The 70000-nt window shown below is 32.8% G+C and overlaps 5 protein-coding genes and 9 non-coding genes across 14 annotated transcripts in view; 7 read left to right on the forward strand and 7 right to left on the reverse strand.

The window, feature by feature from the left end:
• Positions 1–1596: 1596 nt before the first annotated feature.
• TRNAM-CAU (transfer RNA methionine (anticodon CAU)) lies at positions 1597–1670 on the forward strand. Its single transcript has one exon. It is a non-coding gene; the product is annotated as a tRNA-Met (tRNA).
• Positions 1671–1779: 109 nt separating this feature from the next.
• On the reverse strand, positions 1780–1850 carry TRNAG-GCC (transfer RNA glycine (anticodon GCC)). Its single transcript has one exon. It is a non-coding gene; the product is annotated as a tRNA-Gly (tRNA).
• A 4873-nt stretch (positions 1851–6723) lies between these two features.
• LOC140919163 (uncharacterized) lies at positions 6724–9869 on the forward strand. Its single transcript, XM_073364744.1, is given in 2 exon segments — positions 6724–6816; positions 7457–9869. Coding segments are annotated over 2 exon segments (261 nt in total). The 3' UTR covers positions 7625–9869.
• On the forward strand, positions 8194–8267 carry TRNAD-GUC (transfer RNA aspartic acid (anticodon GUC)). Its single transcript has one exon. It is a non-coding gene; the product is annotated as a tRNA-Asp (tRNA).
• A 560-nt stretch (positions 9870–10429) lies between the features above and the next one.
• On the reverse strand, positions 10430–10500 carry TRNAC-GCA (transfer RNA cysteine (anticodon GCA)). Its single transcript has one exon. It is a non-coding gene; the product is annotated as a tRNA-Cys (tRNA).
• An 18492-nt stretch (positions 10501–28992) lies between these two features.
• Positions 28993–29064, reverse strand: TRNAR-UCU (transfer RNA arginine (anticodon UCU)). The gene has a single exon. It is a non-coding gene; the product is annotated as a tRNA-Arg (tRNA).
• A 1701-nt stretch (positions 29065–30765) lies between these two features.
• TRNAS-GCU (transfer RNA serine (anticodon GCU)) lies at positions 30766–30852 on the forward strand. Its single transcript has one exon. It is a non-coding gene; the product is annotated as a tRNA-Ser (tRNA).
• A 5068-nt stretch (positions 30853–35920) lies between these two features.
• On the forward strand, positions 35921–40342 carry LOC140919167 (uncharacterized). The gene is given in 4 exon segments (XM_073364751.1): positions 35921–36577; positions 36940–36970; positions 36973–37609; positions 37839–40342. Coding segments are annotated over 4 exon segments (2304 nt in total). The 3' UTR covers positions 38818–40342.
• LOC140919169 (ATP-dependent Clp protease proteolytic subunit-like) lies at positions 37983–47718 on the reverse strand. The gene is made up of 2 exons (XM_073364753.1): positions 46965–47718; positions 37983–46353 (listed from the first exon to the last, which is right to left on the reverse strand). The coding sequence occupies exons 1-2, from the start codon at positions 47327–47329 to the stop codon at positions 46125–46127; spliced, it is 594 nt and encodes a 197-aa protein (XP_073220854.1). The 5' UTR covers positions 47330–47718; the 3' UTR covers positions 37983–46124.
• On the reverse strand, positions 42154–42227 carry TRNAW-CCA (transfer RNA tryptophan (anticodon CCA)). Its single transcript has one exon. It is a non-coding gene; the product is annotated as a tRNA-Trp (tRNA).
• Positions 42387–42460, reverse strand: TRNAP-UGG (transfer RNA proline (anticodon UGG)). The gene has a single exon. It is a non-coding gene; the product is annotated as a tRNA-Pro (tRNA).
• Positions 47718–55383, forward strand: LOC140919166 (photosystem II CP47 reaction center protein-like). Its single transcript, XM_073364750.1, is given in 5 exon segments — positions 47718–49260; positions 49405–49432; positions 49875–50067; positions 51053–51702; positions 52614–55383. Coding segments are annotated over 5 exon segments (2895 nt in total). The 5' UTR covers positions 47718–47742; the 3' UTR covers positions 53120–55383.
• A 7232-nt stretch (positions 55384–62615) lies between these two features.
• The window catches only part of LOC140919164 (protein Ycf2-like), a 7672-nt gene continuing 287 nt past the window's right edge, over positions 62616–70000 (forward strand). Inside the window, exon 1 of the mRNA XM_073364745.1 lies at positions 62616–70000. This exon is cut by the window's right edge and continues 287 nt beyond it. Within this exon, the coding sequence (XP_073220846.1) occupies positions 63140–68911 (5772 nt within the window). The 5' untranslated portion in view covers positions 62616–63139 and the 3' untranslated portion in view covers positions 68912–70000.
• TRNAM-CAU (transfer RNA methionine (anticodon CAU)) lies at positions 62942–63015 on the reverse strand. The gene has a single exon. It is a non-coding gene; the product is annotated as a tRNA-Met (tRNA).

A 70000-nucleotide genomic window follows, 5' to 3' on the forward strand; every position in this document is an offset into this window, starting at 1 on the left:
TCCCGAACAGAATGAAGATAATGTATTGGCAAGAATGTTAGAGCACAAAGAAGCTATCATATCCCATTTAAGTTGGGCCAGCCTGTTTCTGGGGTTCCATACTTTGGGACTTTATGTCCATAATGATGTCATGCTTGCTTTTGGAACTCCGGAGAAACAAATCTTAATCGAACCCATATTTGCCCAATGGATACAATCTGCGCATGGTAAAACCTCATATGGATTCGATGTACTTTTATCTTCAACGAATAGTCCGGCGCTCAATGCGGGGCGAAGCATATGGTTGCCTGGTTGGTTAAATGCTATTAATGAGAATAGTAATTCTCTATTCTTAACAATTGGGCCTGGAGACTTCTTAGTTCATCATGCTATTGCTCTTGGTTTACATACAACTACATTGATCTTAGTAAAAGGTGCTTTGGATGCACGTGGTTCGAAGTTAATGCCGGATAAAAAGGATTTTGGTTATAGTTTTCCTTGCGATGGTCCGGGACGAGGTGGTACTTGTGATATTTCGGCTTGGGACGCATTTTATTTGGCAGTTTTCTGGATGTTAAATACCATTGGATGGGTTACTTTTTATTGGCATTGGAAGCACATTACATTATGGCAGGGTAATGTTTCACAATTTAATGAATCTTCTACCTATTTAATGGGATGGTTAAGAGATTATCTATGGTTAAATTCTTCACAACTTATCAATGGATATAATCCTTTTGGTATGAATAGTTTATCAGTCTGGGCATGGATGTTCTTATTTGGACATCTTGTTTGGGCTACTGGATTTATGTTCTTAATCTCATGGCGCGGATATTGGCAGGAATTGATTGAAACTTTAGCATGGGCTCATGAACGTACACCTTTGGCTAATTTGATTCGATGGAGAGATAAACCAGTAGCTCTTTCCATTGTGCAAGCAAGATTGGTTGGATTAGTCCACTTTTCGGTAGGTTATATATTTACTTATGCAGCTTTCTTGATTGCCTCTACGTCGGGTAAATTTGGTTAATTTCATTCTTTATTGTATCGCCAAAAATGTTATTTCTTTGTATGAAGAAGGGGAACCACCTTCTTATATTTCTACATCTCGGATCCGACTTCTATCATTGATACTAATAGGAAATGAATCATCATGGCAAAGAAAAGTTTGATTGAGAGGGAAAAGAAGCGGCAAAAATTGGAACAAAAATATCATTTGATTCGGAGATCTCCAAAAAAACAAATAAGCAAAGCTCAGTCGTTAAGTGAGAAATGGGAACTTCATGGAAAGTTACAATCACTACCTCGTAATAGTGCACCTACGCGTCTTCGTCGACGTTGTTTTTCAACCGGAAGACCGAGAGGTAATTGTCGAGACTTTGGATTATCTGGACACATACTTCGTGAAATGGTTCACGAAGGTTTGTTGCCCGGTGCAACAAGATCCAGTTGGTAAGAATTAAAAATTTTCTTCCTTATTTTTATTTATTTTTATGATCAGCGATCATGGGACGGTCCCTTTACCATTCTGTATAAAAGGTTTATTCTATTTGTACAGATATGGTGAAGGGACACATTCAATCTTTGTTTCCATTAATTGTCAATTCTTCTTTTTTTCGCGGAGTAGAGCAACTTGGTAGCTCGCAAGGCTCATAACCTTGAGGTCACGGGTTCAAATCCCGTCTCCGCAACATTTTTCCTAAAAACTGGAATTCACGATTAAATGTTTTATAAAATGAAAATAAATATACTATTCCTATTCAATACATACTAGTACTATTAAATATATAATAACTAAGCGGCGGATAGCGGGAATCGAACCCGCGTCTTCTCCTTGGCAAGGAGAAATTTTACCATTCAACTATATCCGCATTTTTATTTTTATTGTACTTGATACTTTATATATCAATTCTATTTATGCAGAGCAGTGTCTGATGTCTATTAAAGGTAATATAAAAAATCGAAATCTATATATCTATTATATATAATATAATAGATTTATTAAAAATCTATAAAAATAAAAGATATAGAATATCTATATATCTATATATCTTTCTATTCGATAATCGAATTCAAATTCGTATTCCATATATATATATATATATTATTTTTATATTTTATAAAGTATTAATCAAAAGTAATTCTAAATTTATAGAATATCGAAAAATCAATTCGAATATATTAACCTATATAATAGGAATATTGTATTTTTGTATTTTGTTATCTTCTTTTTACTTTTACTATAGATATATATATCTATTAAGTATAAGATATAAGAGGTTTTTAATAGAAGAAGTTTGACCCCTCCCTATAATAATAATAATGTTTTCGTTTTCTTTATTTGTGGGGTCTTATATATTCCATTTTAATGTGCCTCACAACCCGAAATTATTCGGGGGGAGGGGTCATTTCGTTTTTTGATCTAGAATGAATAGTTTCAAGAGATGAGAGAATTAAGAATACCCACTAGAAATACTAATCCAATCCATAATGATGTACCGGAAAATACAACATTTTTGTTACTTGACCAACCATCAGGAGAAGCAAATACAACAGGTACACTAATCAATAAAATGGATGAAGTAGCAATTAATGCAAAAACGGCTAATTGAAAAGCAATAGTCATGTTTCTAATCCTCCAATTTACCAACAAAAGAACTATACCATTTGATCCCCCAACCCCTTGACCCCTTAAAAAATTTCTAATAATGTAATAAAAAATGAATGCATTATGGAGGGTTTTATCATGAATCCATTGATTTTATATGACACCCCCTTTTGAGGCATGGATCGAGGAGTATTTTTTTTACTTCAGAAATTAAGGGCATGCTGGATCATGCATATATATACGGATAGAGAACTAGACCAATAGATTCACACTGAGTATCTTTACCATTTATCTATCAATAGAGAAAAAGGGTATTAATTCGTATGGTAATGTTCTATTGAGTGGAATAAAGATAAAATAGAAATTAGCTTTTGGAGAGATGGCTGAGTGGTTGATAGCTCCGGTCTTGAAAACCGGTATAGTTCGAAACAAAGAACTATCGAGGGTTCGAATCCCCCTCTCTCCTTTTTCTTGGCGACTTGTTTTTTTTGTTTAGATTAGCTCAGTTTTTTGGGGCTCGGCTAAGTGGTGATATAGCGGAGCCCCAAAAAATATTAGATATAAATGAATTGAAAAAAAAATACTTTTTCAATATGATCTCCTCGATTCAACCCAATATGTATACTAAAATCAAAGTGATTCCTACGTCAAGCATAGGATTTCATGTCTCAATTAAGAGGAGTCATGGAAAGAACAGGCTCAAAATCTCGATCAATTCCTTTTTCAAATCCTGCAGCAGCTGCGCGAGCTCTTCCCGCGTGCCATAAATGACCTACGAATAGGAAGAATCCTAGAACAAAATGAGAAGTAGCTAACCAACTTCTAGGAGAGACATAATTGACTGCATTAATCTCTGTAGCTACGCCACCAACGGAATTTAAAGAACCTAAAGGAGCATGAGTCATATATTCCGCGGAACGACGTTCTTGCCAAGGCTGTATGTCTTTTTTCAGTCTACTCAAGTCCAAACCATTAGGACCCCTTAAAGGTTCTAACCAGGGAGCACGCAGATCCCAAAAACGCATAGTTTCTCCCCCAAAAATAACTTCCCCAGTCGGGGAACGCATTAGATATTTACCCAAACCGGTAGGTCCTTGAGCCGATCCTACATTAGCTCCAAGACGTTGGTCTCTAACTAGAAAAGTAAATGCTTGAGCCTGAGAAGCTTCTGGTCCAGTCGGACCATAAAACTCACTAGGATAAGCAGTATTATTAAACCAGACAAAGCAACAAGCTATAAAACCAAAAACGGCTAAAGCACCTAAACTATAAGACAAGTAAGCTTCTCCAGACCATACTAGTGCACGGCGAGCCCACGCAAAGGGCTTGGTTAATATATGCCAGATTCCACCAAGTATACAAATGGAACCCAACCATACATGCCCTCCAATTATGTCTTCCAAATCATCCACACTAACAATCCATCCTTCTCCCCCAAAAGGAGATTTTAGTAAATAACCGAATATAATACTTGGACTAAGGGTTAAGTTTGTAATTTTTCTTACATCTCCCCCTCCTGGAGCCCAGGTATCATATATACCTCCAAAATAAGAAGCCTTAAATACTAGAAGAAAAGCCCCTATACCTAACAATATTAAGTGAATACCTAAAATAGTAGTCATTTTATTTCTGTCTTTCCATACATAACCAAAGAATGGAAAAGATTCTTCAAGAGTTTCAGGTCCCAGAAGTGCATGATAAATACCGCCAAAGCCCAATACTGCGGAGGAAATTAAGTGAAGTACTCCAGACACAAAGTATGGAAAGGTATCTATTACTTCCCCTCCAGGACCTACCCCCCAACCTAGAGTAGCTAGATGGGGAAGTAAAATTAAGCCTTGTTCATACATGGGCTTCTCAGGTACGAAATGAGCGACTTCAAATAGGTTCATTGCTCCGGCCCAGAATACTATTAATCCGGCATGGGCTACATGGGCCCCCAGTAGTTTACCAGATAAATTGATAAGTCGGGCATTCCCGGCCCACCAAGCAAAACCGGTAGTTTCTTGGTCACGACCAGTTAAAGCTAAAGTTCCATTAAAGAGCGTTTCCACGTGGTAGAACCTCCTCAGGGAATATAAGGTTTTCATGAGGCTGATCTTGAGCCGCCATCCACGCACGAATACCTTCGTTTAAAAGAATATTTTTGGTGTAGAAAGTCTCAAATTCAGGATCTTCCGCTGCGCGGATTTCTTGAGAAACAAAGTCATAGGCACGTAGGTTCAGGGCCAGACCGACTACTCCAAGAGCACTCATCCATAAACCAGTTACTGGTACAAATAACATAAAGAAATGTAACCAACGTTTATTGGAAAAAGCAACCCCAAAAATTTGGGACCAAAAGCGGTTAGCGGTGACCATTGAATAAGTTTCTTCCGCTTGCGTTGGGTTAAAAGCACGGAATGTATTTGCGCCATCACCATCTTCAAATAAAGTATTTTCTACGGTAGCACCATGAATAGCGCATAGTAGGGCAGCACCCAATACACCAGCAACGCCCATCATATGAAATGGGTTCAATGTCCAATTATGAAACCCTTGGAAAAAGAGAATGAATCGAAATATAGCTGCTACACCAAAACTAGGTGCAAAGAACCAACCAGACTGACCCAGTGGATAAATAAGGAATACAGAAACAAAAACAGCAATTGGACCGGAGAATGCGATTGCATTATAAGGCCGCAATTGAACAGATCGAGCAAGTTCAAATTGACGTAACATAAAACCTATTAATCCGAAAGCACCGTGGAGAGCAACAAAAGTCCACAGACCACCTAATTGACACCAACGGGTAAAATCTCCTTGTGCTTCAGGACCCCAAAGTAACAACAAAGAGTGTGCTAAACTATTAGCAGGAGTAGAGACTGCAGCAGTTAAGAAGTTACAACCTTCCAAATAGGAACTTGCCAATCCATGAGTATACCATGAAGTTACAAAGGTGGTACCTGTGAACCAACCCCCCACGGCGAAATAGGCGCAAGGAAAAAGCAATAGACCAGACCAACCCACAAAAACGAAACGGTCCCTCCGTAACCAGTCATCCATAATATCAAATAAATCATTTTGATCTTTGGTAAATTTACCAAGAGCGATAGTCATAGTCATCCTCCTATTCAACTACTTCAACCATTTCCGAACACCTCCTAGCATTTTCAGGGATGGAATCTTCGAGTCTTTTTTCATTTTACATATGATATGATTTCTCGTAGACTGCCCCTTCTTTTCTACTGGGTTTCGAATAGAAAAATCCCTTTTTTTGTCGATTGATACCTAATCTATGTAAAATCCCTGAACTTCATTTGGTTATTCCTTTCTATTCTTTTTCAAATTCCCTAAATCATGAATTGGGAATTGACTTCTGACTCGTAAATCCTATAAATAAATTATTTAAAGAACTGTTCCAGAAACAAATGATCGCTTTTATCACTCTCGTTCCCAGCGGATCCCCAGATATACTACTCTCCTTTTATCAAATAATCTTATCTTATTCTTGAATGTTGTTCGTGAAATAAAAAAAAAGGGGTTTTTTATATTGTGTATGTCTAGGAAACAACTAGAGGATCATATTTTTTCTTTCTATTTGACATTTATTTCTTTTATTGTCTTCTTTGTTCTTTTTTTGTTTCGTTCATATTAAAAAAATCCCAAAGTATACTTTTTTGCAGATCCAGGTAAGAAATTCGAATATTTTTTTCTATTTATTTTTTTTATCTATCTGTCAAATTTTTAAATATTGTATCGAATTTTATTTCTATCGAATTTGAATATCAGAATAGTAGATATAGTTATGATTCAATGGGTTAGGTCCACTTACTTTTTTTAGAATCTTTCGTATTTTTTTATTGGACCAAAATAGAAATATCTGACAATTAAAGGAAATATCTCTAAATATATATATATAGATAGCTAAAGAATACTATTTCACTTTCTAACTAGAATTCCTTTTAGATTAGAATTAAAATTCGATTTTTTCATGAAATTAAACTATTCCTTAGTTTTTTTTTTAATTACAAACGGAAACTTCTTACAAATATCACGAATATCTCTATTCTGACTTCAAATAGGAAAATTACTGTTGTCATTTTATGACAAAAAAAGCCCCTTATCGGATTTGAACCGATGACTTACGCCTTACCATGGCGTTACTCTACCACACTGAGTTAAAAGGGCCCCGTTTGAATCAATTCTCGAATAAGGAACCAGCCAATATGAATATGAGTTTAGTACATGTATTTGTTACTGCATATACTTAATTATATAGATATACTTATTTGATTAATATATATATATATATAAATCACATTAGAATATATGTACATAGATCTATTTTTTCTACTCACTCATTAAGGAACAATAAATAGGATTTACCTAGTAAATACTATAGTTAAAAGTTAAAAAAACTATTTATTGATATAGGATTTGATAAATATCAATGGAATGTTTTTTTTTTACCAATTCGAATTGAAGTAATCCTCATCCTAACACGAAATTCATTTCATTGAAACATGTACCCATTAATTTAAATATTTCATCGAATCGTTGATAAATAGATTCCATTTGTCCTGTCCCTCAACCCAATTCTTATTGATCCTTATCCTTTAATTATCTAATTTCCAGATTTTTTTTCGTTTTTTTAATTCCCGGCTTAGGATGATATAGAAATATACCTAATTCAACCTTCTTAACATTGAATGAAAGTGAAAGAAATTTGGTTTTAATGCCTGGCCTGTTCCAGCAAATCAACCATTCCCCGAAAGGATTCTCTCTTTCTTTTGTTTTCTTTCGGATTACTTAATTGGTAGTTGGAATGAACAATTTCCAAATAGAAATGGTGAATCAAAAAATTTTAAGGAATTCTGAAATGGAAAGATACTTCTGATCGAATCATATCATTCCATTATATTGACAATTTCAAAAAACTGTTCATACTATGAGCATAGTAGAATGGCGGTCGGGCAAGCATGCCCCCATCGTCTAGTGGTTTAGGACATCTCTCTTTCAAGGAGGCAACGGGGATTCGACTTCCCCTGGGGGTAGGGTACTACGAAAGGAAATGGATCAGGGATTATCAATAAAGAATTAAATAGATTCTTCTTGGGTCGATGCCCGAGGGGTTAATGGGGACGGACTGTAAATTCGTTGGCAATATGTCTACGCTGGTTCAAATCCAGCTCGGCCCAAAAATTTTCTGATCCACCATGAAATGATATAACCCATTTGACGTTCTCTGAAAATGTCCGATGGGCTCTCGGATACAGAAGAATAAAATATAGAGTGGTATTTATTTTTTCCACAAATTCTGATTTTGTGGAATTCCTATCGGGATCCATAAGTATAAAGTCTAAGGAAAGGATTAAAGTAAACAAAAAAGACTCTTTTTTGTTTTATTGATTCATTTATTTTTAAATCGATTTGGCAATAACGAACGGATTGCCAGTAATGCGTGTCGATTTCGCTAAAGTGCAGACCCATAAAAATATCAATCTATATATAAGTCCGCCTCTTTTCTTTCAGTTACAGTACAACGGTTCGAATCTCAAATATAAAAACAGAGGGTTTGAATGAAATTGTAAGAATATGTATGTATGCTATACGATTTTTTCCCTGGGATTGTAGTTCAATTGGTCAGAGCACCGCCCTGTCAAGGCGGAAGCTGCGGGTTCGAGTCCCGTCAGTCCCGATGGATACAAATCCAATCACAATCAAAAAAATATCAATTGATTTCGTGTGTGAAACGGAATAAAAATAACAAAAAATCTCATTTCTAACGGGAATACCTTTTTTCGTCCTAACCTTTACCTTAAACTAAAAAAGAAAGAAAAAAAGAAAAGGAATTTTGGATGCATCAGAAAGTCTTTTTTTTTTTTTTTATTTGGTATGGATAAAAGATCTTCCTATGTTATACTATTTCCTTCTCGACGATGAATCGATTTGATAGCTCAGATATTGTTATTCGTGATATTGATCCGATTTTATATCATCGAGATAAAATTGATACCATTGAATTTACCGACGAAAGATTTATCATTTCCATGGGATTAAATCCCGAAGTATTTATTAGAAATTAAAGAGAAAGAAAACATAGAGATTATGGAAGTAAATATTCTCGCATTTATAGCTACTGCACTCTTCATTCTAGTTCCTACTGCCTTTTTACTTATAATTTACGTAAAAACGGTAAGTCAAAGTGACTAATTTTACTTAAACATTACTTTTTATTTTTTATCAATGCAATGATAATGATTGAATAAAAAAATGAAAAAAGGATTTCCATTTCGTATCTTAGTTTTAAATCAAATGATCAGACTACAATCAGCAGAACTCTATGAAATCCATATAGTATCGTAGAAAGAAATAAAATATATTTCTTTCTACTATACTATTTATATATGGTAAAAGTAGAAAGTATTATTCTATTGTTTTTTACTTATTCTATAAAAAAAAAGGTTTAATTTGGACCAATCTTTAATCTGGACCAATCTATAAATAGATTTTGATAGATATATCAAAATCTATGGAATTTCGATTCCATAGAGTCCATATTTTTTCTTTGTTTCATCTAATCGCTTTTTTTTTGTATTGGCTCCAATCAATTCGAAATAATAATAAAAAAAAAAGAAATTCTTATTCTTCTGATTTTAATTTTTGGATTTCTCATTCTTTGCAGAATCCCGGTAAATAATAAATTAAAGTAATCGTTTTCGTATTCCAAAAAATGGATTGATTAAATTATGGACAGATAATACGGCGATTCGATAAAAAAACTTTTTCATATTTCGAAAAGATTTGTGGTAACCAGTTCATCGAAATAGAAATATTTAAACGAATTTGGTTGGAGTAGAAATCCATTTTCAATTATTTGTATTCCCTTTACTTTCAAAATAGGAAGATGGGAACAGTTCAAATATTTGTTTGATTTAAAGAGTATTTTCAATATTATCCATAGAATACATCACTTGTATAAAATAGAATTTTAAAATGCAGATAGAATTGCATTTCATTAATGAGTATTAATAAAATAACTAAATTCAATAGTTAAAAAATTCCAGAACCCGGCTATCAAACAATTCAGACAGTTTGATCCCTTAACTCAATTAGTAGTACCCTTAGAGTCCACTTCTTCCCCATACTACAAGGGAAAGGGAAAATGTAAAAACTACCATTAAAGCAGCCCAAGCAAGACTTACTATATCCATGTAAATTTTGTCTCCTATCTCTATCAATATGAATGAATTATTTCATTATTGTTTACTAATTTTTCTTGTATTATTTTCTTTTTTTTTTTTTCACTAAAAATCGGATAATATCTTATAATAATAGTGGAATCGCTGGTACAGAGTCAAAAAAAGATTCCCTCATAACACTATTGATGAAACATCCAATTAGAACATCTAATAAGTTCTTATCTTATTTCTAGTAGAATTAAAAAACATTAAACATAAAAAAAATACCCTTGGAAGTAGTAAGGGAATGAATCTTACTAATGGGTAGGAAGAAAAAGAAGCACCTATGTTTTATTTTCCTCGCCATTTGATTAAAGTAAAAAATATCGAATCAAGATCGATTCCTATGCATACTCATACTCTATATTTGCATCTCTTATTTCCATTTGATCTAATCCTTATTGTCTCCCGATTCGTTCTCTAAATCAATTGGAGAACTTTTTCTGAAATTCTTTCACTAGTAGAGATTACCAAAAATAAATAATTTTATTTTTCTTAGAATGGAAATAGAATAGAAAATATTTTTTAATTGGATTAAATTAAAATGAAATTCATGATAATCAAAAAAGTTTTCTGTATCAACAAAACGGAATAAACTTTTTTGATTCTCTTGTCGATCAGGCGACACCCGGATTTGAACTGGGGAAAAAGGATTTGCAGTCCCCCGCCTTACCACTCGGCCATGCCGCCAAAATGATACAAAAAAAATATAGGAGAATACCCCTCTCCTCTGAAAAAACCAAATAAAGGTGTTCTAAACTTCTTTTTTTTTTTTTTTATGTGTTTGTATCTTAAATTCCATTTTCTTGAATTCCCTTTTTCTATTGAAAAAACAAACGTATACCTTTCAAAACGGGACAAATTATAAGCCCGAACGTAAAATTCCTGAATAATTCTTGAATCTGAATCTCTTCTTTCTTAATAAGAAAAAAATAGAAATTAATACATAACCAATCCATCTTTTTTTTTTGAATCCTTATCTATTTCAATTATAAGAGCAATTGTTAATATATGTCAACCCCCGAACATAAATTTTTATTGTTACACAATTAGTATATAATTGGGTATATTATTCGTATATAATACCTCTATTTATTATAGGGATTTTTCAAAAAATTCTCGTGCTTTCATTTTTTTGCCAATTTTTCATTAAATAGATTTATGAATGAATAGAAAAAACAAATTAACACGACATGTGCTATCCGGAACAAATAGGATTCCAATAAAGTCAGAGACATATATAGATAGCTCTAGCTGAAGTTAGATCTATGCATGTTTAATAAATCCAAGTCTTTTTACGCATTACAATCGTATTCTTAAATTCTAAAAAAAATATAAAAAAATATCTCTCTTCTTTGTGAATTCTCATTCTTTTTTGAACAATGGAAATCGTAAAGTGCTACAAAAATAAATTTTATATTTTTTCTGATTATTTTATTTTTTATATCTTTATCTCATGGAGCCGATGAAATCCCAAATTCCATTTTTGGTATCCAATCGAATTGGAATATGTAATATCATACTATACTAATAGTATAAATAGAATTCCTTTTTTGTTTTGAGATTCTCACCTCGAAGTCTAGGTGAAATTTATCAATTGATTTCTATTTATATTACAAGTTAGATTCTATCTGTTTGTTTTGTTGCAAATTCCAATTGGAGTCTACAATTTCCTCTTTTCATAAAAGATATTTGATTTTATTTATAGACGTTATTAAGTAAAATTTCATGTGATTCAGTAAAGTAAAAAGAAATAAAAATTCCATTATTGCTAAATCGATTCATGTGAGTTGATGAAGAATCACAGCAAATCGTGGAATATTTTCTATAAAAGAAATGGGGAAATTGAAAATGCTTGGCGTTGGGAATGAAGGAATGTCTACACTACCCGGATTGAATCAAATACAATTTGAAGGGTTTTCTAGATTCATTGATCGGGGCTTAACAGAAGAACTTTTAAAGTTTCCAAAAATAGAAGATACCGATCAAGAAATTGAATTTCAGTTATTTGTGGAAACATATCAATTGGTAGAACCCGCGATAAAAGAAAAAGATGCTGTATATGAATCACTTACATATTCCTCTGAATTATATATATCCGCGGGATTAATTTGGAAAAACAGTAGGGATATCCAAGAACAAATTATTTTTATTGGAAACATTCCCCTAATGAATTCCCTGGGAACTTCTATAGTAAATGGAATATACAGAATAGTAATCAATCAAATATTACAAAGCCCTGGTATCTATTATCGGTCAGAATTGGACCATAACGGAATTTCGGTATATACTGCCACAATAATATCAGATTGGGGAGGGAGATTAGAGTTAGAGATTGATAGAAAAGCAAGGATATGGGCTCGTGTAAGTAGAAAACAGAAAATATCTATTCTAGTTCTATCATCAGCTATGGGTTCGAATTTAAGCGAAATTCTTGAGAACGTTTGCTACCCTGAAATTTTCTTGTCTTTTCTCAATGAAAAGGAGGAAAAAAAAATAGGGTCAAAAGAAAATGCCATTTTGGAGTTTTATCGACAATTTGCTTGTGTAGGGGGAGATCCCATATTTCCTGAATCTTTATGTACGGAATTACAAAAAAAATTTTTTCAACAAAGGTGTGAATTAGGAGGGATTGGTCGACGCAATATGAACCGAAGGCTGAATCTTGATATACCTCAAAACAATACATTTTTGTTACCGCGAGATATATTGACAGCTGCCGATCATTTGATTGGAATGAAATTTGGAATGGGTACACTTGATGATATGAATCATTTGAAAAATAAACGTATTCGTTCCGTAGCAGATCTCTTACAAGATCAATTTGGATTGGCTCTCGTTCGTTTAGAAAATATAATTAGAGGAACTATAAGTGGAGCACTTAGATATAAATTGATACCGACTCCTCAGAATTTGGTGACTTCAACTCCATTAACAACCACTTATGAATCTTTTTTTGGATTACACCCATTATCTCAAGTTTTGGATCGAACCAATCCATTGACGCAAATAGTTCATGGAAGAAAGTTGAGTTATTTGGGTCCTGGAGGATTGACGGGGCGAACTGCTAGTTTTCGGATACGAGATATTCATCCTAGTCACTATGGACGCATTTGCCCAATTGACACCTCTGAAGGAATCAATGTAGGACTTATTGGATCTTTGGCAATTCACGCAAGGATTGGTCATTGGGGATCTATAGAAAGTCCATTTTATGAAATTTCTGACAGATCAAAAAGAATACAAATGCTTTATTTATCACCAAGTAGAGATGAATACTATATGGTAGCGACGGGGAATTTTTTAGCACTGAATCGAGGTATTCAGGAGGAACAGATTGTTCCAGCTCGATACCGTCAAGAATTTCTTACTATTGCATGGGAACAAGTTCATCTTCGAAGTATTTTTCCCTTTCAATATTTTTCTATTGGAGCTTCCCTCATTCCTTTTATCGAGCATAATGATGCGAATCGCGCTTTAATGAGTTCGAATATGCAACGTCAAGCAGTTCCTCTTTCTCGGTCCGAAAAGTGCATTGTTGGAACTGGATTAGAACGCCAAGTCGCGTTAGATTCAGGAGTTCCCGCTATAGCCGAACACGAGGGAAAGATCATTTATAACGATACTGACAAGATCATTTTATATGGAAATGGGAATGCTCTAAGCATTCCATTAATTATATATCAACGTTCCAACAAAAATACTTGCATGCATCAAAAATCCCAGGTTCAGAAAGGTAAATGCGTAAAAAAGGGACAAATTTTAGCCGACGGTGCTGCTACAGTTGGCGGTGAACTCGCTTTGGGAAAAAACGTATTAGTAGCTTATATGCCGTGGGAAGGTTACAATTCTGAAGATGCTGTACTCATTAGTGAGCGTCTGGTCTATGAAGATATTTATACTTCTTTTCACATAAGGAAATATGAAATTCAGACTCATGTCACAAGCCACGGTCCTGAAAGAATCACTAATAAAATTCCACATCTAGAAGCCCATTTACTCCGAAATTTAGACAAAAATGGAATAGTGATCCTGGGATCTTGGGTAGAAACGGGAGATATTTTAGTGGGTAAATTAACGCCTCAAATGGCGAAAGAATCCTCATATGCCCCGGAAGATAGATTATTACGAGCTATACTTGGGATTCAGGTATCCCCCTCAAAGGAAACTTGTCTAAAACTACCTGTAGGTGGTAGGGGCCGAGTTATTGATGTCAGATGGATCCACAAAAAAGCAGGTTCTAGCTATAATCCAGAAACGATTCATATATATATTTCACAGAAACGTGAAATCAAAGTAGGTGATAAAGTGGCCGGGAGACACGGAAATAAAGGTATCGTTTCAAAGATTTTGTCGAGACAAGATATGCCTTATTTGCAAGATGGAAGACCCGTTGATATGGTCTTTAATCCATTAGGGGTACCCTCACGAATGAATGTAGGACAGATATTTGAATGTTCACTCGGGTTAGCTGGGAGTATGCTAAATAGACATTATCGAATAGCACCTTTTGACGAGAGATATGAACAAGAGGCTTCGCGAAAACTAGTGTTTTCTGAATTATATGAGGCCAGTAAACAAACATCGAATCCATGGATATTTGAACCCGAGTATCCGGGAAAAAGCGGAATATTTGATGGAAGAACAGGGAATCGTTTTGAACAAGCTGTTATAATAGGAAAGCCTTATATCTTGAAATTAATTCATCAAGTTGATGATAAAATACATGGACGTTCCAGTGGACATTATGCACTTGTTACACAACAACCCCTTAAAGGAAGGGCCAAACAAGGAGGACAACGGGTAGGCGAAATGGAGGTTTGGGCTCTCGAGGGATTCGGTGTTGCTCATATTTTACAAGAGATGCTGACTTATAAATCTGATCATATTAAAGCTCGTCAAGAAGTACTCGGGACTACGATCATTGGAGGAACAATACCTAAACCCGTGGATGCTCCAGAATCTTTTCGATTGCTCGTTCGAGAACTACGATCTTTGGCTCTGGAACTGAATCATTTCCTTGTATCTGAGAAAGACTTCCAGATTCAAAGGAAGGAAGTTTAATTGGACTGAATCAGAAATTTTATTCTATGATTGATCAATATAAACATCAACACCTTCGAATTGGATTAGTTTCTCCTGAACAAATAAGTGCTTGGGCAAAAAAAATCCTACCTAATGGAGAGATAGTTGGGGAGGTAACAAAACCCTATACTCTTCATTACAAAACCAATAAGCCTGAAAAAGATGGATTATTTTGTGAAAGAATTTTTGGACCTATCAAAAGTGGGATTTGTGCTTGTGGAAATTATCGAGTAATCGGAGATCAAAAAGACCAACCAAAATTTTGTGAACAATGCGGAGTAGAATTTGTTGATTCTCGGATACGTAGATATCAAATGGGGTATATAAAACTAGCATGTCCAGTAACTCATGTGTGGTATTTGAAACGTCTTCCTAGTTATATCGCGAGCCTTTTAGATAAACCTCTTAAAGAATTAGAAGGTCTAGTATACTGCGATGTGTGATTTGATAAAAATTATTATTGTACAGATTCCGAATGATAAACTGTCATTCCAGTCAATAAAATTGGAATGCCCTGTATCTGGCATGTCTCTTGGGATAAGTAACATGAAGCTCAGAATTTTTGGGTTTATTGAATATTCCCAAATCAAAGGGGAATTGGTCTATGGTCAATTTAGTAACAAATAAAAATTTATTTATAACTGTACGTACCTTGTGAAAAAAATACTTTTTTGTGGAATTCATTATTCCATCTTTTTTTTTTAAGAATGGAAATTATGTTCAAATAATTAAATATATCATGATTGCGGAAGTCTATCTATCGCATATAGACTTAAAGACATCGTGGCATAACCGTCGAGGTGACGTCTTGACCTAAAAGATCAAATGGTATGATATATAGACAAAGAAATCCCTTATGAATTCAAGGATATTGCTTTTTTTATTAAAAATTTAATTTTAGAGGATTCGTTGTTCGAAGGGAGGTAGACTACTCAAGAATTTGACATTTCATTTCTATTTCTGTCGTAATTTCGAATTGGATAAAAAATTCCGAAAAAAAGAAGAATGTATCAATGAAATGTTGTTTGGTCTTTATTGAGAACTTGAGTAAAGAGTAAACATTTTTTATTTTCGATTTAGAGTAGAGGTTTTCGCAAATTTGAAAGAGAAAAAAAACCTTTCTTTATCTTGTGTAACTACTTTAGCCGGATGAGAGGAAACCCTCACGTCCGATTTTCAAAGGGGGAGATCCATCTTATTAGTTGGATCCTATCCAAATTTTTCGTTTGCTAGGCCCATAATTAAAAAACCAACTTTCTTACGATTACGAGGTTCATTCGAATATGAAATCCAATCCTGGAAATATAGTATCCCACTCTTTTTTGCTACTCAGGGTTTCGATACATTTCGAAATAGAGAAATTTCTAGTGGAGCAGGTGCTATCCGAGAACAATTAGTTGATCTGGATTTAAGAATTATTATGGATTCGTCGTTGATAGAATGGAAAGAATTAGGAGAAGAGGGATCTACGGACAATGAAAATGAATGGGAAGATCGAAAAGTTGGAAGAAGAAAGAATTTTTTGGTTCGACGCATGGAATTAGCTAAGCATTTTATCCGAACAAATATAGAACCAGAATGGATGGTTTTATGTCTCTTACCAGTTCTTCCTCCCGAATTGAGACCCATTATTCAAATAGATGGGGGTAAACTAATGAGTTCCGATATTAATGAACTCTATAGACGAGTTATCTATAGGAACAATACTCTTATTGATCTATTAACAACAAGTAGATCTACCCCAGGGGAATTAGTAATGTGTCAAGAAAAATTGGTACAAGAAGCCGTGGATACACTTCTTGATAATGGAATCCGCGGACAACCAATGAGGGACGGTCATAATAAAGTTTACAAATCGTTTTCAGATATTATTGAGGGCAAAGAGGGAAGATTTCGAGAGACTCTTCTTGGAAAACGAGTTGATTATTCGGGGCGTTCTGTTATTGTCGTAGGTCCATCACTTTCATTACATCGATGTGGATTGCCCCGCGAAATAGCAATAGAGCTATTTCAGACATTTCTAATTCGTGGGTTAATTCGAAAAAATTGTGCTTCAAATATCGGAGTTGCTAAGAGTAAAATCCGGGAAAAAGAACCCATTGTATGGGAAATACTTCAAGAAGTTATGCAGGGGCATCCCGTATTGCTGAATAGAGCGCCTACTTTGCATAGATTGGGCATACAGGCATTCCAACCCATTTTAGTAGAAGGACGTGCTATTTGTTTACATCCATTAGTTTGTAAGGGATTCAATGCAGACTTTGATGGAGATCAAATGGCTGTTCATGTGCCTTTATCTTTGGAGGCTCAAGCAGAAGCTCGTTTACTTATGTTTTCTCATACGAACCTCTTGTCTCCGGCTATTGGGGATCCCATTTCCGTACCAACTCAAGATATGCTTATTGGACTTTATGTATTAACAAGCGGAAATCGTCGAGGTATTTGTGCAAATAGGTATAATCCGTTTAATTGCAGAAATTCTCAAAATGAAAAAATTAGCGATAATAACTATAAATATATTAAAAAAAACGAACCCTTTTTTTGCAATTCCTATGATGCAATTGGAGCTTATCGACAGAAAAGAATAAATTTCGATAGTCCTTTCTGGCTCCGGTGGCGAATAGATCAATGCATTCTGTCTTCAAGAGAAGTTCCTATCGAAGTTCACTACGAATCTTTGGGTACCTATTATGAGATTTATGGGCATTATTTAGTAATAAGAAGTATAAAAAAAGAAATTCGTTGTATATACATTCGAACCACTGTTGGTCATATTTCTTTTTATCGAGAAATCGAAGAAGCTATACAAGGGTTTTCTCGGGCCTATTCATATGGTATCTAATCATATAGGCGGTTGGTGTTGGTATCTAAGCTAGGTAAATTTACTGACCTAAATTAAGGTCAACTAGCATCTTTTGAATTTTCTACGTGAATAAATATAAAGAAAAGGAAGTTTTCCAATCATTCACTCAAATCCATTGTCGAACCGAATCCCACTGAGTGGAATATGGAGGTACTTATGGCAGAACGGGCCAATCTAGTCTTTCACAATAATGTGATAGGTGGAACTGCGATTAAACGACTTATTAGCAGATTAATAGATCATTTTGGAATGGCATATACATCACACATCCTAGATCAAGTAAAGACTCTGGGGTTCCGTCAAGCTACTGCTACATCTATTTCATTAGGAATTGACGATCTTTTAACAATACCTTCTAAAGGATGGCTAGTCCAAGATGCTGAACAACAAAGTTTGATTTTGGAAAAACATAATCATTATGGGAATGTCCATGCGGTAGAAAAATTACGCCAATCCATTGAAATATGGTATACTACAAGCGAATATTTGCGACAAGAAATGAATCCTAATTTTCGGATGACTGACCCCTTTAATCCAGTCCATATAATGTCTTTTTCAGGAGCTAGAGGAAATGCATCTCAAGTGCACCAATTAGTAGGAATGAGAGGATTAATGTCAGATCCACAAGGACAAATGATTGATTTACCCATTCAAAGCAATTTACGTGAAGGATTGTCTTTAACAGAATATATAATTTCTTGCTACGGAGCCCGTAAAGGGGTTGTAGATACTGCTGTACGAACATCAGATGCTGGATATCTTACACGTAGACTTGTTGAAGTGGTTCAACACATTGTTGTACGTCGAACAGATTGTGGTACCATTCGCGGGATTTCTGTAAATACCCGAAATGGAATGATGATACCAGAAAGAATTTTGATACAAACATTAATTGGTCGTGTAGTAGCAGACGATATATATATTGGTTCACGATGCATTGTCGTTAGAAATCAAGATATTGGGATTGGCCTTATCAATCGATTCATAACTTTTCAAACACCAACAATATTTATTCGAACCCCCTTTACCTGTAGAAATACGTCTTGGATCTGCCGATTGTGTTATGGCCGGAGTCCTATTCACGGGGACTTGGTAGAATTGGGAGAAGCTGTAGGTATTATTGCTGGTCAATCTATTGGAGAACCGGGAACTCAACTAACATTAAGAACTTTTCATACTGGTGGAGTATTCACAGGGGGTACTGCAGAATATGTTCGAGCCCCCTCGAATGGAAAAATTAAATTTAATGAGGATTTAGTTCACCCTACACGTACACGTCATGGATATCCTGCTTTTATATGTAATATAAACTTGTATGTAACTATTGAAAGTGACGATATTATACATAACATGATTATTCCATCAAAAAGTTTTCTATTAGTTCAAAATGATCAATATATAAAATCAGAACAAGTGATTGCTGAGATCCGCGCGGGAACATATACTTTTAATTTGAAGAAAAGGTTCGAAAACATATTTATTCTGACTCAGAAGGGGAAATGCATTGGAGTACCGATGTGTACCATGCATCCGAATTTTTGTATAGTAATGTACATATTTTACCAAAAACAAGTCATTTATGGATATTATCAGGAAAGTCGTGCAGGTCTGATACAATCCATTTTTTACTTCGCAAGGATCAAGATCAAATTAACAGTCATTCTCTTTCTACTGAAAAAAAAAAGATTTCTAACCTTTTCGCAAGGAATGATCCAAGTAAAACATAAATTATTTAGTTTCGAAACTTTTGGTACAAAAGAAAGAGGGATTACCGATTATTCAATATTTAATCAAATCATATGTACGGATTATTCTCATTTGATGTATTCTGCTATTTTTAACAATATTTTTTATTTATTGGCGAAAAGGCGAAGAAATAGATTTGTTATTCCATTCCAATGGATTCAAGAACAAAAGAACAAACTAATGTCTCCTTCCGGTGTTTCCATTGAAATACCTATCAATGGTATTTTTCATAGAAATAGTATTTTGGCTTATTTCGATGATCCTCAATACAGAAGACAGAATTCTGGAATTACTAAATATAGAACTATAGGAATTCATTCTCTTTTTCAAAAAGAAGATTTAATTGAGTATCGAGGAATCAAAGAATTAAAGCCAAAATACCAAAATAAAGTAGATCGATTTTTTTTTATTCCCGAAGAAGTGCATATTTTACCGGAATCTTCTTCCATAATGATACGGAATAATAGTCTCGTTGGAATAGGAACACCAATCACTTTAAATATAAGAAGTCGAGTAGGTGGATTGGTCCGATTAGAAAAGAAAAAAAAAAAAATAGAATTAAAAATATTTTCTGGAAATATCCATTTTCCCGGAGAGATGGATAAGATATCTCGACACAGTTCCATCTTGATACCACCGGGAACGGTAAAAAAAAAAAAAAGGAAGGAAGCGAAAAAAATTAACAATTGGATCTATGTCCAATGGATCGCAACTACCAAGAAAAAGTATTTTGTTTTGGTTCGACCTGTAATTCTATATGAAATACCGGACAGTATTCATTTTGTAAAACTGTTTCCCCAAGATCTGTTCCAGGAAAGGGATAATCTGGAACTTAGAGTTCTCAATTATATTCTTTATGGAAATGGCAAATCTATTCGGGGAATTTCCGACACAAGGATTCAATTAGTTCGGACTTGTTTAGTCTTGAATTGGGATCAAGGCAAAAAAAGTTCTTCTATTGAGGAGGCCCCCGCTTCCTTTGTTGAAGTAAGTACAAACGGTTTGATTGAGTATTTTATAAGAATTGACTTAGTGAAATCTCATATGTCATATATCAGAAAAAGAAACGACCCATCCGGTTTAGGATTGATCCCGGATAAGGAATCGGATCGGGTCAATATCAATCCATTTTTTTCTATTCATTCCAAGACAAAAATTCAACAATCACTTATTCAAAATCACGGAACTATTCGTATGTTGTTGAATAGAAATAAGGAATGTCGATCTTGGATAATTTTGTCATCATCTAATTGTTTTCAAATGAGACCATTCAACAATGTAAAATATCACAATGGGATAAAAAAAGATCCTATAATTCCAATTAATAATAAGAATTCGTTAGGCCCTTTAGGAATAGCCCTTCAAGTTGCAAATTATTATTCATTTTATCGTTTAATAACTCATAATCAGGTCTCAATAACTAATAATTTGCAACTTGACAAATTAATCGAAATTTGTCACGTAATGAAATATTATTTAATGGACGAAAATGATAAAATTTTTAAACCCGATCTATCCAAAAATATCGTTTTAAATCCATTCCATTTGAATTGGTATTTTCTCCATCATAATTATTTTGAAAAAACATTAACAATAATAAGTCTTGGACAATTTATTTGTGAAAATATATGTATAACTCAAAAGAAAAATGAACCACACCTAAAACTAAAATCGGGTCAAGTTCTAACTGTTCAAATGGATTCTGTAATAATAAGATCGGCTAACCCTTATTTGGCGACTCCGGGAGCAACCATTCATGGCCATTATGGAGAAATCCTTGATGAAGGAGATATTTTAGTTACATTTATATATGAAAAATCGAGATCCGGTGATATAACACAAGGTCTTCCAAAAGTGGAACAGATATTAGAAATACGTTCGATTGATTCAATATCGATGAATCTAGAAAAACGAATTGATGCTTGGAACGAGTGTATACCAAGAATTCTCGGTATTCCTTGGGGATTCTTGATTGGTGCTGAGCTAACTATAGCGCAAAGTCGCATTTCTTTGGTTAATAAAATACAAAAGGTTTATCGATCCCAGGGAGTACACATCCATAATAGACATATCGAAATTATTGTGCGTCAAATAACATCCAAAGTATTGGTTTCGGAAGATGGAATGTCTAATGTATTTTTACCCGGGGAACTCATTGGATTATTGCGAGCAGAACGAACGGGGCGTGCATTGGAAGAAGCAATTTGTTACCGAGCTTTATTATTGGGAATAACAAAAACATCTCTAAATACTCAAAGTTTCATATCCGAAGCGAGTTTTCAAGAAACTGCTAGAGTTTTAGCAAAAGCCGCTCTTCGGGGTCGTATTGATTGGTTGAAAGGTCTTAAAGAGAATGTTGTTTTAGGGGGAATTATACCGGTGGGTACCGGATTCAAAAGAATAATGCACCGTTCACGGTCAAGGCAACATAACAAGATTACCTTGAAAAAAAAAAAAAAATTATTCGAAGTAGAAATTCGAAATCTTTTGTTACATCACAGAAAATTATTTGATTTTTATCATTTCAAACAATTTATGTGATCCATTAGAAATCTAGGATTTTTTGCTTCCTAAAAGCGGATTCGCTTCATGCCTTTTGATTTCGGAATAAAGTATAATAATAATAATAATAATAAATAGAAAAAAAATGAATGGCCCCTTTATATAGTAATGGCCAATCTTCGATAAAAGAGAAGGTTCCATCGGAACAATTATTTATTGCTATTTCAGCATACCAGGTCTCTTTTTTTTTCTATTTTTTTTTTATAAAATAAAAATAAAGTGTGGGGATAAATGACAAAAAGATATTGGAACATAACTTTTGAAGAGATGATGGAAGCTGGAGTTCATTTTGGCCATGATACTAGGAAATGGAATCCTAGAATGGCACCTTATATATCAGCAAAGCGTAAGGGTATTCATATTATAAATCTTACTCGAACTGCTCGTTTTTTATCCGAAGCTTGCGATTTGGTTTTTGATGCAGCAAGCAGAGGAAAACAATTCTTAATTGTTGGTACCAAAAAAAAAGCAGCTGATTCAGTAACACGGGCTGCAATAAGAGCTCGATGTCATTATGTTAATAAAAAATGGCTCGGAGGTATGTTAACGAATTGGTATACTACAGAAACTAGACTTCGTAAGTTCAGGGACTTGAGAACGGAGCAAAAGACGGGAAAACCGAACTCTCTTCCAAAAAGAGATGCCGCTATGTTGAAGAGACAATTATCTCATTTGGAAACATATCTGGGCGGCATTAAATATATGACAAGGTTACCAGATATTGTAATAATTGTTGATCAGCAAGAAGACTATACGGCTCTTCGAGAATGTATCACTTTGGGAATTCCAACGATTTGTTTAATCGATACAAATAGTGACCCAGATCTGGCAGATATTCCGATTCCAGCTAATGATGATGCTATAGCTTCAATCCGATTAATTCTTAACAAATTAGTTTTTGCAATTTGTGAGGGTCGTTCTAGCTATATACGAAATCTTTGATTAATAATAAGATAAATTAAGTTTTAGATTTGGTTGGGGGTCGTAGATTTATGGAATCGGTTATTATACCATTAGAAAATTGTCTAAAAATAAAAAGATAAAAAGAATAAACAAAAATATTTTGTAATTCGTAGGTATTCAAAATCGAAAATGAAAGTAAAAGTAAAATAAGGAAATGGTTGAATCAAAATAATTCCCTTTCAAGTTATATATTTTTATTTAAGAGGGCAGGACAATATGAATGTTCTATTATGTTCCATCAACACATTAAACAGATTCTATGATATATCTGCTCTGGAAGTAGGTCAACATTTCTATTGGCAAATAGGGGATTTTCAAGTGCATGCTCAAGTACTTATTACCTCTTGGGTTGTAATTGCTATCTTATTAATTTCAACTATTCTAGTTGTTAGAAATCCGCAAACTATTCCGACGTCCGGTCAGAATTTCTTTGAATATGTCCTTGAATTCATTCGAGACGTGAGCAAAACTCAGATTGGAGAAGAATATGGTCCGTGGGTTCCATTTATTGGAACTCTGTTTCTATTTATTTTTGTTTCGAATTGGTCAGGGGCTCTTTTGCCTTGGAAAATTATAAAGTTACCTCATGGAGAATTAGCTGCACCCACAAATGATATAAATACTACTGTTGCATTAGCTTTACTTACGTCAGTAGCATATTTCTATGCGGGTATTTCAAAAAAGGGATTGGCTTATTTTGGTAAATACATCCAACCAACTCCAATCCTTTTACCAATTAACATCTTAGAAGATTTCACAAAACCTTTATCACTTAGTTTTCGACTTTTCGGAAATATATTAGCTGATGAATTAGTAGTTGTTGTTCTTGTTTCGTTAGTACCCTTAGTAATTCCTATACCGGTTATGTTCCTTGGATTATTTACAAGCGGTATTCAAGCTCTTATTTTTGCTACTTTAGCTGCAGCTTATATAGGTGAATCCATGGAAGGGCATCATTAACTAGTTATTCAAATACTCTTTTTTTAGTTTAGCCCGGCACGCCACAAAGTATGTGTAGTTCAGGATAATCCATTTTCGGAACATAACGAAAAAAATAGAAATCAATTTAGAAAAGTTTAAATAATACTAATAAAGATTATCTAACCCCCCAAAAAAGATGCAATAAGTATAATTAAGTATAATAAGTAAGATATAAATAAAAACAATTCCCCAGGAATTTAAAAAAAAAATAGGAAAGAGATCCATTTAAAAGATCTTTTTCCTATTTTTCCTTAAAATAGTCTTTGTTTGATCCATTTTTATTTTACTACAATTAAGATTCTTTTTTTTTTATTTTTTTATTTTTGTTCCTTACAATGAAAACGATAAACATATTTAATCTTAGTATATTAATTAATTAATATTTGGTTGGGAACTATAATTTAGGATGAGATCTAGGTTTACGACATGTGATTAAAAAAAAGATGTTATATTGAACTAGAACAGATTTCTCTTTCATTCATTCACATTCAATGATTGACCAAAGTCAAGTTTATTTTCATAAATAGAAATCAAAAAAATATAAAATCACATTTAGATCACTAAAATTCTGATATATACATTTCCATGTAATTATTCGGTCCATATGGTATAATAATGAATAAAAGAAAGAAAGTCCTTTGAAAACAAAAAAATAGAGATTAAAAAAAAAGACGTAGGGTGAGGGGGTCGAACTATATGTATAGATAATCTAATCAGTATAAGACAACTCTTTCTTTTTCGGTGGGGTTTTCAAAGAATGATTCTGGAATTCGATTGAATCTAAGACACAACGAATTGGTTTACGGTATGGAAGAAACACATGTATATGTCATTTTAGATATTCATTAGTTATTTATGACTATCTATCTAAATTTGTCCTGCTATTATTCTAAATTTAGGTGGGGATTCAAAAAACAAAGCCCTTCCATTCCATCTCTTGTAATTGTAAATTGAATGCGGAATGACTACAAAAAGAAAAACGAAATATCTAAGTAATTTGGATAATTCAATAAAAATAATTCAGCTTGAAATTTTGAATTAAACTTCGACTAGATAAATATGAAGAATGAAATAATTAAGTCATAATTTCTTGGTTGATTATATTATTAACTATTTCTTTTCTTTATTTTATTTGGAATAGGAGAAACTTATCATGAATCCAATCATTTCTGCTGCTTCTGTTATTGCTGCTGGGTTGGCCGTTGGACTTGCTTCTATTGGACCTGGAATTGGTCAAGGCACAGCTGCCGGACAAGCTGTAGAAGGGATTGCACGACAACCGGAAGCAGAGGACAAAATAAGGGGTACTTTATTACTTAGTCTGGCTTTTATGGAAGCTTTAACTATTTATGGGCTGGTTGTAGCATTAGCGCTTTTATTTGCCAATCCTTTTGTTTAATCTTAAAAAAAAAAGACTTTTTTCGGTAGACTTTTTTTGCTGCTCTTGTTTTTTTTTTAAGAAATTGTATTCAGATTGTACTCGTACAATTATTTCTTCATTCGGACAAGAACACATGAAGGACGAGTTTATGGGGGAGGAATAACACGTGGAGTCCTAGTCCTCTTCTTCCGTCCCTTTTTTAGTCCAATGAACCCCCCTTTTTTTATTTAGAAAGTGTTGAAAACGACTAGATATTTTGCAATTCACATAAGAACTAGTATCGACTTCGAATAAGTATAAGTCTATATTCTCTAATATATAGAATATTCTCCTTATTATATTAATATTCTTACTAATAATTTATATAAATTATTAGTAAGAAATGGGTATATTATTATTATTAAAAAATCAATTAAATATTATTAAAAAATAAATTAAATATTATTAAAAATATTTAATATATAGAATTATAGAATTCACTATTCTATAAAAAAAATAATAAAAAAATTGAAAAACTAGAAATCGTAGAAATAAAAAAAGTCTATCCATAAGAGGAGATGCCATCATATGAAAAATATAACCGATTCTTTTCTTTGCTTGAGTTACTGGCCATCCGCGGGCAGTTTCGGGTTTGATACCGATATTTTAGCAACAAATCTAATAAATCTAAGTGTAGTGCTAGGTGTATTGGTTTTTTTTGGAAAGGGAGTGTGTGCGAGTTGTTTATTTCAAAGAATAGATTGGATCCAACCAACTGCACTTTTTTCGTTCTAACTAGGAAAATGTGCATGATCCGGCGAATGACTTCTCACTAAATTAAGAAAAAAATAGTTAAGAACCATAGCATTTCGCGATTCATTGGTAAATCTACTTTGATTCTCTATAAACCAATAATTTTGGAACATTACCATGGTTAAAGCTAACCAGTTTGAAGTTTAGACGCAGTGTAGTATTCTTTCGACCACTATGTGAATACGGAAATTGGAATTTTTTCGATATAGAACACTCATGTCGAGAAAATGACTTTACGATGATAAATTATAAAAACCGGTGTTTAACACCTCCTTTTATAGAATGCGCAATCGATGACCTACGTATAAATTTATCAGAATTCTTTGGACTTGCAGAAAAAAAACAACTTTGCTGACAATTCTTTTTTTAGTCAGAAGAGTCCTCCAAATATTTTGGTCTTGGATTGGTAATTCTTTTCACGATTTTTAGAAATAGAGAAAAAAGGATAGGCTCATTCGATAATAAAGATAGGGAAATTTCCTATAAGGAATTGAGTGTGAGAGCCAAATGAATTGAAAGATTCATGTTTGGTTCGGGAAGAGATCATAGACATTTTGAAATGAATGGAAAGAGAATCTACTTTCATTAACTGATTTATTAGATAATCGAAAACAGAGAATTTTGAGAACTATTCGAAATTCAGAAGAACTGCGGGAAGGAGCCGTTGAACAGCTGGAAAAAGCCCGGGCCCGCTTAAGGAAAATAGAAATGGAAGCAGATCGGTTTCGATTGAATGGTTATTCCGAGATAGAACGAGAAAAATTGAATTTAATTAATTCCATTTATACAACTTTGGAACAATTCGAAAATTACAAAAATGAAACTATTAATTTTGAACAACAAAAGGCGATTAATCAAGTGCAACAGAGGGTTTTACAACAAGCATTACAAGGAGCTCTGGGAACTCTCAATAGTTGCTTAAACAACGAGTTACATTTACGTACGATCGGGGCTAATATTGGTATGTTTGGTGCGATGAAAGAAAAAAATAACTGATTAGTCATTCTACTATAATATAGAGTATAGGCATTATTTTTTTTTTTCTTCGAAAAAGAATCCAATTAAGAAATATTCATGGTAACCATTCGTGCAGATGAAATTAGTAAAATTATCCGTGAACGTATTGAGCAATATAATACCGAAGTAAAAATTGTAAATACGGGTACCGTACTTCAAGTAGGCGACGGCATTGCTCGTATTTATGGTCTTGATGAAGTAATGGCAGGTGAATTAGTCGAATTTGAAGAGGGTACTGTAGGCATTGCTTTGAATTTGGAATCCAAAAATGTTGGTGTTGTACTAATGGGTGATGGTTTGCTGATACAAGAGGGAAGCTCGGTAAAAGCAACAGGAAGAATTGCTCAGATACCAGTAAGTGAGGGTTATTTGGGTCGTGTTGTAAATGCCCTAGCTAAACCTATTGATGGTCGAGGAGAAATTTCATCTTCGGAATCTCGGTTAATCGAATCGCCCGCCCCAGGTATTATTTCGAGACGTTCCGTGTATGAGCCTCTTCAAACGGGACTTATTGCTATTGATTCTATGATTCCTATAGGGCGTGGCCAGCGAGAATTAATTATTGGGGACAGACAAACAGGTAAAACAGCAGTAGCCACAGATACGATTCTCAATCAACAGGGACAAAATGTAATATGTGTTTATGTAGCTATTGGTCAAAAAGCATCTTCTGTGGCTCAAGTGGTAACTACTTTACAAGAAAGAGGAGCAATGGAATACACTATTATAGTGGCTGAAACCGCAAATTCTCCAGCTACATTACAATACCTTGCCCCTTATACAGGGGCTGCTCTGGCTGAATATTTTATGTACCGTAAACGTCACACTTTAATCATTTATGACGATCCCTCCAAACAAGCACAGGCTTATCGCCAAATGTCTCTTCTATTACGAAGACCACCAGGTCGCGAAGCTTACCCCGGAGATGTTTTTTATTTACATTCGCGTCTTTTGGAAAGAGCCGCTAAATTAAGTTCTCAGTTAGGTGAAGGAAGTATGACTGCTTTACCGATAGTTGAGACCCAATCAGGAGATGTTTCAGCTTATATTCCTACTAATGTAATTTCCATTACAGATGGCCAAATATTTTTATCTGCCGATTTATTCAATGCTGGAATAAGACCTGCGATTAATGTAGGTATTTCCGTTTCCAGAGTTGGATCGGCGGCTCAAATAAAAGCAATGAAACAAGTCGCTGGTAAATTAAAATTGGAATTGGCACAATTCGCAGAATTAGAAGCTTTTGCACAATTTGCTTCTGATCTCGATAAAGCTACCCAAAATCAATTGGCAAGAGGTCAGCGATTGCGTGAGTTGCTGAAACAATCCCAATCAGCCCCTCTCACTGTGGAAGAACAGATAATAACTATTTATACTGGAACGAACGGTTATCTTGATTCATTAGAAATTGAACAGGTAAGGAAATTTCTTGTTGAGTTACGGGCATATTTAAAAACGAATAAACCCAAATTCAATGAAATAATATGTTCTACCAAGACATTCACTGGGGAAGCAGAAACCCTTTTGAAGGAAGCTATTCAGGAACAGACGGAACTTTTTTTACTTCAGGAACAAGTAGCAAAAAATTGATTCAAAATTTCATAAATGTATCATTTTCATAATTTGTCTCTTTCAATATATTTTCTTTGAATTCTAATTCAAAATCTTATGAATATAATAAGAAAGATAAGAAATTCACGATATATTTTTCGAAATATACAAATTCAATTAATATATATATAATTCATATATATAAAATTCATATATATATATATATGAATTGCAATAAATTTGCGCCCAATAGGATTTGAACCTATACCAAAGGCTTAGAAGACCTCTGTCCTATCCATTAGACAATGGGCGCTTTTCTTTTTTTCTTTCACTTTTCACGAAAATTTCGTGAAAAGTGAAAGAAAAAAAGAATTCTATAAAATACTCTATCTAGAACTAATCATAATCCATATATTATATGATATATATAAATAGTAAATCATTCGAATTCTATTTAATTTACTAAAAATTAGTATTCATTGTATAATAGAAAATGAGATATTCGAATAGAAAAAAATATAGAAATAGGATATAAGCGGGTAGCGGGAATCGAACCCGCATCGTTAGCTTGGAAGGCTAAGGGTTATAGTCGACGTTCATGAATGGACGTCTCTAATTCAAAACCGAACGTGAAACTTTTGTTTCATTCAGCTCCTTTACAGAATAATTTAAGAAATAGATGGAATACATGAAATAAAATAATCCATAACATCTATGTCAGCCTTTCGGTATTAATACATTTGATACACCTTGCGTTTTAGATGATCCCGATAGAAAAGGAGTATTCGAACAATCTCTTTTTTTTCTATTTACTTCGTTCTCTATTTCTATTTGAGAGAATCTTTAGGAAAAGAATAAAATTTCCGTCGAGCTCTAAAAATATGTCGATGTTTCTAGTAAACTAAAAAAATCGTTTAATAGCTAGTTTGCTTCAATCTCTCCTATATTAAATAAATAAATAAAAATGGAAGATTTAGTTACGATTAGAAATTCATTTTCTATATCTTTCTCCCTGGATCCTTTAACTCATATTAAAGAATTGGGATTCTTGATCCAATTCCAAAAACTTATGTTTCATAATTTTAAAATCAATTCTAAATTGTATACAAATTACGATAATGTATATTATTCCTCGACTGGTTCGTTGAGAGGTATAAAGGATTAAATCCCTTTAAGTAAGAAATAAAGTTTTTGATCGTGATATGAATCACGCAAGGGATCCCTTAACTATTAAGGGATCTATAGAACGAATCGCACTTTTACCACTAAACTATACCCGCTACAATACCATTATTGTATATAAAAGGATCTTTTGTCGAACAAGTGAATCTGGCATAATTCTCAAATAAGTGCATAATTTTATTATAATTAGAGTGTTGACATGTTTCGTAAAGGGCCCCCTAATGAAATTAAGAAAAGGGGGCGAATCTCATTTTTGGATTTTGTTTTTTTTTGCTGAAGGTATTTTGACAGATAGATCTCGACAAAATTACTTCATTCATAATACAAAAATACATTGTGCAAGAACCCATAGTTCCATTCCTTTTTTTAGATAGGTTACTCCAAAACAAAATGAAGGCGTAATCAAAAGTAACTTTTTGATTCCTATGATATACGATCAAAAAGTTACTTTTATTTTTTTTTGATGGTGGTCAAATTAATTACAAGTTTCTTTCAAATAAAATAAAGTCAAAAAAATCGTTGTTATCCAGGATTCGTGGGAAAAAAGAGCCATGCCAGTACCTAGCTGAGCTCGGATTGTATAAAAAAACAAACTAAAAAAGAAAATCAATAATTATATATTTATATATAATATTAATATATAAATTTCTTTATAATATAAATAATTTTGAATCGAAACCAAATAGAAAAAAAAAGACAGATAAGATATATCAAATCACTATCAATCAATATCAAATCAGAGATAAAGAAAGGTTTTTTCGAGCCCTACTTTATTTGTTCTTTTTGTTTATGCGGTGTATCATAAGCATAATAATTCTATTTTTTGAATTGGGGAGAGATGGCTGAGTGGACTAAAGCGTCGGATTGCTAATCCGTTGTACGAATTTTTGTACCGAGGGTTCGAATCCCTCTCTTTCCGTTTATTTTTAATTGAATATTTTTTTTCTTTTGAACTTATCGAGTTTTTTTCCTTATTTGTTTAATTTTTTTACCAGTTAAAGATGTAAAATAGATAGAAAAACGAAAAAGATTTCAAAATCGAGCACAAGTAAGGAAAACACATAAACCAAAAAAGATTTTGTTATTCTTCACGTCCAGGATTACGTCCTGGATCGTTAGATAGGAATCCGAAGATGAAAAGAGAAACAAAGAATATCACTATCGTGTAAACAAATAGTTTTAGAGTAAGCATTACAAAATCTCCAAGATAATTAAAAAAAAACGACAGAGAAAAGATTCTCTTCTATTTCATATTATGTTTCCTTTGATAGTAAGTTTCTAACAAATGAAGTGATTTCGAAAAAAAAAACTTAGGGAATTTATTTGTAGTAAGAGTTGAGTCTTTTATTATCATTACCCCAAACTTTCTTTCATATCCACAATCAAGATCTAGGTATTCGTGGTAGATTCAAATTGAATAATAATATTTTGATTTCTTAATGGAAATGATGAGATGGTCTGGATTTTTCTTGTCTATCCAAAAATTAAAATATGTGAATCAAGGATTCACACTGTAAGACTTATCTGATCTTTTTAAATGTAAAAATATTAGAATTTTTGTTTTCGAATAAATTCAGAATTTTTTTAGGACATTACTCAAATTAAAGATCTTATCGAAAACTTACAGCAGCTTGCCAAACAAAAGCTAATAGAAAAAATAGTAAGGGTATTACTGGCATAAAATCTACAATTGGATTCAAAAAAGCGTAGGCTTCAGGTAATTTTGCCAATAAAAAACTACTTGAATAAAGGGCAGAATCAATACAAATACAGACCGAGCTAAAGATATTAAGCATAACAAAAATGTTGTTCTTTAAGAAAATGAATTATATTTTTGCTTTTTTTGAATTCTAATTTTTATTGTATTTTTATTATATATTATTATATATTATATATATGATATAATTTATCATATATCTAATTAATGATCATTTTTATTTATTATACTTTTATATTCACAATTAAATATATAAGAAATTTAGATTTATATAGAAATATATATCTATATAGAATATGTTCTATTATATAATTATATTAGATAATTATTATCTAATTATAGAATAATTTTTTAATTTAAAAACGTATGATAATGGAATTATTAAAAATTAAAATATTGCATTTATAGAATTTATCGATATGAATAAAAAAATGAGTAATAAAACGGAAAAAAATGAATCAAATAAGATCAGACCCTCAACTCCCTTTTTGATTTGAACTTATCCAGTTCAAAATCGTTTCATTCCTAAATAAAAAATCGAAGAACTCGTATATTCATAGAATATCTTAATTGAATTTTATGTAATGATCAATAAATTAAGTTTAATTCTATATCTCTGCATATCAAAATCCTAGCAACAATTTATTCTATCGAATAAATTATGAACTGGAATTGACGAACAACCAATAATACTATTTATTAGTTTAGTGTCGAATGGAAAATGGGGCGTGGCCAAGCGGTAAGGCAACGGGTTTTGGTCCCGTTATTCGGAGGTTCGAATCCTTCCGTCCCAGATCATTTCTATTCATGATATATAACTATTTGAATACAAATTGTATATATTATCCTTTTTTTATTCTAATCTTATTGTAATCATTATGGATAATTGTATATTAAATAAATATAATGATTATTCTTTTATATTTCTTCCTATTTTTTGAAGACATTCATTTTTTAGATTTACAAACTATTTAAATAAAATATCACATTTATTGATACAATATCAACTTACTTTCTACTTCTTTACTTTAGAAAAAAATTGTCTAGTCAGAAAACCTAGAATTCTAAAGTATAGATTATTATATTCTCGATTGATTGAATCAGTGACTATGCACTATTTCAAAATTGTCTCAACAATTCATTCTATTAGAATGAAGAAATAAAGAAATTTTCAAGACGACAAGCAAAAAAGGTGGTAGAGACCCCGGCATAAATGAAATACTAAAAGGCTTTCCTTTAATTTGAATTGTTTGAAAGGTCTTAAAATGGAGGTATGAGATTGCGAATACAAATAGTTATTTTTTTTTTCATAAAGAATAAGAAAAAAACGTAAACCATTGATTTAGGGATTTCATCGATCTATTTTACATCATAATTATAGGCATCATTTTGAATTTAATTGAGCCGTACGAAAAAAAAACTTCTTATACAATTCTAGGGGGGTGTATTGTTCAGGTATATCAATTGCAACGATCCGTTTATCGAATCGTTGCAATTGATGTTCAATCCCGAAGCAAGAAAAGGCAAATATTTTGGGAAAGTGGGTTTTTCTGATCCAATAAAAAATAAAACCGATTTCCATATTCCTGTTATTGTTAATTTCCTTGAACAAGACGTTCAACCTACAGGAACTGGTCAGGATATTTGAAAAAAAGGGGGAGGATGTTTTTATGGAACGTAGCTTTAATCAACAAACGAAATTGAATTAATGGAAATTTAGAGGCTATGCTTCTATAATATAATAGATTTATAGAATTCTTTTCTCTTTTATCCCCCGCTCTCTTGTTGTATTCATACCTAATTTTCGATTTCCATGTTAATAACATCGAATGCTGTTATCTATAAGCACAAAAATAGATTCTAATTTTTTTATTTCAAATAGTTTTTATTTGATATAAAAATATTAATTCAAATATTTTTGTTTTGAATACCCATTCCCTCGTTATTTTTATCAGTTTTTTTTTATCAGTTAAAAATCCTAGTATAATTTTAATATTAAATATAATTTTTTTATTCTTATTCAATAATTGAATAATATCAAAAAAATTATATTTTTCATCGAATGACTATTCATCTATTGTATTTTCATGTAAATAAAGGGAAAAAGCTCTATGGAAAAATGGTGGTTCAATTCAATGCTATTTAATAAGAAGTTAGAATACAGGTGTGGTTTAAGTAAATCCATAGATAGTTTTGGTCCTATTGAAAAGAAGAGTGAAGAGCCATCCATTGTAACTGATAATGATAGTTACAGTCATGTTGATTATTTAGTAGATGTCAGCAACAGACAGAATTTCCTATCTGATAAAACCTTTTTAGTTAGAGATCGTAATAGTTATAGTTATTCCATATTTTTTGCTATTGAAAATAAAATTTTGGAGATTGACTATGATAGTCAATTTAATTGGAAAAATATCATTAATAGTTGCATTGAGAATTATCTTCGTTCTCAAATATGTATTGATAGTGACATTTTAGATAATAGTTTCAAATATAATGATAATGACAGTGACGTTTATAGTTACATTTGTGGTAAGGTCACAAATAGTAGTCAAAGCACCAGTACTGATGTAATAACTATTACAAATGATAGTGAAAAAGAAAGTTTTAATGATGATGACGATTTTACTCAAAAATATAAACATTTGTGGGTTCAATGCGAAAGTTGTTATGGATTAAATTATAAGAAATTTTTTAAATCAAAAATGAATATTTGTGAACACTGTGGAGATCATTTGAAAATGAGCAGTTCAGATAGAATCGAACTTTTGATTGATCCAGGTACTTGGAACCCTCGAGATGAAGACATGGTATCTCTCGATCCCATTGAATTTGATCCCATTGAATTAGATCCCATTGAATTAGATCCCATTGAATTAGATTCGGAAGACGAACCTTATAAAACTCGTCTTGATTCTTATCAAAAAAGGACAGGATTATCGGAGGCTGTTCAAACAGGCACAGGTCAAATAAACGGTATTCCTGTAGCAATTGGTATTATGGATTTTCAGTTTATGGGGGGTAGTATGGGATCCGTAGTGGGTGAGAAAATCACTCGGTTGATCGAATATGCTACCAATCAACTTTTACCCCTTATTATAGTATGTGCATCTGGAGGTGCGCGTATGCAAGAAGGAAGTTTGAGCTTAATGCAAATGGCTAAAATTTCTTCTGCTTTATATAATTATCAAATCAATCAAAAGTTATTCTATGTAGCGATACTTACATCTCCTACTACTGGTGGGGTCACAGCTAGTTTTGGCATGTTGGGGGATATCATTATTGCCGAACCAAATGCTTACATTGCATTTGCGGGGAAAAGGGTAATTGAACAAACGTTGAATACGGAAGTTCCCGAAGGTTCACAATCGGCTGAATTTTTATTCGAAAAAGGCTTATTTGATTCAATCGTACCTCGGAATCTTTTAAAGGAGGTTTTAGGTGAGTTATTTCAGTTTCATGGTTTCTTTCCTTTGACTCAAAATGGAAATTAATGCAGACTCTAATTTTATTTTTGTATCCGAATAATTTATACTATTTGAAGTTCAAAATTGAAAAACAAAAATAAAATTAGAACACACAAGAGTAAAGTCATAAGATAATAATAGAAAGCTACTAAGAATAATAAAAATACTAAGAAAAATAAAAAGATATATTTTCAGAGACATGTTTCTTGTAGAAATCTAGGGCTAAATGGATACAGTTATTTCGCTCTACATTCCTTATATTTAATAAAATATTTATTATTTTTAGATTTTGGATTCTTAATAAATCTTATTAAGTTTTTTCTTTGATTATAGATTTACTATATTCTATACTTATTATGTATACTCCATTTATACAGTAAAAAATAGATATATCTATATTTATTATTTAAATATAGATATATCTATTCATTTAGCTATACGTAGTATAATTTTAAAAATAGAGTTAGTATAAGTCTATATGAATTCTAGTGATTAAATACTATCTTTATTACAATATACTAATTACAATATAATAATAATCCAAATATTAATCTAAGAATCAACAAAAAATAACAGGTACAAATTAAAAATTGAGGTACCCCATTTTATGATAAACTTACCTTCCTTTTTTGTTCCTTTAGTCGGCCTAGTATTTCCGGCAGTTGCAATGGCTTCTTTATTTCTTTATGTTCAAAAAAATAAGATTTTTTAGATACGGGCAGTAGTAACAAGTCTCATATATATATTTTTTAAAGTTCAATTTATTTGCACAGGTACAAATTAAAAATAGAGGTACCCATTTTATGATAAACGTTTATGTGTTTTTAGTGGGCCTTGTATTAATTGTAATGTCTGCTTTATTCGTTTATGTTCCAAAATTCATTTTGGGGTCAGAAAAATATGTTTGTCGCTCACAAGACGCATGGCTTGACATTGTAACAGGGTCCCGAAAACCGATCAATTTCTTCTGGGCTTCTTTCACTCTTTTAGGTTCATTAGGAGTGTTATATATTTCAGTTTCTAGTTATTATGGTAGGCAGTTTTTCTCTTTCATTTCGTCCGAATTTGTAGTTCCTTTTTTGCCACAAGGGGTCACACTGACTTTCTATGGAATCGCCGGTTTCTTTCTAAGTTTTCATTGGTGGCTTCTCATTTTTTGGAATGTGGGTAGTGGTTATAATTTTTTTGATAAAAAAAATAGAATGGTGTGTTTTTTTCGTTACGGATTTCCTGGAACATATCGTCGTATTTTTCTCCGAGTTCGTATGGAAGATATTCAGTCCCTCATACTACAAGCTAACCCTAACCCAGAACCTAGTAGCGGTGTCCTTTATATGCAAACCAGAGAACAAGGGACCATTCCCTTGACTCCTGGTGATGATTATTATGATAGGACTCCACGCAACGTTATACAAAAAGCTTGGGACTTGTCCAGATTCTTGAGTGTACCAATGGAAATAGTTCCGTATTCTTGAGTCTATCAATGAAAATAGTTGTATCAAAAAATTTCAAAAAATAAATGCTTTCTTAAAGAAAGCATTTATTTTTTGAAATTTTTACTTTTGAAACAATTTTTTTCTTCTTCATTCAAATTGGCGGTGGATTATTTTCTTTTATTATTTGATTTCTGTATTTTTTTTTTTCAAATGAAAGTAAAAAACGAACTTCCGAATTACAAATAAAAAAAAAGCGAGAAAAAATTATCAATTTATATGAGTAAATTAGAAATTGATATATAGCTAAGATCTATTACTTATAATAGAGCTTAGGCTTGATAGAAAGATTATTATTATATATAGTTGATAAATGAGATGAAACTGAGTTCATTAAAGATGAAAAATGGCAAAAAAGAAAGCATTCATTCCCCTTCTATGTCTTACATCTATAGTCTTTTTGCCCTGGTGCATCTCTTTTACATTTAAGAATAGTTTTGAATCTTGGATTATTAATTGGTGGAATACGAAACAATCCGAAATTTTCGTGAATATCATTCAAGAAAAAAGTATTTTAAAGAAATTCATAGAGTTCGAGGAACTCTTCCTCTTGGATGAAATGCTAAAGGAATACCCGGAAACACCTTTACAAAACCTTCGTATCGAAATCTACAAAGAAATCATCCAATTGATCAAGACGCACAACCAAGATCGTATCCATACAATTTTTCATTTTTTTACAAATTTCATCTGTTTGCTTATTCTAAGTGGTTATTCTATTAGGGGTAATCAAGAAATCATAATTCTTAACTCTTGGGTTCAAGAATTTTTATATAACTTAAGTGACACAATAAAAGCTTTTTCTATTCTTTTATTAACAGATTTATGTATAGGATTCCACTCGACTCATGGTTGGGAACTAATGATTGGGTCAGTCTATAAAGATTTTGGATTTACTCAGAATGATCAAATTATATCCGGTCTTCTTTCTACCTTTCCAGTCATTTTAGATACTTTTTTAAAATACTGGATTTTCCGTTATTTAAATCGCGTATCTCCGTCGCTTGTAGTGATTTATCATTCCATGAATGACTGAAAAAATGATTCACTGATCCAATTATAAAGTTTCTTTTGTTATAGAAAAGCTAAACATTCCAAAATTGACTTTTTCTTTTTCGTTCTACTCGTATTCTTCCTATATTCTAGGAAAATAATTTAAGTAAATAGCAGAATAATGGATAGGGAACCATGCCAGTAACCTACCTAATCTTATTGTAGAAATTTTCAGGATCAATGATTGGACCATGCAAACTAGAAAGGCTTTTTCTTGGATAAAGGAAGAGATTACTCGATCCATTTCCGTATTGCTCATGATATATATAATAACTGGAGCACCCATTTCATATGCATATCCCATTTTTGCCCAGCAAGGTTATGAAAATCCGCGAGAAGCTACCGGCCGGATTGTATGTGCTAATTGTCATTTAGCTAATAAGCCCGTAGATATTGAGGTTCCACAAACTGTACTTCCCGATACGGTATTTGAAGCTGTTGTTCGAATTCCTTATGATATGCAAGTGAAACAAGTTCTTGCTAATGGTAAAAAGGGGGCTTTGAATGTGGGGGCTGTTCTTATTTTACCAGAGGGCTTTGAATTGGCCCCTCCTGATCGTATTTCGCCCGAGATTAAAGAAAAGATAGGTAATTTGTCTTTTCAAACCTATCGTCCCACAAAAAAAAATATTATTGTGGTAGGCCCCGTTCCTGGAAAGAAATATAGTGAAATTACCTTTCCTATTCTTTCTCCAGATCCCTCTACTAAGAGAGATGTTCACTTCTTAAAATATCCTATATACGTAGGCGGTAACAGAGGAAGGGGTCAGATTTATCCCGACGGGAGTAAGAGTAATAATAATGTTTATAATGCTACAGCAACTGGAATAGTAAACAAAATCATACGAAAAGAAAAAGGTGGATACGAAATAACGATAGTGGATGCAGCGGATGGACGTGAAGTGATTGATATTATCCCTCCAGGACCAGAACTTCTTGTTTCAGAGGGTGAATCCATCAAACTTGATCAACCATTAACTAGTAATCCTAATGTGGGTGGGTTTGGTCAGGGGGATGCAGAAATAGTCCTTCAAGATCCGTTACGTGTCCAAGGTCTCCTGTTCTTCTTCGCATCGATTATTTTGGCACAAATCTTTTTGGTTCTTAAAAAGAAACAATTTGAGAAGGTTCAATTGTCCGAAATGAATTTCTAGTTACTAAGATTTATCAACATATTAAGCTCGTAAAAAGAACTCCATTTTTGTTGATAAATTATGTAAAGACCTTTGGTTCTCTACACTCTTTTTCTACCATATTTAGAGAATTCCTTGTACCGTAGAACTAGTCAGTCATAGTATATATATTGGGAAGAAGACTGTTTGACTTTGGTTCTTTGCTTTTTTTTTTCAACTCTATAATCAATTCGAACCATATGATTATGTCGCTGTTTTCACATTTCAATGTACTACACAATGTACTACAATAGAAATATATTAATCCCTTTCTATTGTAATAAAATTTGAATGAAATTCGACTCGATACTAAATCTTAAAAAATAGGCAAATAATATTAAGTAAAGTCGGAATAGAAATGGAGAAAAGGGGAAAAGGGGATTCTAGGATGGAGAATTTGTCTTTTCCTAGAGTCCGATTCCTTCTTGTTTATATCGAAATAGATACGTAGTGAAGTAATGGACAAACAAAAAAGAGCGTGAATTTGATTCACTAAATAGAACTTCTTTAATTTACTTAAAAAATAAGAATGAAATCATGATTCGATATTTTTAGAGACTTAAATAGATTTCGAGTACTATTTCATTAGTATAGTATCAAAAAAGTTAGGTTCTACAGAATATTTGAGTGGTAGAAAATATATATTATATAAGAAATATAATACATTATATAATAATTCTTACAAAATATAATTCTTTCATATAGAATACTATATTATTGCGCCACCCCCAAGAAGTATTCCTTCTTTCCTTTACTTTTCTTTCAACTTGAAAGAAAAAGTATCGACAGATATTATCCAGAAAAAATGTTTTGAATCAATTAATGAAGTTCATTTTTCAAAAACATCCTAAAAAAAATGAAATGGAGTTTTTTGAAACATACCAAAAAGTTATCTATTGAGTCATTTACAAAAAGATTTTGATTATGAAGAACTCAACGGGACCCCCTCGAATTCGTCAAAGAAAGAGTGGATCCCTGTTGAGTTCTTATGCTTTCATTTCGAAAACTAAATTCATCCGATTACTACAGGGATGATCCCAATCCAGAATATGAACCATAAAAGAAAATACCAATTAAACCGATCACGGCAATACCAGCTACAGTACCTATTATCCAAAGAGGAATCCTTCCAGTAGTATCGGCCATTTATCCCACTTTCCTCCACATTTGATCAAGTAGTCAGTCATGCTAAAGACCTAAACAGTCATAGATAATTATGAAATGATATCCTTCCGAATGGGATAAGAGAACTCCTAATATATATATATACTATTCCCTTTTGTTCTATTAATTGAAGAAATAATTTGAAAATAAAACAGCAAGTACAAAAATGAGTAATAACCCCCAGTAGAGACTGGTACGATTCAATTCAACATTTTGTTCATTTGGGTTTGATTGTGTCGTAGCTCTATAATTCGGATTAGGTTTATCGTTGGATGAACTGCATTGCTGATATCGATCCCAAAAAAGAAACGGTGGGTACCGCTAGTCCGTGAACAGCCAACCATCGTACTGTAAAAATGGGATAGGTCCTATCTATGGTCATTGGAGCCTCCTAAAAAGATCTACTAAATTCATCGAGTTGTTCCAAAGAATCAAAACGGCCAGTTATTAATGGAATTCCTTGTCGGCTTTCTGTAAAATACTCGTTTGGCCGGGGGCTTCCAAATACATCGTAAGCTAAACCCGTGCTGACAAATAACCAACCCGCAATGAATAGGGAGGGTATAGTAATGCTATGAATAATCCAGTATCGAATACTGGTAATAATATCAGCAAAAGAACGTTCTCCTGTGCTTCCAGACATGCCGAGCTCCACATATTCTTTATTCTTATACAGTCAAAGGGGGATCGATTCCAAAAAAGATCAGATCAGTAAGTATAAATTTACTGAAATCCAATCTTTGTTAGATCGTCAATTTTGTACCAAGGGTCTCTTTCGAGTATACCGAATCAGTATAGCTATCCTTCTTCTAACACAGCAACGAAATTTCACAATCAGTGGCGAGATCAAGTACTAGAAAATCAAATTTATTTGTTTTTTCTTTGTTGGTTGTTTCGATATACTGAATAGAAAATTCCTCAAAGTTTAAGACTATAAGATGATGGTTCTCTACATTCATTATTAGCTTCGCACTAGAAAACTAAAGATCCATAAAAATGTTAATGGGATGAAGTGGTTTCTAATAATTAATAAAACAAATTAGAATATTTCTAGAATTCAATTAGATAAGAAATCGAGAAATAAACTTTTTGTGGTTGTCAAGGCTAAGACTCTATCTTCCTTGTTTTAATTACAAGGATAGAGTTAAAATAAAAATATTTAAATAAAATATGATATGATGAAAATATAAAAAAACCGCGGACCCCTAGTTTCGAGTGATCTAATACCCTTTTATTTTCGTTCAAGGTATTAGAAGAATGAGATATATTACAAAATAGAATAAGTTCAAAATCAAAGTCAAGAAGTCAGGGTCACTCTCCTCTTTTGTTCTAAACTAATCGAATGAAAAAATTATCATTCGATTAGTTTACTCAGCTCATGAGTTGATCAAAAAATCTGTTGATTTGGAATCACAGGATGGGTAGATGTCACAGATGATTAATTGATTTCTTACCTATGTAATTATATTTTTATTTTTGTTCGTACGTAATATATGGATTCATGAATCCATTATTTTCAATTGTACCTTTTAAGTGGTATTTTTTGCTTCGTTTCCTATTTTTATCTCAAAAAAAGAAACTTAGGAAAGTGCTTTATAAACATATGTATAATAAAGACCATATTTCATCTAGTTTCCTTATGCCCACTATAACCAGTTATTTCGGTTTTCTACTAGCAGTTTTAACTATAACCGCAGGTCTTTTTATCAGTCTGAATAAGATACGACTTATTTGATTTCAAATTTACAGATGAATTGGCAATTTTGGAATAGTTTCGATATTCTATAGTGACTTATCATGTCAATTGCCAATTCTTGGTCATTGAGATTCATGGTCAATACAGATTCATATTTAAGGATAGATATTACCCCCACTTTTTTTCCTTTCAAACAAACTCAAATGATTGAAGTTTTTCTATTTGGAATTGTGTTAGGTCTAATTCCTATTACTTTGGCTGGATTATTTGTAACGGCATATTTACAATACCGACGCGGTGATCAGTTGGATCTTTGATTAAGTAACATTTATTTTTTTTATTGACTTCCTATTCCTTTTTTATTTGTTTGTTTGAATCCAAATTCAAAGGAGATCAAATTCATACTTTATATTAGACTGTTATGCCATTATTTCAGTGTCATTCTCAATCTAACAAATCACGCTCTGTAGGATTTGAACCTACGACATCGGGTTTTGGAGACCCGCGTTCTACCGAACTGAACTAAGAGCGCTTTATTTTCCTAAATAATTTTATGTGATTCCAATACATCTTGCATGCATACATACTCAATATGGAAAACTATTCATATTGAGTATGTACGTCCAATTGGAATCGGTCTCAATGGATCTATTGTTACTGCTATTACGATAACTAATAGAATAGTTAGCGATAGGGATGACAGGATTTGAACCTGTGACATTTTGTACCCAAAACAAACGCGCTACCAAGCTGCGCTACATCCCTCTTTCAATTGGTTTACAGTGTCATTGTAAAGAATTTTTGTCTTCTTTTCCACATTTTTCCATTATATATATCATAGATCCTTGCATTTTTTTGTTTTTTTTTTTATTTCTTATATCGTATAAATAAAATATCGAATATGAAAAAAGAAAAATATTCAATTTCTATAGACCGATACTATTCTATTTAATTAAATAAAAAGATAGAATATATAAATAATAATAATATAAAGAGTATAAGAATAAAGAATATAAATAAAAATATATATTAATTAATATGAAATAGAATTCAAATATCAAAAATGAAAAATCAAATTTTGAATTTCAAAAAATTCAAAATATAGTAATATAGTTATTATAATAAAATTATAATATAATTTAAATAAAGAAAATAGAAAAAGCATATTCTATAAAAATAAAAAAAAATATCTAATTAATCGTTGTATAATTCAAATTGAATTCGAATTTCCCCCGACAAAAGCAAGTGGTTATTAATATTAATTAATATTTAAAATTTATTCATATTCCTATATGTAATTAGGTATTAAAAATTACAACAAAAAAACGAAGGAGGATTTGAAATGCGAGATCTAAAAACATATCTCTCTGTGGCACCAGTGGCAAGTACTCTATGGTTCGTGGCTCTAGCGGGTCTCTTGATAGAAATCAATCGTTTATTCCCGGATGCATTGACATTCCCCTTTTTTTCATTCTAATTATGGGCACGGGAGGGGGTAACGAAGGTTAGAGATCGAAAAAAAAGAGGAAAGAATAAAGGTCGATTTGGCCTCGGTGAAACTCGAAATTTTGCCCAGTTTTCAATGGAATTGAATTAATACTTCAATTCCATTGCTATTAATAATAGAGTGAGCCCAGAAATGGAATTGTAATGCTAGGGCAGGGGCAATAATATCATACAAGATACATGAAGTACTGTATTGTGATTCGAAATATAGTTCGAAATCATTGTATTACTCACTTATTACTGTACTATATAAAATTAATCGGAACAAAATCTTTCATAATTTGATTTTGAATTATCAACTTATACTTTTTTCTGTTCCTTTTTGATTCTTCGCTTTCAATCGTAAAATCGAAGAGTTAAGTGAATCAAAAAAAACCAAAGGAGGTTCATGGCCAAGGGTAAAGATATCCGAATAACTGTTATTTTGGAATGTACCAGTTGTGATAAAAAGAGTGTTAATAAGGAATCGAGGGGTATTTCTAGATATATTACTCAAAAGAATCGACACAATACGCCTAGTCGATTGGAATTGAGAAAATTCTGTCCCTTTTGTTGCAAACATACGATTCATGCAGAGATAAAGAAATAAACAAAATGGATGGATTGTGGGTTACGCTTAGACGGTAGATGATAAATAATATTTCAGATAGAAGATATATTCTATAATTTAAATATATATAAATTCTATAGATAACATATAAATAATATTATATATATAATATTATATAACATGAAATTATATACATATACCATTATATAGCATATATTTCATTATATAACAAATATATATTACAAAAAAAAAATAAGAATATAAATAAAACAAATCCTTTTTTATAAGAAATGGGGTTTTCGGTATAGGAATAAACAAACCATGGATAAATCTAAGCGACTCTTTCTTAAATCCAAACAATCTTTTCGTAGGAGTTTGTCTCCGATCCAATCGGGGGATCGAATTGATTATAAAAACATGAGTTTACTTTATCGATTTATTAGTCAACAAGGAAAAATATTATCTAGACGCGTAAATAGATTGAGCTTAAAACAACAACGATTAATTACGATTGCTATAAAACAAGCTCGTATTTTATCTTTGTTACCTTTCGCTAATTCATTACCTTTTGTTAATAATGGAAAAAAAAAATATGAAAAAAGGGAGTCGATCACTAGAACTACCGCAGTTCGTAAAAAAAAAAAATAGAGTTACTTTATTATTCTATTGAATTCTATTTTGAATCTAAATTCAAATGAAATGCGGATTAATATTTTTTTTTTTCGAAAAAATATGACAATCCAATTGGAGTTGTTACGTTGTAAAAAAAAAGCTAATAGATGAAGAAGAATTATTTTTTTTATTCAGCGTGGTGGTTTATTTATTTTGATAACTTTGTCATATGAATTCTATTTTATCATACAAATCTCTTCTATTCTACGACCTTCCCGGAGTTCAGTCTCCGGGGAATTTTTATTTTTTTATGATATCATTGGCAATCATAAAAAAACAATTCCCTTTTAATATAGCTATTTGTGCAACTATTTTACGATTAAGAAGCAATTGCTTCTTGTACAGATTATACATTAAATTACTATAAATATAGTATACGTTTTTATTTTTCTGGCCAATTATTGCATTTATTCGACTGATCCACAAAGCGCGAAAATCTCTTTTTTTCCTATCTCTATCTCGATCAGACGAAACCAAAGCTTTTATTTTCTGTTGCGCAATAGTTCGAGTTAGTTTTGAATGAGCTCCGCGAAAGCTTGATGTAAATAAACGAATTTTGGTCCTCCGTTTTTGAGCGATAGATCCTCGTTTAATTCTGGTCATTGAATAAATGAGACTTTGATGAATAACTATTTCATTTTTTTCTTTCAGTTATTCTTTTATCCTTCCTAGTCTATTAATAACAAAATGGATTCTTCCAATGTATAAAAGAAAAATTCCAATGGCTTTTGCTACTATAACCTTCCCAACCACGATTTTTTTATTTTTTTCTAAGTATTTAACCTATAAATAATAAATGATATTGATACTAGGTATTCAAAAAAACATAGTCAATTAAATAGAAATAGACAAAAAAATGGTGGGTTCCATCGTTTCTATGATTACTTTTTAAACGGTGAGGTCCTCTCTATACACCGGAGCCATTTCCTTCATTGAATCTTCATTTCATCAATGTTATTGTGAATTTGTACAGTTCACACTTATGGGCTCTACCCATAAAATATCTAGTAATAGGTCTTTCACAACGAAATCTAGCTATACAGTAACGGTATTTAAGTATGAAGATTAGCTGGGTAGTTGACCCTCTTAGTCCGTTCAAAATTTCGGTAGGGCAAAATTTTTCTTTATTTGAAATAGGATTTTTCCCGCTTAATGGATAACTATTTGTTACCAATGGGAAATTTTTTTCATCTTAAATTGCAAATTAAGGTGATTCGGTTTGCACTAATCGAAACCATAAATTTTTTACACAATAGAATTATATATAATTAATAGAATATATTTTTATATTTTAGTCTATGATCTAAACGAGTCGCACATACACCCTAGTACATGTTCCTCGGCGCTGAGGGCATCCCCGAAGAGCGGGAGATTTGGTGACATTTCGGATTGGCTGTCTTGCGTTTCTAATAAGTTGTTTTATAGTTGGCATGGTGAGTCATATACATAATTAGCCGGTTTAGATCAATCCTAACCCGATGATTATGAATTATTTAGATTCGATTAAATCGGGTTAGTAAGACGATTAAATCAGGTTAGTAAGACGATTAAATCCGGTTAGGATCTGGAAGACGATTAAATCAGGTTAGGAAGCAAGCAGGTTAGGAAGACGATTAAATTCAGGTTAGGAAGACGATTAAAAAGAGAAAATTTAATCTCAAATCTTGTAGTTATCAGGAATCCTTTCTGCTCTTTTTTTATTCACAAAGAATCCGCTACCATATCAACAAGTCCGTAGGCTTGAGCTTCTTCTGCTGACATAAAAAGATCCCTTTCCATGTCTTTGGATATCTGCCATGAAGGTTTGCCTGTTCTTTGTGCATAAATATTTGTGATATTTCGGCGCATTTGCAGTAATTCATTCGCTTCCAGCATACATTCTACTGTTTGTCCCTCATAAAAAGAAGTAGCAGGTTGATGGATCATTACCCTGAGAGTATAACATAATAAGTGTTTCTCCAAATCTTGGATTATCAGGTAGGTAAGGGATATAAATAAGAAAAAACAAATAAAATTTAAATTTAAAGCCGTACAGGCAGACATCTTTTTTCTTATTTATATAGCATACGGCTCCATTATAAATATGAAATTGATTTTGACCTTCCATTGAAGAAATATAAAATATACCGGGTATTTCAGACCCAGATCAAAAAATAATCCAATAATCACCTTTCTTTATTTGTTTGAGACTATTTTTAAAAGACTATGATGATTCCGTTGCTTTCTTATTTCGTCTAGTTTTTTATTCAGCAATCCAAAAGTTTCTTTTTTTTTTTATTCTTTCATAAAATATAATATTGTTAAAAGTTTGCTGGCGTGAAAACTGAAAACAAAAAAATTGTGACACTAAAAGAGGGTCCTGATAGATCAGATAAAATCGTAAAAACCCCTTTTTCATACTACTCTTTCGATAGATAATCTAATGGTTTTGAATAAAAAAATTATTTTTGCATATCGAACTCGAAGTGCCATGCTTTTTTTACTTAATATTGGCGTAGGCATAGTCTTCTTTTTTTTTCTACAAATAAGAATCATTGGCGCCAAGCGTGAGGGAATGCTAGACGTTTGGTAATTTCTCCTCCTACCAAAATAAGCGATCCCATTGAAGCGGCTAATCCTACGCATACTGTCTGTACTTCTGCTTCTACAAATTGCATAGTATCAAATATTGCCATTCCAGATATTACCTCTCCGCCCGGAGAATTTATAAACAAATACAAATCTTTGTTCTTGTCCTCTAAACTTAGATATACCATTAGACCAACAAGTTGGTTTGATATTTCACTGTTTACTTCTTGACCTAAAAAAAGTAGTCTTTCTTGAAAAAGTCGATTGTATAAGTCAATCCAAGATGCCTCATCATCTCCAGGAACGAGAAAAGGTACCTTTGGTACACCAAGTGGCATAAAATAGAAAAAGATGAATGAGGCGGACTATCTAACTTGACTTTGGTGTGAGAACGTAAGCAGACAGAAATAAAAAAAATAACACTAAATGAATACGGTAAAGTTTTGACCAATAGGTCGTTCTTGGATATTTCTACATTCACTGATAGAAACACGCATATCCAATAGAAACACTCATATAAAAAAAAGTAACCACTCACCACCATTGCGTATTGTTACTTATCGGATATAGAATAGATCTGCTTCTTTTTGTTCCTACGAATAGAATGTTCCATTGTTACTAAAAAACTAGAACAAATATGAATTCTTTAATCTGAGATAATTTACTAAAAGAGAACGGGCCTGAGTATAGTTTTTTACAGTGCAATAAAGTTACATAGTGTCTATTTTTTGTTGATAAAAGAGGTATTTTCATGGGTTTGCCTTGGTATCGTGTTCATACCGTTGTATTAAATGATCCCGGTCGTTTACTTTCTGTCCATATAATGCATACAGCTCTGGTTGCTGGTTGGGCCGGTTCGATGGCTCTATATGAATTAGCAGTTTTTGATCCTTCTGACCCAGTTCTTGACCCAATGTGGAGACAGGGTATGTTCGTTATACCCTTCATGACTCGTTTAGGAATAACGAATTCATGGGGTGGTTGGAATATCACGGGAGGTACTATAACAAATCCGGGTATTTGGAGTTACGAAGGTGTGGCCGGGGCACATATTGTGTTTTCTGGCTTGTGCTTTTTGGCGGCTATTTGGCATTGGGTCTATTGGGATCTAGAAATCTTTTGTGATGAACGTACTGGAAAACCTTCTTTGGATTTGCCAAAAATATTCGGAATTCATTTATTTCTTGCAGGGGTGGGGTGTTTTGGTTTTGGCGCATTTCATGTAACAGGATTATTTGGTCCTGGAATATGGGTATCCGATCCTTATGGACTAACTGGAAGGGTACAATCCGTAAATCCCGCATGGGGTGTGGATGGTTTTGATCCTTTTGTTCCAGGGGGGATAGCCTCTCATCATATTGCAGCAGGGACATTGGGCATATTAGCGGGCCTTTTCCATCTTAGTGTACGTCCACCTCAACGTTTATACAAAGGGTTGCGTATGGGAAATATTGAAACCGTCCTTTCCAGTAGTATCGCGGCTGTATTTTTTGCAGCTTTTGTTGTTGCTGGAACTATGTGGTATGGTTCAGCAACTACCCCGATTGAATTATTTGGTCCTACTCGTTATCAATGGGATCAGGGATACTTCCAACAAGAAATATATCGAAGAGTTGGTGCTGGGCTAGCCGAAAATCAAAGTTTATCAGAAGCTTGGTCTAAAATTCCCGAAAAATTAGCTTTTTATGATTACATCGGAAATAATCCGGCAAAAGGCGGTTTGTTTAGAGCGGGCTCAATGGACAATGGCGATGGAATAGCCGTTGGTTGGTTAGGACATCCTATTTTTAGGGACAAAGAGGGGCGTGAACTTTTTGTACGTCGTATGCCTACTTTTTTTGAAACATTTCCGGTTGTTTTAGTAGATGGAGACGGAATTGTTAGAGCGGATGTTCCTTTTCGAAGGGCAGAATCGAAGTATAGTGTCGAACAAGTCGGTGTAACTGTTGAATTCTATGGTGGCGAACTCAATGGAGTCAGTTATAGTGATCCTGCTACTGTGAAAAAATATGCTCGACGTGCTCAATTGGGTGAAATTTTTGAATTAGATCGTGCTACTTTAAAATCAGATGGTGTTTTTCGTAGCAGTCCAAGGGGTTGGTTTACTTTTGGACATGTTTCGTTTGCTCTGCTCTTCTTTTTCGGGCACATTTGGCATGGTGCTAGAACCTTGTTCAGAGATGTTTTTGCTGGTATTGATCCAGATTTAGATGCTCAAGTAGAATTTGGAGCATTCCAAAAACTTGGAGATCCAAGTACAAAAAAACCGGTAGTCTCATAGAAAGAACATTCGTTTGTTCCTTTTCGATTCCACTTTTTTGTTATTATTTGAATTGGATATAGGGAACTATATAAATCTTGATTTCAATCATTCCATTTTGTTTTACTTTTGTTCTTTTTTTTCTTTATCTAGGAGATAATCCCCCAAAACAGGTATGGAAGCTATAATTGTAAACCACGATCAAATCTATGGAAGCATTGGTTTATACATTCCTCTTAGTCTCGACTTTAGGAATCATTTTTTTCGCGATCTTTTTTAGAGAACCACCTATAGTTCCAACTAAAAGGATAAAATGATTTTTCATTATCTCAATTGAAGCAAAGAGCCCCCAATATTACGATATTCGGGGCTCATTATTTCAACTAGTCTCCATGTTCTTCGAATGGATCTCTTAGTTGTTGAGAGGGTTGCCCAAAAGCAGTATATAAGGCATACCCAGTAAAACTTACAATTAAACCAGATATAGAGATGGCAATTAGGGTTGCTGTTTCCATTATTATATAATATCGAGATTACAATGGATCTGGATCTATATGGTAAGATCCTTTATTTACAGCGGAATGGTATACAAAGTCAACAGATCTCAATGAAAAAAAAAATAGGATTGATGGCGACACAAACCGTTGAGGGTAGTTCTAGATCTGGTCCAAGACGAACTGTTGTAGGAGATTTATTGAAACCATTGAATTCAGAATATGGTAAAGTCGCTCCGGGGTGGGGAACTACCCCTTTGATGGCTATTGCAATGGCTCTATTTGCGGTATTTCTCTCCATTCTTTTAGAGATTTATAATTCGTCCATTTTACTGGACGGAATTTCTATGAATTAGAGAATTAGATTCACAAGAACTGACTAACTATCTGTTCAATAGAAAGTCAAGTTTAGCATTTAGGTCTTTGATTTTTAGCCCATTCCATTTTGATTTGGTAGTTCGATCGTGAAACTTCTTTGTTTCTGTATTTCCGGAATATGAGTGTGTGACTTGTTATAATTGATCCTATTGATAGTACAGAACTAAAAAGGGATCCGTCATCTTCATCTTATCTTGATAGGGATGGCTTTACCCCGTCAGATATTTATTTAAATATCTGGAGCACGGAATATAGAAAATAAATAGATTCTAAAGTATTAGAACTATGATTCATACTTAATATTTATATTTAGACCTCGCAACCGGACTAAAAAAATTGAAAAATTTAAAGAGTTAGAAGAATTAATTTAGAAAAATAAATGGAACGATTTTTATTCTTTTAAACTGCCGCCGCTTATCTTTATTTTGATCAAAGGAGAAATGTTTCTTTGTATTTTTTTTGGATTATATCTATTCATTGAATAAGTGATGATCCAGGAGTTCTTACTCGGGGAATTTTTGGACTTGGATTAAAGGTTTTTTTTAAATCATCGTGGTTCTGGTATGAATCTGAGGTTTTTCAATTGATTCTATAGGGTCTTAACAAGAAAATTCCTATCAATAATAATAATAAAAATAGTATTACATTACATACACAAATAAAAAAATGAAGTAAATAATAGAATATTCAAGAGGCCTATAAGGATCACGAGAAAAGACAAGTGAGCCGACTTGAGATTTTGGCATTATAAACACAAAGAATAGCTTTCGGATTTCTATTTTTTCTGATCTTCAAAGAAGATTAGAATCATAGTATTAAGTTAAGAAAGTTTTAAACTTTCTATTCTAAATATCAGTTTTCCTAATAAGCAGTATTTGAGTATTTTTGTTTGAGCCGTAGGAGATGAAATTCTCATATACGGTTCTCAGGGGGGTCCTTTGATTTACCTATCTCAATAAAGTCTATGATTGGTTCGAAGAACGTCTTGAGATTCAGGCGATTGCCGATGATATAACTAGTAAATACGTTCCTCCTCATGTCAATATTTTTTATTGTTTAGGAGGGATTACACTTACTTGTTTTTTAGTCCAAGTAGCTACGGGTTTTGCTATGACTTTTTATTATCGTCCGACCGTTACGGAGGCTTTTGCTTCTGTTCAATATATAATGACTGAGGCTAACTTTGGTTGGTTAATCCGATCAGTTCATAGATGGTCCGCAAGTATGATGGTTTTAATGATGATCTTGCACGTATTTCGCGTGTATCTAACAGGTGGTTTTAAAAAACCTCGTGAATTGACTTGGGTTACAGGTGTAGTTTTGGGCGTGTTGACTGCATCCTTCGGTGTAACAGGTTATTCCTTACCTTGGGACCAAATTGGTTATTGGGCAGTAAAAATTGTAACAGGTGTACCCGACGCTATTCCTGTAATAGGATCGTCTGTGGTAGAGTTATTGCGCGGAAGCGCTAGTGTGGGACAATCTACCCTGACCCGTTTTTATAGTTTACATACTTTTGTATTACCGCTTCTTACAGCCGTATTTATGTTAATGCATTTTCCAATGATACGTAAGCAAGGCATTTCTGGTCCTTTATAAAGAATATGAATCATAGAGATTTGTAATCAATCATTTATCATTTTGGGGAGGAGCAATAGTATTTCATTGCTACAAATATGCATTATTAAAAAAAAAATAAGACATGTATTTGGATATTTCCCTTCAACTTAACAAAATAAATTGGATTCTTTATTTGACATACACGAATAGTTGAAAGGAACTCTCCGAAAAAAGAATGGATTATGGGAGTGTGTGACTTGAACTATTGATTGGGCCGTGCAGATATATTACTTTATCTTATCTGCCACATTTTAATTCACAATTTAATGTGTCTTTGTTCCAACCACCGCGCAAATCCCCTACAGAGGGTAGGCCGGTACGCTTGAAGAGAATCTTTTCTATGATCAGACTCGATCATATCCTGCATGAAAAGGCTCCGTAATATCCATTAAAATACGTAATGTGATATAATAAAAATTCTGTCTTATTTATATCACTTAACGTAATAGTATGGAAATGCATTTATTTCCTATGCATTGACTCAATTTATTATACTATCGGAGTGAAACAAGTAGATCTAAAGAAAAACGGGGGTTGTATTCTATTAGTAACAAGTAAATCCTTTCTATCTAAAACATCCCAAAATTTATTTTTGGAGATTTAACAGTCGAAAGGTTTGAGATCCCCCAGAAAGCACTTTTCATTTTGAAAACATACTTGGGTGAAAGGCATTTATTTTAAAATCAGAACTGAATTTTTTGCAATGGATAGTTCTAATTTAGGAAAAAAAGAGAATCCATTCGATTTTATTACATGGAATCTCCATATATGAGGGACTAACATTTAAAATTTTTCTATGGATGCATTAAGTTCGTTTGATTGGTGCTCGAGCCGGATGATGAAAAATTCTCATGTCCGGTTCTTTCGGAGGATGGATCTATAAGAATTCACCTATCCCAATAACAAAAAAACCTGACTTGAACGATCCTGTATTAAGAGCTAAATTGGCTAAAGGGATGGGTCATAATTATTATGGAGAACCCGCATGGCCTAATGATCTTTTATATATTTTTCCAGTAGTAATTCTAGGTACTATTGCCTGTAACGTAGGTTTAGCGGTTCTCGAACCATCAATGATTGGGGAACCCGCAGATCCGTTTGCAACTCCTTTGGAAATATTGCCCGAATGGTATTTTTTTCCCGTATTTCAAATACTTCGTACAGTGCCAAATAAATTATTGGGCGTCCTTTTAATGGTTTCAGTACCCGCGGGATTATTAACAGTCCCCTTTTTGGAGAATGTTAATAAGTTCCAAAACCCATTTCGCCGTCCAGTAGCAACAACCGTCTTTTTGATTGGTACCGCAGTGGCTCTTTGGTTGGGTATTGGAGCAACATTACCTATTGAGAAATCCCTAACTTTAGGTCTTTTTTAATTTTTAAATTTTAAATTTAATGGATTCTATTGTTAAATAAATAACATGTGTATTGTGTATCTAGAGATTAGTCACTTTGAAATGACTAATCTCTAGATACATATATTTCATTTTAGACCTATTCTGAATATATAGATTTGTGCTAAAGATTCAAATTCCATATTTTAAGCTTTCTTTTTATAAAAATGAAAGATGAAAAAAAATAAAATTGATTTCAAATTTATGCAAAATGCTTTTCTATTTGTAAAAGGTTTAATATATTTTTTACATCTTCTACGCGAAAATGTTCAATTTTCATAAGTTCTTCTTGACTCTTATTCAAAAGTTCCAATAATGTATGTATATTGGACTTTTTGAGACAATTATAGATTCTGGGAGGCAATTCTAATTGGTCAATAAAAATGGATTTCAATGCAATTTCTTTTTTATTTTTCCTTAGTTTATCCTTAACGAATCTATCATGAAAAGTAAAAAGAGGTAAAGTAACTTTTTGTTGATTGTTTTCTAAATTCAATTTATCTTCTTCTGCATGTAAAAAAGGAATAAATAAATCAATTAAATTCCGGGAGGCTTCAAAGAGTGCTTCCTTAGGAGTTAAACTTCCATTTGTCCATATTTCCAGAAAGAGTATCTCTTGTTTTTCATTCCCATTCCCATAAGAATGAATACTATGATTTGCATTTCGAACAGGCATGAATACAGCATCTATAGTATAACTTTCATCTTGAATGTTGTTTAGTGTTTTTATACGATATCCCCGATTCCTCTCAAGTTTTAATTCCATACACAAATTAATAGGTTCTGTTAGGTTAGCTATATGTTGTGTATTATCAACAATTTCTACCGAAGGTGGTAAAATGATGTCTTGAGCAGTTACAGATCCAGGACCTTTGAAACAAATAGACGCGTCCCGAGTTCCATACAGATTACTTCTCAATACAATTTCTTTCAAATTCATTAAAATTTCATGTATTGATTCTTGAATACCTACTATGGTAGAATATTCATGTGGTATTTTCTCAGATTTTGCACGTGTGATACATGTTCCCTCTATTTCGCCGAGCAAAATTCTTCGCATTGCAATGCCTATTGTATCTGCTTGGCCTTTCATAAGTGGAGACAGAATAAAGCGTCCATAATAAAGACGCTTACTGTCTACCCTTGATTCAACACACTTCCACTGTAGTGTCCGAGTAGATACTTTTACTTTTTCTCGAATCATCGTAATATATTTTTATCAAACTCTTAAATTAATTGTTTATTTCTCTTGAAATATCTTTCTTTAATGTTTATTTTCAGTTTTACACACGTCTTTTTTTAGGAGCCCTGCATCCATTATGTGGCATAGGGGTTACATCCCGTATAAACCTTAATAGTATACCACTTCTACGAATAGCTCTTAATGCCGCATCTCTTCCGAGACCGGGACCTTTTATTATGACTTCTGCTCGTTGCATGCCTTGATCGACTACTGTTCGAATCGCATTTGCTGCTGCAGTTTGAGCGGCAAACGGGGTCCCCCTTCGTGTACCCTTAAATCCACACGAACCGGCAGAGGACCAAGAAATCACCCGACCCCGTACATCGGTAACAGTCACAATGGTATTGTTGAAACTAGCTTGAACATAAATAACTCCCTTTGGTATTTTACGAGTCTGCTTACGCGAACCAATACGTGCATTTTTACGTGAACCGATTTTTGATATAGATTTTGCCATTTTTTATTATTTAATAAAATTAAAGTCTGAAATATATGGATATATCCATTTCCTGTCAAAAACGGATTCTTTACTATTTTCTAACTAGATTTTCTATATTAATTGTATTCTATAATTCGATTAATATAGATATAGAATTATAGAAATATCAAGCAATAAGCAATAATATTTCTTATAATACTTATAACTATAGAATAGATTCGAATTATAGAATTTAAATTATTCTATTTTTAGAATTTAATATTTAAGAAAATAGAATATTAATTAGATTTTTTTATTTGAATATCCATTTTTTTGTGCATTAGGTACTTTATTTTTAATAGAAAGCCCTTTTTTGTTAAAACATTATCCTTGTCTTTGTTTATGTTTTGGATTGGAACAAATTACGATAATTCGACCTCTCCTGCGGATCAATCTACATTTTTCACAAATTTTACGAACAGAGGCTGCTACTTTCATATTTATGACTCCTTAACTGAATGTTGAATCTATCTATTTATTGGAAGAAAATAGGATTTCCTTATTAACTTAAATTAACTTAAAATTGTGCCCCCTAAAAAACATATTGAAGGTCTAATAAAATTAACTGACTTATACTTCCTTTTTTTACTTTCCCAGTCGTAGACATAAGTACGCCGAATTTTTTTTGAAACATAGTCTATATATTTTCATTCTATTTGTTTAAAGGTGTAACATACCTTCAGAGGTGATTCAGTAATTAAATCTTCATGAATTTTTTTTATTTGTATTCTAGTTAAATCCTCAAAATGACCATTACCATATATAACATAAAACTTCTCCGCCAATTCGTTCTAATCGAGCCTCTCGATCTGTCATTATACCCCTCGAAGTAGAAAGAATTACAATTCCCATTCCTCCTAAAACTCTAGGAATTTTTTGATAGTTAGAATAGATTCGTAGACCAGGTGTACTGATCCTTTTCAAATGTAAAAAATTTTTATATGATCCTTTCCTATTTCTCCGTAGAGTTAAAACTAAAAAGTATTTGTTGCTTTCCCGATGTTTTCTGACGTTTTCAACAAAACCCTCTCGTAAAAGTATTTTCACAATGTTTTCGGTGATATTACTAAGTGGTATTTGAACTGTTTTTTTTCTAGTCATGTCAGCATTGCGTATCAAGGTTAGTATATCAGCTATAGTATCTTTACCCCCGATATTTTATTGCTCCTTACTTTCGATATAATCAACATGCTCCTATTTTTCGATTTTTTTTTTTTATTCAATAATATATCTAATATTGAATATAAGAATATAAGAATACTCGATATATATAGTATTATTCTAATTAGTATAATGTAAATCTATATCGAATATTCTATTCTAAAACTAAAAAAAGATAGAAATAAAATGAACTAATGACCTATTCTAAACTATATAGATAATCTGATATGGAATTCGAATTCCGAATTCTATTTTTTTTTTTTTACAAATAGAATTCGGAATTCGAATTTTTATTTTGAATATATATATATAGATTCCTTTTTCTTTTTTTTCTATCTATTATTATTTTTATTTAGTTTTTTAAATATTTCTTAAATAAATATAATGACTTACTACTACTAATACTTAGTATTAATATATATATTATATACTTCTAATTACTTATAACATAGAATAATCATCACACAAGGTATATATGTTATATTTGATACCTTTATGAATTTATTGCATTCCTATTCAATTCATAAATAATATATCTATATAACAATCTCGTATTATAATACCTCGGGTGCTAATGAAACTATTTTAGTGAAATTTAACTGTCTCAATTCTCGGGCTATTGCACAAAAAATTCGAGTTCCTTTTGGATTTCCTTCTTTATCAATGACAACCGCCGCATTATCATCATACTTTATTATTATCCCGTTACTACGTTTAAGTTCTTTACAAGTACGTACAATTACAGCTCTGATAACTTCAGATCTTTCGAAAGGTGTATTTGGTACTGCTTTTTTTATTACAGCAACAATAATGTCACCAATATAAGCATACCGTCGATTACTAGCTCCTATGATTCGAATACACATCAATTCTCGGGCTCCGCTATTATCGGCTACATTTAAATAGGTTTGAGGTTGAATCATATCATTTTTTTTTATCTTTTAGTCAAAAAGTTGAAGTAAAAAAAATATTCTGTGTTCAAAAAAAAATAAATCGACAATTACCACTTTTTTCATATCTTTCGTTCTAATTATGACTCTCTTCTAAAAGAATGAATTGAGTTCGTATAGGCATTTTGGATGCTGCTAATGAAATAGCCTTTCTAGCGATATTTTCTGCGACCCCTCCCATTTCGTAAAGTATTTTGCCGGGTTTAATGACAGCTACCCAATATTCGGGAGATCCTTTTCCCGAACCCATACGGGTTTCCGTTGGTCTTACTGTAACAGGTTTGTCTGGAAATATACGTATCCATATTTGTCCACCCCGGCGAACATTTCGTGACATTGCGCGCCGCCCCGCTTCTATTTGTCTAGATGTGATCCAAGCGGGCTCAAGTGCCTGAAGAGCATATTTTCCGAAGCAAATTTTATTACCTCGACAGGCTTTTCCTTTCATTCTTCCTCGGTGTTGTTTACGGAATCTGGTTTTTTTGGGGTTATAGTTGATGGTTGTTTGTCAATTCCATCTCTATTACAGAACCGTACATGAGATTTTCACCTCATACGGCTCCTCGCGAATAAATCGATTCAAAAATATTTAATCGATAAAATAATTTTAATAATATACAATACCATACATATGTTTAATAAAAATAAAAAATATAATACAATCGCGGTATTTTTTGATATTTCATAGAATCTATTGATCTATTAGAAATTTGTCTATCTTGCTTTGATATATAACGAAATATGTATTCTTTTAGACCTTTTTTGCTATCCGTATATAACTAGATAATGTTGTTTTGGTATAAGGTTCGAAAGAATATGTATTTGTGTTTTCTTTTTATTATCATATTAGATTAGCAAAAATTTATAAATTCAAAAAAATCCACGTTTTCGCAGGCGAATATTTACTCTTTCATTATCAATTTAAGATGTAATGTAGGGTCAGTCCACAACTCTTGAAAAAACAATGAATTCTTAGTTCCCTTCGCCATCCCATCTAATGAATCATTTCGATTTTTTTATTTTAATATAATCTTAGGTATTCACAGGTTCCGTCGTTCCCATCGCTTTTCGATTTATGGTTAGGTCTGAATTCTATAATGGAGCCTTTCTAATAATATTTTATTAAGATTTTCTTATTTATTTTATTCTTTTTTGTTGAATCAACCTTCTCAGTTTTATTGATTCGCGGCTCTTAATTTGTTTATTATAGGAATCTATTCATCCATATATGGATGAATTTTTAATATTGATGCTTTATTACATTACCTTTTATGAGATGACCCATAGACCTTTACATATTAGAATTCTATATCATTGATATTTTTTTTTCTATCTTTCTTTCACCCCTTCATTTATCTGTATATTCTTATTGCTTTACAACTGATAATAAGATTCTTTTTTATTTCAGTTGCTATAATTATTTGACCATATAGATCTTTCTTTATATTTTCTATTTTGACCGGTTCTTTATATCCAGATAATGGCAAGCGATGAGTAGGTTATTAGTTCTTTAGTAATAAATTCTACGAATTTTTGTAGAAATTTAACCACTCTAAAAAAAAACCAACGAGTCGCACACTAAGCATAGCAATTCCTTCACTATAAAATTATTAATCAAATTTTTTTATTCAATCTTATAAAATTTTTCATTTATTCTTTGGGAATAAGAATGTAGTAAGATAGTCATTTTTTCTTTTACCTAAACACGGAACATTAAACATAAGGAAAAGTTTTCTATTCTTTGTTTAGAAATATCCAAACTTTGATTCCTAATACTCCATAAATAGTTCGAACTGGATAAGAACAATAATCAATTTTAGCTCGAATGGTTTGTAGAGGAACCCTACCTTCTCTGATCCATTCCACACGTGCAATTTCTTTTCCGTCGATACGTCCCGCAATTTGTACTTGAATTCCTTTTGTACCTGCCTGTTCAGCTAATTCAATAGCTTTTTTGATTGCTTTACGAAACGAAATTCTATTCTTTAATTGTCCGGCTATAAATTCTGCAAGAATATTCGGGTCTCTATAAGCATTTGGAATTCTTGTAATTGCAATGTTGATTTTTCGGTTCACACAATTCAATTTTTTTTTCACATTGATCTGTAATTCTTCGATTCTTCGAGGCTTACCCTCTAGTAATAACTTTGGAAGTCCCATATAGATTATGACTTGAATCAGATCGATTCTTTTTTTTATCTTTATTCGTCCAATTCCCTCGACACCAGAGGATATTCTTATCGTTTTTTGTATATAATTCTTGATACAATCTCGTATAATTTTATCTTCTTTTAGATTCTCGGAATAGTTTCTTGGTTGTGCAAACCAAATAGAATCATGACTTTGAGTTGTACCAAGTCTGAAACCAAGCGGATGTATTTTTTGTCCCATAATTCCTCACTAGTCTATATAAAATGATACGTCTTATTTGTCTACTTTTTTTATATAAATATATCTTTATGACTCATTGACTTAGTTAGTTCAAATATATATTGTGACTAGCATTTTCTGCTGCAGAATAAACCAATTCACAAAAAAAATGGAATAAAATACTCAACTCCATAAAGCATAAGTTGTATTATCATAACCCTTTTAATTAAAATAAAAAAAAAAGATTATGAATTACAATTCGCACTTTTTGTTGTGAATAGACACAAATATTTTTTGACCAAAGGGCTATACTTCTGTGTATTGGTCCTTCTTTCTCACAAGGTTCTATTTTCACTAAAAAAGAAAATGAGTTTATTAATTATTAATGATTTTAATTTCAGAATAAAAAAATTATTTAAAAATAATTTGTTTATGATTATTACTTAATTTACGTTAAAATTCATGTTAACGACGAGATTTAGTATCATTTTTCGCATATCCTCGGAAGGTTAAAGTAGGTGAAAATTCTCCTAATTTATGGCCTACCATACGATCTGTTATATAAATAGGTAAATGCTCCCTTCCATTATGGATAGCAATGGTATGCCCAATCATTGTAGGTATAATCGTAGATGCTCTGGACCAAGTTATTATTATTTCTTTTTCTCCTTTTGTGTTAAGCTTATTTATTTTTCTTAATAAATGATTCGCTACAAAAGGATTTTTTTTTAGTGAACGTCCCATAATTAATTATTCCTCTTATAATTTCAAAAAAAATGAATTTTTTCTCTTCTATTTTAAAAAAGAAAATCTCTAAAAAAAAAACAAAATCAAATCAGATAATGTCATAGTATAATGTCATAATAAATCCTTTTTTCTTTTGGAAAGACGAAGAAACATATTCTATTTTATCTACTCTACACTATTTAGTACGGCGACGAAGAATCAAATTATCACTATATTTATTGCTTTTTCTACTTCGTCTTCCAAGTGCAGGATAACCCCAAGGAGTTGAAGGTTTTTTTCTACCAATTGGGGCCCTCCCTTCACCACCCCCATGTGGATGGTCGACAGGGTTCATAACTACTCCTCTTACTACCGGACGCTTACCTAACCAACGTTTCGATCCGGCTTTACCCAACTTTTTCTGGTTTACCTCAACATTCCCTACTTGTCCGACTGTTGCTGAGCAATTTTTGGATATCAAACGGACCTCTCCAGAAGGTAATTTTAATGTTGCCGATTTCCCTTCTTTTGCAATCAGTTTCGCTACAGCACCTGCTGCTCTAGCTAATTGTCCACCCCTTCCGGGTGTTATTTCTATGTTATGTATGGCCGTGCCTAAGGGCATATCGGTTGAAGTAGATTCTTCTTTTTGATCAATCAAAACCCCTTCCCAAACTGTACAAGCTTCTTCCAAAGCATACGGCTTTCTGGATGTAGATGATGATATCTATACAGATGGATCTTATATATATAGATCGTAAAATTATTATATTATATATGATATAACGAAGTACCACATGAGTGGATATATAATATAGGAATCTAAATCTGCCGAATCACTCGTATTATGATCTTCTACATCCTAGGTCTTCCTGTTCCTTCATCTGGCTTATGTTCTTCATTTAGCATTCAGACCGAATGACTCTATGAAATTACGTTGCTACTTACACATAGTACGGGTAACGTAGGAGACATTTCTATTTTTCCCCGGGGGAATCCTTAGAATTACCACTGCTTAGCTTTCAATTTGCCTCTGACCATCAAATGAAATGTGAATAACCCATGTCTTCCCCTCTTAGAAACAAGGACCGCTCCGTGTTCTGTCGGTGTTTGAAACAATTTTGTCTTCTCCATATTACTATATCTCTAGGGTCAGTAATTTTATATGAGAAACTACTGAACTCAATCACTTGCTGCCGTTACTCGTCAGTTTTCTGTTGAAGTCTATCCTGTAGAGATACTCAAATAGGATCAGTGATCGATTTGTAGGTTTCGCCGTAAACCTAATTGGTTACTTCCAATTACGTAAATCAATAGTTCAAACCGCACTCAAAGGTAGGGCATTTCCCTTTTTTATAGGAACTTCTGTACCATAAACAACGGTATCTCCAATTTCAGCCCCCTTGGGGTGTAAAATATACCTTTTCTCACCATCCCCATAGTGTATGAGACAAATGTGTGCATTTCGATTAGGGTCGTATTCTATAGTTACAATTCTACCATATATGTCTTTTTCATTCCGTCGAAAATCAATTTTACGGTATAGACGCTTATGCCCTCCCCCTCTATGCTTTGCAGTAATGATTCCTCTGGCATTACGGCCTGTACTACAATGATGCTGTCCATAAATCAAACGATTTCGTGAAGAAGTTTTGTATAAATGTATCGCCATGCTATTAAGTGTATTTTTATTTAAGTTCTTTTCTTTCTAAGAGGTGGAATAGAATAACCCGGTTGAAGCGTAATGATCATACGTCTGTAATGCATTATATGTCCCGGTCGAACTCTTCTACCCTTTATTGGGAGTCGATGACTATTTATCGCTATTACCTTGACACCAAAGAAGAGTTCGACCCAATGTTTTATTTCTGTCCTAATTGATCCGGATTCGACATTAAAAGTATATTGGTTTTTCCCCAATAACCGAATACTTTTGTCTGTAAATACTGCATATTTTATTCCATTCATAAATATATTTTTTTCCCTATGAGTTCTAGTCTCAATAAGAATACTAGTTTTTTTTACTGTTCATATATTCTAATTTGAATATACCACACCAATTCATTATGTATGGATGATGAGATTCCATTGATACAGAGCCAACCGTTCTTTTTTCTCTGACAAATGGTCAGAACTTCCTTTCGATTCAAATCCTACTAAGCTAAAAGGTCCACTACATATCAAAAATTTTGTAAGTAAATAAATTCTTTATTAGAATATCAAATTAACGGAATTTTTGAAAGAAATTATTTTCTTGTTAAACAAATTATTTATTATAAATATTAGATTAAAAAATGAATGGAATTATTTTATTGAAGTAAATCCATAATTTCTTATATGAAACAAATCAAACAAATTAATTGAAACAAATTCTTTTCGTGTTAAACAAATTCTTTTCGTGTTAAATATTAGATTAAAAAATGAATGGAATTATTTTATTGAAGTAAATCCATAATTTCTTATATGAAACAAATCAAACAAATTAATTGAAACAAATTCTTTTCGTGTCAAACAAATTAATTGAAACAAATTCTTTTCGTGTCAAACAAATTAATTGAAACAAATTCTTTTCGTGTTAAACAAATTATTTGAAACAAATACTTGAAATAAAAAATTTCATATTTTATTATAATAAAATATGAAATTAAAAAAGAAGATGTTTCTTTTATTCTTTTGGGTCGATCGAAAACTAAAGAAATAGTCAACCTAGTCAAGATAATTATCTATTTACAAAATACTGTCTCCATTCTTCCGATTTCATCCGATTGAGGATGTAATAGGGTTACAAAGGGTGAACTTTTGGCAGTTCCAAATAGGATTTTATTCTTGAACAAAAACAAAAAAAATTACTTATTGGAGGCGGGTTTCCATTGGCGTGCATCCAGTAGGAATTGAACCTACGACTTCGCCAATTATGAGTTGGGTGCTTTAACCATTCAGCCATGGATGCTTGGCAGGAATCCTCGTACCTCATGAATAACCAAATTCCAATTGAAGTGAAATACATTGGATAAATCAATATAAATCAATATTAAAAAAAATATATATATATATATATAATATAGGAGGGGGAAATGCAATTACATCAATTTCAATGCTGGGTTTTAGAATTGAGAGAGGTAGTTAGAGAAATCAAGAATTCTCCCTATTTTTTAGATTCGTTGGCTCAATTCAATTCAGCTGTATCTTTCATTCACATTTTTTTCCATCAAGAGAGTTTGATAAAACTATTAGATTTTCGAATTTGGAATATAGTACTTTCACGCAATTCGCAGAGTTCAACAAGTAATCGATATCGATATTTCACCATCAAAAATATAGTACTCTTTCTAGTCGCGATCCTTATATATCGTATTCACAACCGAAAGATGATAGAAAGAAAAAATATCTATTTGACAGAATTTCTTCCTATACCTATGAATTCCATTGGACGCAGTAATGATACATTGGAAGACTCAAAGGATTCTTTCAATATCAATAGGTTGATTGTTCCGCTCCTGTATTTTGCAAAACGAAAAAAGATCTCTGAGAAATCTAGTTTTATTCAAGTAACGGATTCTAGCCAATCTTCCGATGAATTCGGGGATCATATCAATTCCATTAGGAATCCCACAAGAGACAATCCTTCTTTTTTCTCTGATAGATGGTCCGAACTTCATCTGGATTTGAATCCTACTGAGAGATCTACTACAAATCAGAAATTATTTAAAAAAGAAGAAGATGTTTCTTTTGTTCTTTCGAGGCAATCGGAAAATAAAGAAATAGCCAATCTAGTTAAGATAATTATGTATTTACAAAATACTGTCTCCATTCTTCCGATTTCATCCGATTCAAGATGTGATATGGTTGCGAAGGATGAACTTTATAGTTCCGATAATATTTCATTCTTGAACAAAAATCTATTTTTAGGTTTATTTCATCTATTCCATTACCGGAATAGGGGGGGGTACTTGTTACACCACGATTTAAAATCAGAAGAGAGATTTCAAGAAATGGCAAATCTATTCAATCTATCAATAACCCAGCCGGATCTGTTGTATCATAAGGGATTGTCTTTTTCTATTGATTCTTCTGGATTGTATCAAAAACAATTCTTAAATGAGGTATTCAACTCCAAGGATGAATCAAAAAAAAAATCCTTATTGGTTTTACCTCCTCTTTTTTATGAAGAGAATGAATCTTTTTATTCAAGGATCATCAAAAAATGGGGCCAGACATCTTACGGGAATTGTTTGGAAGACCGAAAACCCAAAATAGTGGTATTTACTAAAAACCACATAATACAGTCAGTCAATCAATATGGATTGATCCGAAATCAGAAGAAAAGGTTTGATCCTCTTTTTTATATTTATCGAAGCGAGAGATCCATGAATAGGGATCAAAATTCATATAAATACAAATGGTCCAACGGAAGCAAGAATTTCCAGGAACATTTGGCCCATTTCAGTTCTGAGCAAAATAGCCATTTTCAAGTAGTGTTCGATCGATTCCATATTAATCCATATTCAATTGATTGGTCTAAGGTTTTCGACCAAAAAGATTTGTTTACTTCTTTATTTTGGTCCAAGTTTCTTCCCTTTTTGTCTAACTCACTTCGTTTTTTCTTTGTGAGTTTTGGGAGTATCCCGGTTCATAGGTCCGAGATCCACATCTCTGAATTGAAACGTCCAAATGATCCACTCGGGAATCCATTGTTAGAATCAATAGGTCTTCAAATCGTTCATTTGAAAAAAAAGAAACCCTTCTTTTTGGATGACCATTCTACTTCCCAAAAATCTAAATTATTGATCGATGGAGGAACAATATCACCCTTTTTGTTCAATAAGATACCAAACGGGATGGTTGACTCATTGCATAATAGAAGCAAATCATTGGATTTCAATTTCTCAACGATATCCCACGATCAAGACAATTGGCTGAATCCCGTGAAACCTTTTTATCGAAGTTCATTGATATCTTCTTTTTATAAAGTAAATCGACTTCGATTCTTGAATAATAAATATAACTTCTGTTTCGATTGTAACAAAAGATTCTCTTTTTATGTGGAAAGATCCTGTATCAAGAATTATGATTTTATGTATGAACAATTCCTCAATACTTTGTTCATTCGAAATAAAATATTTTCTTTGTGCAGTGGTAAAAAAAAAGATGTTTTTTTGGAGAAAGATACTATTTCACCAATCGAGTTAGAGGTATCTAAGATATTGATACCTAACAATTTTCCGCAAAATGGTGATGAAGAATATAACTTGTACAAATCTTTCCATTTTCCAACTCGATCTGATCCATTGGTTCGTAGAGCTATTTACTCAATCGAAGACATTTCTGGAATACCTCTAACAGAGGAAGAAATAGTCAATTTTGAAAGAACGTATTGTGAACCTCTTTCTGATAGGAATCTACCTAATTCAGAAGGGAAGAACTTGCATCAGTATCTCAATTTCAATTCAAACATAGGTTTGATTGACATTCCATATTCTGAGAAATATTTACCATCCGAAAAGAGGAAAAAACGCATTCGTCGAAACAAACGCCTTGCGAAAGGATATATGGATAGAGCTTTTCAAAGAAAAAAACAAAGAAAAAAAAGAAAGAGGTCTTTCTCAAAATGGAAACGATTCTACCCATATATAATAGCATGGTTACTTACTTCGACAGGGCACATAAATATAAAATTGATATTTAGAGATGCTTTTTCAGACCTATTGAGGATACTAAATAGAAATCCTAAATTTCTAAAATTGGTATACATTTTTAATGATATTATGTATGAATCTGAGCGAATTCTTCGGGAAAAAGTGCTTCTTTTAAAACGGAATCCTATAAGTGCGATTTCGAGTAAGTGGTTACATAATTATATTCTGGAGTTGTGCGACAAAATTTATCATGTAAATAATGAGTCACCATTCATATCGACACATCTGAGATCGCTAAATATTCAAGAGTTGCAATTTTTAATTCTTTTCTTTCTTCTTATTACTGGATATCTCATCCTGGGACATCTTATTGTTACTTCTCGATTCTCTAGTCAGTTACAGGCAGAGTTTGAACAGGTCAAATCTTTTATGATTCCATCCTACATGATTGAGTTACGAAAACTTTTGGATACGTATCCTCCATCCGAACTGAATTCGTTCGGGTTAAAAGATATCTTTCTAGTTGCTCTGGAAGGATTAGGAAGTTTTCTAAAAGAAATACGAGCTTCTTATTCTGGCGGTAACATGCTAAGTGGTGGCGATCCGGCTTATGGGGTTAAATCTGTACGTTCGAAGAAGAAATATTTTAATATCATCGATCTCATAAGTATTATACCAAATCCCATGAATCGAATCGCTTTTTTGAGAAATACGAGACATTTAAGTCATACAAGTAAAATGATCTATTCCGTGATAAGAAAAAGAAAAAACGTGAATAGTGATTGGCTTGATGATAAAATAGAATCCTGGATCTTGAACAGTGATTTCATTGCTGATAAAGAAAGAGAATTCTTGGTTCAGTTCTCTACCTTAACGACAGAAAAAAGGATTGATCAAATTTTATTGAGTCTGACTCATAGTGATCATTTATCAAAGAATAACTCTGGTTATCAAATGATTGAGCAACCGGGAACAATTTACTTACGAAATTTAATTGACATTCATAAAAAGGATCTAATGAATTATGAGTTTAATACATCCTGCTTAGCAGAAAGACGGATATTCCTTGCTCATTATCAGACAATCGCTTATTCAGAAACCCAGCCTGGGCCTAGTTGTTTAGATTTCCCATCTCAGGGGAAACCCTTTTCGCTCCGCTTAGACCTATCCCCTTCTAGGGGTGTTTTAGTGATAGGTTCGATAGGAACTGGACGGTCCTATTTGATCAAATATCTAGCGACAAACTCCTATGTTCCTTTCTTTACAATATTTATAAACAAGTTCCTGGATAACTATCCTAAGGGTTTCACTATTGATCCTGATGAGGAGAGTGCTTTTGATGATAGAGAGGGTACCATTTATAGTCTTTTACCTAGTAATGAGGGTAGTTGCTATAATTACGATAGGAATGATAGTGACGATATCGACCGTAACTTTGATAGACAGTTGAAGTTTCTAAGTATGAAGCATCCAATATCTAGGGATATGAGGCCGGAACTAGACCTATTTTATCTCACCCTTCAATTCGAATTAGCAAAGGCACTGTCTCCTTGCATAATTTGGATTCCAAACATTCATGATCTGGATAGGAAGGAGTCGAATGACTTATCTCTCGGTTTATTAGTGAACTATCTCTCCGGGGATTCTGAAACATGTTCTACTAGAAATAATCTTGTTATTGCTTCGACTCATATTCCCCAAAAAGTAGATCCCGCTCTAATAGCTACGAATAAATTGAATACATGCATTAAGATACGAAGGCTTCTTAGTCCACAACAAAGAAAGAACTTTTTCACTCTTTCATATACTAGGGGATTTCACTTGGAAAAGAAAATGTTCCACACTAATGGATTCGGGTCCATAACTCTGAGTTCTAATCTACGAGATCTTGTAGCACTTACCAATGAGGCCCTAACAATTAGTATTATACAAAAGAAATCGATTATAGACACTAATATAATTCGATCTGCTCTTCATAGACAAACTTGGGATTTTAGATCTAAGATAAGATCGATTCAGGATCATGGGATTCTTTTCTATCAGATAGGAAGGGCTGTTTCACAAAATTTACTTTTAAGTAATTGCTCCCTAGATCCTATATCGATCTATATCAAGAAGAAATCATGTCAGGGGGGGGATTCTTATTTGTACAGATTCTACTTCGAACTTGGAACAAGCATGAAGAAATTAACGATACTTCTATATCTTTTGAGTTGTTCTGCTGGATCCGTCGCTCAAGACCTTTGGTCTCTACCCGGACCTAATGAAAAAAACGGGATCACTTCTTATAGACTCATTGAGAATGATTCTGATCTAATTCATGGCCTATTAGAAGTAGAAAGCGCTCTGCTGGAATCCTCACCGAAAGAAAGTCCGTTTGATAATGATCGAGTGATATCCCTTCTTCGGCCCAAACCAAGAAACCCATTAAATATGATTCAAAATGGATTTCGTTCTATCCGTGATGAGAGATTTCTCTATGAAAAATATGAATCGGGTTTTGAAGAAGGGGAAGGAGTCCTCGACCCGGGACCTCTAGAGGCGGATTTATTCAATCACATAGTTTGGGCTCCTAGACTATGGCGCCCTTGGGATTTTATATTTGATTGTAGCGAAAGGTCCAATGAATTGGGATTTCCCTATTGGGAAAGGTCATTTCGGGACAAGCAGATGATTTATGATGAAGAGGATGAGCTTCAAGAAAATGATTCAGAGGTCTTGCAGGATGTAACCATGCAGTACCAGACACGAGATAGATCTTCCAAAGAACGGGGCGTTTTTAGAATAAGCAAATTCATTTGGGACCCGGTGGATCCACTATTTTTGCTATTCCAAGATGATCCCTCTGTCTCTGTGTTTTCACATCGAGAATTCTTTGCAGATGAAGAGATATCAAGGATACTTTTGACTTCACAAACCAAAAAAATTTATTGGAAATATCTAAATAAACGCTGGTTTAGGAAAAATACGCCAGAAAAGTATTTCGAATTGTTGATTGATCGCCAGAGATGGCTTAGAACCAATAGTTCATTATCAAATCGATTTTTACGTTCTAATATTCTATCCGAGAGTTATCAATATTTATCAAATCTATTCCTATCTAACAGAACCCTATTGGATCAAATCACAAAGACATTGTTGAAAAAAAGATGGCTTTTCCCAGACGAAATGGCTGTTACTATCTGTTCCAATAACGAATCATCGGTTTAAGTGAATAACTAAAAAAAATAGAGACTTTCTTTCTATTCATTTCAAGTCGATATGGAGTATCTTTCAATTGAAAGATACCCCATATCGATAATACACATTGCTGTTGACCAAGCCTAACTCTAATTGTTTTCTTGTGAAGCAAACAAAGAGATCCACGGGATGGTTTGTCCTATTCCGATATTCATCACTAATTAAGTAAAGAATTTTCTTTGTTTTCGGATAGGTCATGAAAGGAGAAGGAAGGTTGGCATGCCAACAGGCATCTATTATGGAATTACGAGAATAGAGTACCCCTTTTTTGAAATGTTGTGTGCGAACGTCATTGGATTGGTAAGTCGTCAATCCCCAAAATAGAATAAGGAATGTACTTTATCCCCGTTGGTTTACGGAGGGAGAGAGGTTTCTCTTGTATCCCTGTGTGATTCCTATTGAATCATATATTCGGGGCGGGTGCCGGTTGGACGATTTCAAAATGGATTCTCCATTCATTCGACAAAGACGATCAACAAAATTTGGCGATCTGCTGGCGAACTTATTACAATTCAATACGAGATCTCCATATTATGCCTTGAAGAGGACTCGAACCTCCACGCTGTTTAGCACGAGATTTTGAGTCTCGGGTGTCTACCATTTCACCACCAAGGCATCTTCAAAGTTTATTATATTCCATAAATATGATATCTATCTAGTCTTATGTATGTAATATATGATAAAGGTGGAGTTTTTGAGTATTTTTTTTGATTGTCATGTCATATAGGCCCGAGTCGGACATTCAATTAGTTCGATTTGAATTATCTGAGAAATACATACCTTATATATATTCTATCAAAAAAATGGACAATAAAACAAACCTATTTATCGATTCAATAGAAACCAAAAGGGTTCATATAGGGTCCGAAATAATAATAGATATGTAAAAAACATATGACTATTCCTACTCCTAAATGGAATGAACTTATAATCATGGAATCGATTCGATCGTCAGATTATAAGTTCATAACCTTAGCGCATTCCCATTTTGGATGGAACAGATCTATTAATTCTTTAATTCCAGTTAGTAAGATAAGAGTTGAATTAAGAAAAAAATTC

The sequence above is a fragment of the Cicer arietinum genome, unplaced genomic scaffold, assembly GCF_000331145.2.
Source record: "Cicer arietinum cultivar CDC Frontier isolate Library 1 unplaced genomic scaffold, Cicar.CDCFrontier_v2.0 Ca_scaffold_5768_v2.0, whole genome shotgun sequence".
NCBI lineage: Eukaryota > Viridiplantae > Streptophyta > Magnoliopsida > Fabales > Fabaceae > Cicer > Cicer arietinum.

What these genes read in the sequence shown, in the direction of transcription:
- LOC140919169 (XM_073364753.1), bottom strand. Translation starts at nt 47,329, where the DNA reads ATGCCACTTGGTGTACCAAAGGTACCTTTTCTCGTTCCTGGAGATGAT. An exon ending in CTAGCATTCCCTCACGCTTG is followed by an intron (nt 46,354 to 46,964) that starts GCGCCAATGATT and finishes TTATACTCTCAG; the next exon opens with GGTAATGATCCATCAACCTG.